This window comes from Schistocerca nitens, chromosome 1, assembly GCF_023898315.1.
Source record: "Schistocerca nitens isolate TAMUIC-IGC-003100 chromosome 1, iqSchNite1.1, whole genome shotgun sequence".
NCBI classification, from domain to species: domain Eukaryota; kingdom Metazoa; phylum Arthropoda; class Insecta; order Orthoptera; family Acrididae; genus Schistocerca; species Schistocerca nitens.
Genome location: NC_064614.1, coordinates 1095724050 through 1095796138, shown reverse-complemented (window position 1 = coordinate 1095796138; position 72089 = coordinate 1095724050). Strand labels below are relative to the sequence as shown.

The following is a 72089-nucleotide window of genomic DNA, read 5'->3' as shown; positions in this document are numbered from 1 at the left end:
ATCCATTAGAGCATCTTCCTTCCTGACAGCTACTGGAAACCAGATTTTCTCCATCTTCCATATCCTGTTTCTAAATGTTCCTCTACCACTGTGCTCACTCTTCTCATTCCATAGCTGAACACACGCTCGTCACAACTTCACTGATGTTCTCCAGGGTATGGAGTTGATAAATGTTAGCAGAAATCAAATGAGTGCTCGCTGATGAATACATCTGGTAAATTACTTTTTCTTTTTAGCCAGGCCTCCATGTATATACCTAAAACGTAGCACTCTATGGATTTCCAAAAAGATTTGTTTTTCATCCCTACCATCTGAAATTAGTTTTTTTCAAACCAACAATTGTGTACAGAAAACGATAAGAAAACGATAACAAGCACTGGCAACCCGTAATAGCACAGTTGTGGAAAACTTAATTCATAATACCACAGATTTGTTCCACAGTGCTTCCTGTCACAACTCCAAGGCATTTTGGGAAGTTCTGCAGTGCCATGTGCAATTTTTAGTGGTTTATTTGCATGTTAGGGAAACTGAAGGAACAAGGTATATTTGTTAATGTTATTCTAAATAAATGACTAGTTAAATTCTTTACAAATCTTAAATATGTTCTAGCAAAGCGATCCACTAATTGTGGGATGCCACAGCTGCATCATATTATGGGTATGTTAATATTATGTAGAAAATAATGCTTCTAGCTTTAAATTACACAGATTTTGTAAGCTTTTTTTCTTTTCATTCTCAGGAGAACACAGTTGAAGAGGTTGATATAGATGTGACAAGTTTGGAAGGGTCTGAAGATGAGGGAACAAGTAATGACATTGTCTTACAAACAGAATATCCTGCATCAGATGAAGTACAAGTAGGGGATGTAGAAGAACCTCCAAGAAAGAAGAATAAGTGTAGAAAAGGAGATGCATATGATGAAGCTGCTGCTGATCTGAACATGATCATAAATATAATTGACACCATCAGAAACAAAAAACAAGCTACAAACAACAAGAAACAAGAAAAAAAGTCACCACGTGACATATTTTCTGATTATGTGGCATTTAAATTGAAAACCTACAATAACCATGTACAGAACATAGTGCAGTTTAAAATTCATGAAGTGTTCTTCCAGGCAGATATGGGCAATTTTGACAGCCCCTCCACCACAACAAACCAGCAAACTGAAATTATTCAGTCCTCTCCATCTTCTTCCGCCATAACTATTGACACAAACGATACAAAACATTCCGATACTGTGGTACACACACTTTTGCTATAGTTTTTATTTCCAACTATAGATATTTTCATATACTCAATATTTAATTTATTTAAGAGAAGACAGAAAAATAAATGTCTTTGAGAGTAAACAGGTAATATTGATTAATACGAAATTAAGGTATGTTAAAGATCTGATCATCATCATGACATATGTTTCAAGTGTTTGTAATATTTTTGCTATCATTTTATGGGACTTCATTATACTAATGAAATGAATAAAAATTATTCCCTCCGTTGTGCTACCACCCATCTAACAAACTGTAAAGCACGTGATATCAAATACCCTGTAAGACGATGTGCCTCCACAACTCTGTGCATCTGGCTGTCTTGCGGAAGACCTGGGATTGATCACCAGTACTGCCAGGGATATTTCCTTGGTGGGAGGACAGGGACAACATGCACTAAGCTTTGTGATGCCAGTTGAGGAGTTACTTGATTGATAAGTAATGGTTCCAAAGTCAAGAAATCCAGCAGCAGCTGGGAGAGCAGTGTGCTGATCCCATGACCCTCCATACTACATCCAAATGACACCATTGGCAGAGAATGACATGGCGGTTAGTAGCCCCTGATTGGGTTGTCTGAGCCAGAACCTGGATCTTTCATTTGCTATAACAGAGGTCTTATAAATTTTTACATTACATCAGTAATTTTTATTGATATTATTTCTTATATTTACCTTAATGAAAGCTTAGAAAGCTTCATTTATGGCACTGCAAACAGCAGGAATTATCTTAGATGTAGAAAAAGTTGAAATGCGAAATAAATACCGGAGACAAGCAAAATTGTCTCATTGCTAGCTGTCAGAATGTAAAGGTTACCCACTTTTTATCTGACATAACTTGTCAATAATTTGTACTCAGCTTTGCAGTCTTTGACTTAATTGGAGTGAGAAGCCAGTGAAAATCGTCTGATGATGAAGTTTGGACCTGCAATTCACTGATTGGAGATGAGTCACCATGTGTTTCACAGTTTACTAAACATGCAGGCAATCATGTTTTTCATTGTCTGCTAGTTTGCTCACCATACAAAACAATCCAGTCTGATTTGCCAATGTTTTGCATCGTATCTCAGAACTAATAATTTTACTGCTAAAGAATAAAAACTTATTCATAGTGCTTATATCTACATCATAAGTCCATATTCTGCAAACCATAGCAGCATTGGTTACTAGAGTAATAAATGCATCAAGAAGGCTAGGAGAATTTTTATGGAGATAATTGAGTTTCAGTATGATGGATGTATTGAAATTGAGGACAGAGTTTAAACTATTTTAAGTCCATTCTGGAGAAGTATGTGCTGAGTAAGTGGATTAAGCACAGAAAATACCCACTGTGACTTACTAACAAAACTCAGAAAATACCGAGGAAATGAGAGTTGCATTTTCTATTTACAAAAAACGAGTACAGAAATGCTGAAATGCAAAAGTTAGTAGAAATATGTGTGTATAAAAGATCGGTACATGAACCATACATAACTTCCAACATGACGCGTTAGCAAAAGATCTTTCTGAGAAACCAAAAAATTTCTGATCCTATGCAGAATCCCTAAGCAAGTCAAAGGCTTCCATTCAGTGATTTGGCAACCTGTCTGGAGTGGCAATAGAAGACAGCAAAAGAAAAGCTGAAGTTTTAAATTCAGCACTAAAAACTGCTCATGCAGAACAATTGTAGACACACCATTGTTTGACCATTGCACAGACATATGGAGGACATAGAAATAGGCATCGCTTATGTTGAGGAGTGATTAAAAGAGTTGGAATCTCAATTTTAAACAGAGTACACTTTGACACTGGCCCCCTACTTGACTTGTTTGTATGATGTTCCTGTTCACCACAGGGTTCCAAGCAACCGGAAAAAAGGTGCAAGTGTGTCCCATGTATAGCAGGGTAAAAGAACAGACCTACAAAATTACGAAGCAATAACACACTCAGTTTTGTGCAGAATTATTGCACACGTTCTAAGTTCAAATATTAGGCTTCTTTCTGCATATCAGCATGAATTTAGAATTACTAGCATGGAACTCTGATTTCCCTTTTCTCACATGATGTTCTGCGACCATGATAAAGGACAGTAGGTAGAATCCAAATTCCTAAGTTTCCAGATGAGGTTTTGCACAGTGCCCTACTGCAGATGTAACAAAAGTCAGAGCATATGGAATAAGGTCTCAGATATGTGAGTGGCTTGAAGACTTAAGTGCTAGAACCCAATACACCGTCTTGGATGTCAAGCTTTCATCACAAATTAGGATATCATCAGGAGTACCCCAGGGAAGTGTGATAGGATCAGTCTTGTACTCTACACACATGAACGATCTGACGGATAGGACAAGCAGCAGTTTTTGACCAATCATACAATGTGAGCTTTCACAGCTAGTACTGACTTTACTTGAAACTTCTGGGCTGACAAACGACGGTCGATGCCTGGCGAGCACTGTGCCCTACAGTCAAAATAAGAATCAATAAAGAATAATGGCTGCCCAAAGGGAAAGTTTTCCTTCCATTCACTAGTACGATTATAGAGCGCATTGGAAAAGCGTTTAGCAAGTATTTGTGGAAACTACCTTCAGACCCCCCCCCCCCCCCACCAAGATAAAAGAATGTTCAACATCAGCAAAAGATATAAAACACCCTTTGGTAACGGTGAGTGTAGATAATATTCCTTGTACTTGTGGACTGGCTCATACTGGTACTGGATAAATCGGCTGTAGTGTAACATGTTTACTAAGAGGGTGCTCATGAAATAAAATTCAGCGAGAGGAGTGTATTCTCAAAAACATTGCATTATCATGCATGTATGTATGTATTGATGTATAAAGAAGCTACAGAGATTTGTAAACACCACAATAGTTTGAACAGAAAAGAGGAACGTGTGACATTAGATAAAATTTGGATGTCAATGTTGCACTTTAAGAATGATAATCAGTTTCTTTCAAGTAAGAATGCTGGCATTAACAGAGATAATGTCATGGAATGTGGTGCCCCCTGCACCACCTATACAGGGTGGTCCATTGATCGTGACCGGGCCAAATATCTCACGAAATGAGTGTCAAACGAAAAAACTACAAAGAACAAAACTTGTCTAGCTTGAAGGGGGACACCAGATGGCACTACGGTTGGCCCGCTAGATTGCGCTGCCATAGGTCAAACTGATATCAGCTGCATTTTTTTAAGTGGGCACCCCCATTTTTTATTACATGTTCGTGTAGTATGTAAAGAAATATGAATGTTTTAGTTGGACCACTTTTTTAGCTTTGTGATGGCGCTGTAATAGTCACAAACATATGGCTCACAATTTTAGATGAACAGTTGGTAACAGGTAGGTTTTTTAAATTAAAATGCAGAACGTAGGCAGGTTTGAACATTTTATTTCTGTTGTTCCAATGTGATACAGGTACCTTAGTGAACTTATCATTTATGAGAACACATGCTGTTACAGCGTTATTACCTGTAAATACATTAATGCAATAAATGCTCAAAATGATGTCTGTGAACCTCAATGCATTTGGTAATACGTGTAACGACATTCCTCTCAACAGCAAGTAGTTCGGCTTCTGTAATGTTTGCACTGCATTGACAATGCGCTGATGCATGTTATCAGGTGGTGTTGGTGGATCACGATAGCAAATATCCTTCAACATTCCCCACGGAAAGAAATCTGGGGATGTCATATCCGGTGAACGTGCGGGCCATGGTATGGTGCTTTGATGACCAATCCACCTGTCATGAAATGTGCTATTCAATACCACTTTAACCACATGTGAGCTATGTGCAGGACATCCATCATGATGGAAGTACATCGCCATTCTGTCATGCAGTGAAACATGTTGTTGTAACATTTGTAGAACATTACGTAGGAAATCAGCATACATTGCACCGTTTAGATTGCCATCGATAAAATGGAGGCCAGTTATCCTTCCACCCATAATGCCGCACCATACATTAACCCGCCTAGGTCGCTGATGTTCCACTTGTTGCAGCCATCATGAATTTTCCATTGCCCAATAGTGCATATTATCCTTGTTTACGTTACCACTGTTGGTGAATGACACTGTCACTAAATAGAATGCGTGCAAAAAATCTGTCATCATCCCGTAATTTATCTTGTGCCCAGTGGCAGAACTTTACACGATGTTCAAAGTCGTCGCCATGCAATTCCTGATGCATAGAAATATGGTACGGGTGCAATCGATGTTGATGTAGCATTCTCAACACCGATGTTTTTGAGATTCCTGATTCTCGTGCAGTTTGACTGCCATACATCAACACGATATGGACCTTTTCCACAATTGGTAAACGGTCCATTTTAACACGGGTAATGTATCATGAAGCAAATACCATCAGTACTGGCGGAATGTTACGTGATACCAAGTACTTACGTTTGACTATTACAGCGCCATGTATCACAGAGCGAAGAAAGTGGTCCAACTAAAACATTCATATTTCTTTACGTACTACACAAAAATATACATTTTAAAAAAACTTAGTTGATATACGTTTGACCTATGGCAACGCCATCTGGTTTCCCACTTCAAGTTGGACAAGTTTCGTTCTTTGTAGTTCTCTCGTTCGACACTTATTTCGTGAGATATTTGGCCTGGTCACGATCAATGGACCACCCTGTATATTTGGTGCTCCCTCAAGATCTAGTTACAGTTTGTCACTTTACCTCTGAAGATGTCTCCCACAGTTGGAGATGAAGCGTTAGGAGAAGGTTTTAGACATCGACCACAGCCTATCAGCTCAGCAATTTCCAATGAAATCTGCAGCTGTATGCTGTAGTGTACAGGATAGCTTTGTTATTGAGTGACCACAAGAGGAAACAGGATTTCTGTTTGGTGTGATGAATGGCAGGTTGTTTTAAATGTAGAAAAATGTAAGCTAATGCAGATGAGTGGGAAAATAATCCTGGAATATTTCAGTATAGTCACATCAATTACCTTGGAATAATGTTGCAAGGCAATATAAAATAAAACCAGCACATAAGATTTGTTTAGGAAAGGTGAATGGCTAACTTCAGTTTATTTGGAGTATTTTATGAAAGTGCAGTTATCTATAAAGGAGACTGCATATCCTTGAACACAACTTGAGTGTTTGGGATTCTCAACAAGTCAGAGTAGGAAATACATTGTAGAAAGTTGGAGACATGCTGCTAGATTTGTTACTGGTATGTTCAATCGATATGAAAATATTTTGGAGGAGGAGGAGGAGATTAGTGTTTAACGTCCCGTCGACAACGAGGTCATTAGAGACGGAGCGCAAGCTCGGGTGAGGGAAGGAAATCGGCCGTGCCCTTTCATAGGAACCATCCCGGCATTTGCCTGAAGCGATTTAGGGAAATCACGGAAAACCTAAATCAGGATGGCCGGAGACGGGATTGAACCGTCGTCCTCCCGAATGCGAGTCCAGTAACCACTGCGCCACCTCGCTCGGTCAAATATTTTGGAAATGTTCCATGAACTCAAATGGGAATCGCTGGATGGAGATTTTCTTTTCATAAAATGCTATTGAGCGAGTTGAGAGAATTGGCATTTCTAACTGATTACAGAATCATTCTACCACCAATCTACATCTTCGGGCTCTCGAGTGTCCAGCCGGATGCGATCGTTGAAGTCCCACGATATTTCGGCGAATAACCTTTCCGCCATCATTAGGTGGTTCAGGTGGAATGGTCTGTCTGCTCATTGTCGGTGTTATTTATGTCCATCAGTCGGGCTTCGATTCCCTGCGGCAACGGTTCGATTGCGGCTGCCGAACTTCCTGTCGCGTCCACCGACATTCAGTTTGCGAGCGCCAACACTTTAACTGCGACCGCCGACCCAGGTCCGCACCCACCCCAGCGTCGCGCTAGGTGGTGGAAGATGCAGAATCCCATGGAGTGTCCTCTGCGGCCGTCGTAGAAGGGTTTTGTGTCCGCTTGTGGCGTGACTCCGTGATGGAGTTAAACCTGTGTCTCTGTTTATGAGACGGATCGTTACATGAATTTCAATGGCCTCCTTGAAGATGCTGTCCCAGTAGAAACTGGTAGGGACCAGAATCTTGGTCTCTTTGTATTTTGCGTTTGGCCTCAAGAAAGCAGGCGTATATAATATTCCATGTGGTTGCGGCAAATCCTACATCAGTCAAACAATTCAAACAGCCGAAGACCGCCGCAAAGAACACCAACGCCACACGCACCTAGGCCAGCCCACTAAATCGGCACAGGCAGAACACTGCTTGGAAACTGGACACAACGCGAAATACGAATAGATTAAGATTCTGGCCCCTACCAGTTTCTACCGGGACAGCATCTTCAAGGAGGCCATTGAAATTCGCGTAATGGACAGTCTCATAAACCGAGACACAGGTTTTCAACTAAGTAAGGCATGGCAACCATTACTTAACTCCATCAAGGAGTCGCGCCACAAGCGGACACAAGACCCTTCTACGATGGCCACAGAGCAGAGGACACTCCACGGGATTCTGCATCTTCCTCCACCTGGCGCGATGCCGGGGTGCGCGCAGACTTGGGTCGGCGGCCACAATCGAAGTGTCGGCGCACGCAAACGGAATGTCGGCAGCCACAATCGGACTGTCAGCGCAGGGAGTCTAAGCCCGACTGACGGACACAAATAACACTGAGAATGAGCAGACAGACGATTCCATCAGAACCACCTGATGATGGCAGAAAGGTTATTTGCCGAAATATTGTGGGACTTCAACGATCGCATCTGGCTGGACACCCGAGAGCCCTGGAAGCAACACATATGCCGGGAAAGCCTCCGATCACAAGTGACATCTTGCTAAATGAGTGAATGCAAGAAAAAAGCAATTAGGGTTTGTATGGAGGCATAGAGACAGTAATTTCTCTCTTGGTCCATTGCAAGTAGAATAAGAAAGGAAGCGACTAACAGTAGTACAAGGAACCCTCTGCCCTGCACCATATGATGGCTTGCTTGAGTACATGTGTAGACGAAGTGCATGGGATAGAGAACTTCCCATAGTACCATATATTAGGATTTCTTCCCATGTAGTTCATGTATGGAGTGTGCGAAGAATACCTACCAATCCCAAAAGTTCCAAAACTTATTTTATTCGTGGTGTATAGGCGACATCAGCGCAGTGACTATAGAGGCAGCTTGAACTAACAGCAGCCAAGTAAGTTGTGACGAGACAATGTTTGGTAGTGGACATGCAGCTGCAGTGAATCAATGTTGTTGTGCCACATTATCACAAAATTTCTAAATCAACTGTTAGAGACACTCACCAGAATATTTCGAAGAGGAGAAAAATGTTTGTCGCGCACACTTGTGACTCCCGACAGTTAGACTTGGTATTATCAATAAGAACGTACCTTAAAAACGACAAAGGTGCAGAAATTCACATGAAGGGTCAACACACTGATGACTTAACTGGGCATTCAAGCCAATGTGACGTGCGAGTTTAACATCATCCAAAAGGACTTTTCTGACTGTTTCACATGGTTGTATGAATGTTCTGTGCATTGCGCTCAAGTGGGTGGCTGTGGGAGACTGTGTAGAACAACTGAAGAATTAAAGTCACCATCTTAACTCCTTTTTTATTAATCCACTAACTGTTTTGCACTGATGGTGGCAGACTGCTTAAAAGCCATTGTATGTGCTCAATCAGTCTATTATTGTCTCCAGTCCTAATGTAAGCAATAAGTAGGAGGCTTTAGAATATTTGTCACTTAATACTGGTTAAGACTTTTAAATAGACTCTCTTAAGATGACATCTTGTAACTATCTACCAGTTTAGGTGTCTCAGAATTTCCTTTACACTTTGCTGCAAATCAAATAAACCCGAGACCAGCTGTGACACTCTTCTTTGTATACACTCACTATCAAGAAATAGTTCTTTCTGATATAGGTTGTTCAAATGTGTGTGAAATCTTATGGGACTTGACTGCTAAGGACGAACACACGCATACCCATGCCCGAGGGATCAGCCGCACAGTCCATGACTGCAGCGCCTTAGACCACTCGGCTAATCTTGCACAGCTGATATAGGTCCTGCACACTTTAGCACTATTATACAATGGGCCAGGTGAGTGCTTTATAAGCGATTTCTTTATGTAATCTGACAATGTTTTCCTAGTGTATTACCAGTGACCCAAAGTGTGCCACCTACTTTACCTATGGTTGAGCTTAACACATTGACTGTCACATGGCCTGCAGTGGCCACCGCAGATTTTCAGGCTGTGGCGTGGCCTGACATTTGACATCCATCATTGTGTGTGTCACAGCCAATGTCTTAAGTGATCATTTCATAACCATTCCCACTAATCCAAGTATTTGTATGGGCTGACCGATTCAAATGGTGACTTGTTTATATTTTAAGCATAACTTATTTTGTGAAGTGCTCAGTTTTCTATTTATGAATACTTCAACAGCTTTACACATCGTTTAACCAATGTCAAATCACACCCAAGATCTGGCTGAATACCGGAACATTTTATATATATATGGTTTAATAGAGGGAAACATTCCACGTAGGAAAAATATATCTAAAAACAAAGATGATGTGACTTACCAAATGAAAGTGCTGGCAGGTCGACAGACACACAAAATTCAAGCTTTCGCAACAAACTGTTGCCTCATCAGGAAAGAGGGAAGGAGAGGGAAAGACGAAAGGATGTGGGTTTTAAGGGAGAGGGTAAGGAGTCATTCCAATCCCGGGATCGGAAAGACTTACCTTAGGGGGAAAAAAGGACGGGTACACACACACACACACATATTTAAAGACAAAGAGTTTGGGCAGAGATGTCAGTCGAGGCTGAAGTAAAGAGGCAAAGATGTTGTTGAAAGACAGGTGAGGTATGAGTGACGGCAACTTGAAATTAGCGGAGGTTGAGGCCTGGCGGATAATGAGAAGAGAGGATATACTGAAGGGCAAGTTCCCATCTCCGGAGTTCTGACAGCTTGGTGTTAGTGGGAAGTATCCAGATAGCCTGGACGGTGTAACACTGTGCCAAGATGTGCTGGCCGAGCACCAAGGCATGTTTAGCCACAGGGTGATCCTCATTACCAACAAACACTGTCTGCCTGTGTCCATTCATGCGAATGGACAGTTTGTTGCTGGTCATTCCCACATAGAAAGCTTCACAGTGTAGGCAGGTCAGTTGGTAAATCACGTGGGTGCTTTCACATGTGGCTCTGCCTTTGATCGTGTACACCTTCCGGGTTACAGGACTGGAGTAGGTGGTGGTGGTGGGAGGGTGCATGGGACAGGTTTTACACCGGGGGCGGTTACAAGGGTAGGAGCCAGAGGGTAGGGAAGGTGGTTTGGGGATTTCATAGGGATGAACTAAGAGGTTACGAAGGATAGGTGGAAGGCGGAAAGACACTCTTGGTGGAGTGGGGAAGATTTCATGAAGGATGGATCTCACTTCAGGGCAGGATTTGAGGAAGTTGTATCCCTGCTGGAGAGCCACATTCAGAGTCTGATCCAGTCCCGGAAAGTATCCTGTCACAAGTGGGGCACTTTTGGGGTTCTTCTGTGGGAGGTTCTGGGTTTGAAGGGATGAGGAAGTGGCTCTGGTTATTTGCTTCTGTACCAGGTCGGGAGGGTAGTTGCGGGATGCGAAAGCTGTTTTCAGGTTGTTGGTGTAATGGTTCAGGGATTCCGGACTGGAGCAGATTCGTTTGCCACGAGGACCTAGGCTGTAGGGAAGGGACCGTTTGATGTGGAATGGGTGGCAGCTGTCAGAATGGAGGTACTGTTGCTTGTTGGTGGGTTTGATGTGGACGGACGTGTGAAGCTGGCCATTGGACAGATGGAGGTCAACGTCAAGGAAAGTGGCCTGGGATTTAGAGTAGGACCAGGTGAATCTGATGGAACCAAAGGAGTTGAGGTTGGAGAGGAAATTCTGGAGGTCTTCTTCACTGTGAGTCCAGATCATGAAGATGTCATCAATAAATCTGTACCAAACTTTGGATTGGCAGGCCTGGGTAACCAAGAAGGCTTCCTCTAAGTAATTTGAACCCAACAGTTACGTTTGTTATTGTCACTGTTGCATTTTGAAATCTTTTCTGTCGTCTTATTTTCTCTTTCTGTTTTTTGCCAGTAGTTTCACTGTGTATTCACCTTCTCCTTTTTACTGTAATCTACTATACAATTTTATCCCGCCGATATATACTCAATAATACGTAATCCGTAATAATACGTAACCCACTTCCAAACCATAACCAAAAAAATTTTTTTTTCCGCTTTCTACACTACCGCTGCTATAAAATCCACCGTTTCTAGTTCACAAACAGTTCCTTTCACCTCTTAAACAACCATTTCGGCTAGTTCTAATAACTTTTGCTTTATTTCCATTTCCGTTTTTCTCACATCACTGATCATTTTTAGCCGCTTCCCACAGGTTTTAACGTCATTATTTCTTTGTCAGACAATTGTTAGCCTCATGTTCATAATCTGCCACCACAAAACCACTCCCTTTAACACATTTACACGTAGTTTTTTCGAAATTTTCCCGAATTTCTCCACCCTTTAACGTGTTTTGGCGGCAACACAACCACCTAACCTTTATGCACATCGTTGTCTACCAACCCAAGTTCACCACAGTATCAACATAGCCCAGCTCTAACCAACACTTTTTCGCCTTTTTTCACACCAGATCTCCGGCTGCTTTCTAGTTCACTTTTATCTCTCCCCATATATTTTTATTTTCATTTTCATTTCAGCCTCATGTTACACTTTCCACCTTCTAATACCATGTCACCCTCACAACGACCCCATTAAGTTTTATTTACATTCCCTCCGCAAACATGCCTTCGCCCTAGCTACATTACACTCCCATATTTTGTTTTCTCAGGCTTGTCTGACATTTGGCATTACCCCCAAAGGCCTCCCACTTAAAGTTCCCATCTCTGTCTGCAACCCTTCTTTCCATCAGTCCCTATACCAGTTCCAAACTGAACAATCCATTGCCCTCACCCACCTAATCCTTCACCTACACATCAACTCAGCCAATGAACACACCCGTCAACTCCTATTCTTAATAAAAGTCCTCAATCTTTCCTCTCCCACATCCACACCGGCTGTTCAGAGCATCCTCCTACAGGCCAACCGCAAATTAGAACAGCATGCCACCCTCCACCTTAAAAAACTATCCAATCTCCTGGTTTCCCACCTCCAGAAAGGCCACTCACTCACCCTTTACAACCTTTCCAGCAAACCTCAACCTCCTCTCATTGCACACAAACCCAGTCTCTCCCACCTACTCAATCTCCCACTTCCAGCTCCACTCCCCCCAAAATTCCAATCAACACAATCTGGAACCACAACACCCTAATTCAGTAGTTAACCTTTCCTCCAAACCTCTCTCCCAATCCGAAACCTCTGTCCTATCCAAAGGCCTCACCTGCAGCCCCACTCCCAGATTCAACCAAACAGCTCTCGTCAAAGATTTACTGTCCTACACTCGTACTCTCTGCTGGAAATATCACTTTGCCATGAAGAAAAATGATCCTAATCCTACTCCTAATGATCCAACTCCTCAAGACACTATCCAAATTGAACCCTGCCTGGAACAGTTCCGTCCTCCATCACAGCGGGACCCACCTCCTCTTCCTCAAAATCACCCCCTCCAAACCTTCCAGGAATTTCTGACTTCCAGCCTTGCCTCTCAATCCTTCTTAAAAAACCTTAATCCTACTCCCAACATCACCACTGCTGAAGCCCAAGCTATCCGTGATCTGAAGGCTGACTGATCCATCGTCATTCTTCCGGCGGACAAGGGTTCCACGACAGTGGTACTTGATCGTCGGGAGTATGTGGCTGAGGGACTGAGTCAGCTTTCAGACAACACCACATACAAAGTTTGCCTGGGTAATCCCATTCCTGATGTCCAGGCGGAGCTTCAAGGAATCCTCAGAACCTTAGGCCCCCTACAAAACCTTTCACCTGACTCCATCAACCTCCTGACCCCACCGACACCCCGCACCCCTACTTTCTACCTTCTTCCTAAAATTCACAAACCCAATCATCCCGGCCGCCCCATTGTAGCTGGTTACCAAGCCCCCACAGAACGTATCTCTGCCTACGTAGATCAACACCTTCAACCCATTACATGCAGTCTCTCATCCTTCATCAAAGACACCAACCACTTTCTTGAACGCCTAGAATCCTTACCCAGTCTGTTACCCCCGGACCATCCTTGTAACCATTGATGCCACTTCCTTATACACAAATATTCCGCACGTCCAGGGCCTCGCTGTGATGGAGCACTTCCTTTCACGCCGATCACCTGCCACCCTACCTAAAACCTCTTTCCTCATTACCTTAGCCAGCTTCATCCTGACCCACAACTTCTTCACTTTTGAAGGCCAGACATACCAACAATTAAAGGGAACAGCCATGGGTACCAGGATGGCCCCCTCGTACGCCAACCTATTCATGGGTCGCTTAGAGGAAGCCTTCTTGGTTACCCAGGCCTGCAAACCCATAGTTTGGTACAGATTTATTGATGACATCTTCATGATCTGGACTCACAGTGAAGAAGACCTCCAGAATTTCCTCTCCAACCTCAACTCCTTTGGTTCCATCAGATTCACCTGGTCCTACTCTAAATCCCAGGCCACTTTCCTTGACGTTGACCTCCATCTGTCCAATGGCCAGCTTCACACGTCCGTCCACATCAAACCCACCAACAAGCAACAGTACCTCCATTCTGACAGCTGCCACCCATTCCACACCAAACGGTCCCTTCCCTACAGCCTAGATCTTCGTGGCAAACGAATCTGCTCCAGTCCGGAATCCCTGAACCATTACACCAACAACCTGAAAACAGCTTTCGCATCCCGCAACTACCCTCCCGACCTGGTACAGAAGCAAATAACCAGAGCCACTTCCTCATCCCTTCAAACCCAGAACCTCCCACAGAAGAACCCCAAAAGTGCCCCACTTGTGACAGGATACTTTCCGGGACTGGATCAGACTCTGAATGTGGCTCTCCAGCAGGGATACAACTTCCTCAAATCCTGCCCTGAAATGAGATCCATCCTTCATGAAATCCTCCCCACTCCACCAAGAGTGTCTTTCCGCCATCCACCTAACCTTCGTAACCTCTTAGTTCATCCCTATGAAATCCCCAAACCACCTTCCCTACCCTCTGGCTCTTACCCTTGTAACCGCCCCCCGTGTAAAACCTGTCCCACCACCTACTCCAGTTCTGTAACCCGGAAGGTGTACACGATCAAAGGCAGAGCCACGTGTGAAAGCACCCACGTGATTTACCAACTGACCTGCCTACACTGTGAAGCTTTCTATGTGGGAATGACCAGCAACAAACTGTCCATTCGCATGAATGGACACAGGCAGACAGTGTTTGTTGGTAATGAGGATCACCCTGTGGCTAAACATGCCTTGGTGCTCGGCCAGCACATCTTGGCACAGTGTTACACCGTCCAGGCTATCTGGATACTTCCCACTAACACCAAGCTGTCAGAACTCCGGAGATGGGAACTTGCCCTTCAGTATATCCTCTCTTCTTGTTATCCGCCAGGCCTCAACCTCCGCTAATTTCAAGTTGCCGCCACTCATACCTCACCTGTCTTTCAACAACATCTTTGCCTCTTTACGTCCGCCTCGACTGAAATCTCTGCCCAAACTCTTTGCCTTTACAAATGTCTGCTTGTGTCTGTGTATGTGCGGATGGGTGTGTGTGCGCGCGCGCGCGAGCGAGAGTCTATACCTGTCCTTTTTTCCCCTGAGGTAAGTCTTTCCGCTCCTGGGATTGGAATGACTCCTTACCCTCTCCCTTAAAACCCACATCCTTTAGTCTTTCCCTCTCCTTACCTTTTTCCTGACGAAGCAACCGTTTGTTGCGAAAGCTTGAATTTTGTGTGTATGTTTGTGTGTATCGACCTACCAGCGCTTTTGTTTGGTAAGTCTCATCATCTTTGTTTTTAGATATATTTTTCCCACGTGGAATGTTTCCCTCATTCCAGATAACTGCATCATCTCCTTTACCCCTTTCATGTGCTCTCATAAGTTTTGAGAAGGTAACCTAAAACAGAATATTGACCCAGCTATCCAAGAATAGCCTTTTACGATATCAGACAGGTTTTGATTACAGCTTCCATATGAACAAACAACCCTATTACCTCTCAAGCTTTGTTCAGGTACAACTAAATAGTAAAAATAACCCTTTTGGCATTTTTTGGGATCTTGTCATTGCTGTATAGACCATGAAGTCTTACTGGAGAAATTAAAATGCTATGGCATTTCCCTTCAATGGATGGGATCTCAACAATAGAAATCAGAGGGTTACATCACTAAATTTTACACCAGAAGCAAGACAAATTCAGAAGGGGGAACATTAAAAACGGTGCCCCGCGAGGTATGGTGCTTGGCACGCCCCTGTTATTGACCTACATAAACATAGTGGAATAGAAGTGTGTTACATGGATTTAAGTCAGATTACAGAATGTAACTGCTATACAAATAGTTTTAGGGTTGCACTGGTTACAGCGATGGTCTACAAATATTTGAAAGTAGTACTTTCATGCTCACATTTTAACCTGAGGTAGGCAGTCTAAAACCTGTTTTAGTACAGCAGTAATTAACAATATAAAAAGAAACTTGTGGTATTCAACCCATGCATGCAGAATAAATCCTTATGGAGATGAAATTGTGTTGATCACTGTTGCAAATTTGAGTATACTTAGAACATTGCCTTGGAGGACCAGATTTTCCTGAATGAACTAGTCTGATAGGGAATGACTGACTAGGTAGTGGGAAAAATTCTTCCAAGGAAGGACTTAATAAGAATATGCAGACATCTTCTCAAACCAAATTTGCAAGTTGACAAAGGATGCAGTATATCCAAATGGTGACTTACATCTTTTCCAAGCGAGAAAAAACGCCTGCCAAATGATAACATAGGAAACACTTTTAAGATCATCACTAGTAAGATTACATTAATGAGGTTTGAGGGATACCATTCGAATCCACATTGGTATGGGCTCAGGATGTTAATGGATTTGAGAACCTATATTGAAACAGTGGTTGACCATTTGCTCAAGTCTTTATACCTGGTTGCACTCTGGTAACTTTAATTTGGGACTATCTGTGCAGGTTGCAGTAGAAAAGTCATGATGTCTCTTCAAGGGTCAGGATACTGTTCCTGAAGTGGGATTTTATTATAACAATTAAAAAAGATTGCTGGTACTTGAGCATGTATGCCACAATCTATTTGTTATGGTCCAGGGACTGTTTCTCATGCCACGAACAGATCATATTTCATGGAGAAAAAGTGGTTACACGTTTCCTCATTCTTCAATTAGTAATTAAAACCTCTCCACTCTGGATCTTGTACACATTATGGAACACTAAGAATGTATTTGCGTGAAGCAGTGATGTTAAGAAGGTGCTTAAAAACAAAAGCGACAATAAATTGTGATTGCAGTTGGTATACGATTATCAAGACGGGACTGTGAATCAATGGAAATGTGTTGCCTGGTCAGATTAGGCATGTTTCTTGTTACATCAGGTCCATGATTATGTCTGGATACAGTCATACTGGCAAAAAGCTGCTCAAAATGTGCAACATGTCACAAATTCAGGCTGGTGGGGGACAGTATTACACAATGTGGGACATTCACCTGGGCTTCCATGGGATGTGTGTTAGTAATCTAAGGCACAACATTGGGGATGCAGTCAGATGCCATGTCTGCCACCCCAAAACCATCATCCTGTAATTTATAGGAAATGTGTGTGATGTGTGCGCAGACATCTGGTGCCACGGACGTCCTGAAGCCTACCAAAGACCTGAATTCATGCTGCGCAGAATTGCTGCTGTATTGTGTTCCAAGGGTGAACTGACACACTGTCAAGCAGTTGGTTATATTGTTTTGGCTTATCAATGTATTATGGCTGCAAGATTTGTCTTTATCCATTCTTTATGGCAAGTCCAGGCTGTTGGAAAGTGTCCTAGGAGACAATGTTTCCAAATCACATGAGCGTAACTCCACTTCGGGGATGCATCTGCTCGATATACAGTGGCGGTCAAAATAATAGAGCCACCTGGCAAAGGTTTGGAATAAAGTGCACATTTATTACTAGACATGTTTGAACTATGATGGAAACCATTACAACCGAGTCACATTGTACTATAGTCAGTTATATAGATAACACAACACAAAATAGTAATAATCAATAATATTCAAAAGAATACCAGACCACAGGGTCAAAAAAATAGAGCCAATTGAAACAAATATATTGTACTTGATCTCAGTCTTATGAAACGTACAGGAACAGTCTTTTTTGCATAGGACTGCATTAGTACTTCGTGGGGTAACCCTTATTTTTGAGGATTGCCCTGCACCTCTTACCCATAGAGTCTACTAAACGCCTGCATTCGTCACTACTGATCGCATACCAGGCTCTCTGGATTTCTTCCCACAGTTTTTCTGAAGATGTAGCTTTTGAGCGGTCAATTCTCTTGTCTAAGATCTCCCATAAGTTCTCAATGGGTGATGCGTCAGGGGACTGAGGTGGCCACTCTAATACTTCGATATTGTGCTCTTGAACAAACTGCCTTATGATCCTTGCAGTATGCTTCGGATCGTTATCGTGCTGAAATTTCCATTTCAGCGGCATTTCCTCTTCAGCATAAGGCAGCATCACATTTGCCAAGATGTCTTTGTACATTTCTGCGTTCATTATGCCGTTGATACGGTGTATTGGACCAATGCCGTACCACGAAAAACATCCCCATACCATAACACTTCCGCCACCGTATTTCACAGTTTTTAAAGTGTACTTGGGATTAAATTCCTGGTTTGGTGGGCGGCGCACATAGACTTTTCCGTCTGAGGCAAACCTATTAAACTTGGATTCATCGGACCAAAGGATGTTCCTCCACCAAGTATTAGGTTTTTGTTCATTTCTCCGGGCAAAGGCTAACCTTTTCCGAACATTAGCTTGTGAAACATGTGGCTTCTTTCTTGCAATGCGCCCATTCAATTTTGCAGATCTCAGTCGTCTTTGAATCGTTGAGGTTGATGGTTGAACATCATGTTCGTCGCTAAACAAAATGGCTTTCAGTCGTGGTGTTGACAAAAATGGGTCTTTCTTCACTTCCCTAGTGATGAGTCTGTCTACGCGAGGAGTAGTTACACGAGGTCGCCCCCTGTTCTCCACCTGCGGCTTTGTTTGTTTTGACCGTCTCATGGCGTTCTGGACTCGTTTTCGCGAAACGTGCAAGACATTGGCTATTTTATTCATGGACATCCCACTTTTGAACATCCGGAACATTACTATACGCTCATCTTCACTGGTATGCTTTGCTCTGCCCATCTAGACGAATGTAAACAAAACCACACGTCAATTTACATACAAAACAACTGCATAAAAATCAATTTAAAGGCACATGTGTAAAGCGGCTCTATTATTTTGACCCATAAGATTCTTACCTTTATGCCTCTTTTCACACGTCTAGCTCAAACGCTTCCTTTCGGACGACTAAAGATAGCAGCAACGTCTTCCCTGATGTTGTCTACAAGGGACTGACAACACGGCACTCGTGGCGATTTCGCGAACTAATCGATATCCTAGTTCTTAATCTCGTCAATAGAGGTGGCTCTATTATTTCGACCGCCACTGTAGATTTCTTCTTCCATATTCTCAGTTCTCTAGTCTACACTCTCCTTTTGTTGGAGAACAGTTGAAGTGGTGACATACTGCTGTAATTTGATGAATGTTCTATGCAAGATACTTTTATTATTTGAGTAACTTTTTTTGTAATTTGTAGTATTTCCTTGTGTCTGTGTACCACTATGTACTACTTTTGATGGTGGATATTGAGGGCAGAGACAAACATCGAGGATTTCGGTACACACTATTCATTTGAAATCTTAGTTCTATTTTAACTGTACAAATAGGATGATCCTTGCTCTACACTGAGCAATGACTACAGCAATTTATGCAAAATAGGAGTTCCTTGGGGTCTCCCAGATTCCCATCGAATACCTCTGAACCTATCCAGATATAGTAACTTTTTGAAATGACTCTCTCACTCACTTTATAGCAAAAAATACATTTGAGACACTTGTGTCCTGTTACTCCTGCTTTCTTGTCTGAATTTCTGGTGTGTTTGTACTCACTAGTGATCCTCCCTCTTCCCTGGGAGTAGCTGTTTTATCAGTAAGTCCCATTAACTTTTAATGACCATCAAGAGAAAAATGTGTTCACTCAATAGTCCTGCACAAATGAGGTGTAACAGCCCACCAAATCCCATTTCCTCTTCTACATGCTTCCTAGGCTACTTCATCTTTTCCCCATATCACATCCTGGTACCTGCCAGGATATCACATCTTTGCTTTACCTTTGGTCTACTCTAAGTAATTTTAGACAATTATAATTATTTATACTGGATACATGTGTTGTACAGATTGCAGGCCTCAAGTCAGAGCAGATGAGATACTGTTCCATCCCTGGCTCCTTACCCTGAATTATGATATATCCACATCCACAAGATATTACTTGGTAAGGAATCCAGATAGCTTGGTATTATGTGATATATTGCTGATCATCCACATCACACTAAATGTCCATGGCTTAAGCTATGCTAATATCCTTAAGGCTATGCTATGATAGGCCCCTGTTGGTAGCCTTACACCCACATGTGAACAACATTTATCATATTATGGTAGGAAGATCATGCTTTCTCATCAATACTGTCATATTCTGACTAGTGTATCAAAAGGTGCTTGTCTGCACACAACACTTTGTCCACTGTATTACCTGCAGCTTCTGTGCTTTCAGCAATGACAGTGACTCACTCTCCACAGCAGGAATGTCTTTCGCAAGGTTCAAAAATGGGATGAAAGTGATACAGACAACCACTCACTGTATAGTGGTGGCATTCAGTGATGGATTTTTGCAGGTGCGGTGCACTACAAAATATTTTCAAAGAGAAAGCATTATGATCCTATCTCCATACTATCAAAAGAAAGTTTTCAATTTCTTTCTTCCTTTAAAATGTTGTTCACCAATCATCAGTTTACTTATATGGTGATCTAATTAATCAATCAATTTATTTCTGGGCCTCATCTCCAGTGTTCATCCCTAGTTGCACTCTACAACAGAAGAAGCCATTCCAGATCTCCAGTCTTTGACCCTTGCTCATAAAAAAAGAAAAAGCCACAGCACCAGAAGAGTTAAGTTCGTGCACGAGCACATACCTTTACACATTTAGTAGTTTGCATTCCATCCAGCATTATCGAGTAGGATTCAGATATGGCAACTGAAACTGCTGATGTCACATGTCAATAAAACAAAATCTCTAATTTATCATTTTAATTCCTTACTGTTTCTGGCATGACTGGTGCTGAATACACCGTCAAGTGTAAAGGATCTTTGGACAATCAGTATAAACACTGGATTTTAGAATACTCATACAGAAAAAAGTAACAAGTAGCTAAATTGGGTGGGTGTTCCATTCACCCCTCAAGATCAGGTGTGCTGGGAACTTTTCTACCGAACACTCATTGCTGTTCACACTGTGTGTCGTGACCCCATCTTGTTGATGCTATACATCCTCAACATCAATTTGTTCAATATTGGGGGAAGAAAGTTCTCAATCATGTTGGCATATGGCCGAGTTACTCCACGTGTTTTCTTCAGGAAAGAAAGGACCAATGATTCACACTCTTCACAATCGACACCCAGCCTCTTGTGATGTTCTAGCACACCAGTACAAGTTTTGTTTATTCACGCAGTCAGACAGATGAAAGTGTGCCTTAGCACTGAATAACACCAGTGTGTCATGATACAACTTTCAATTTGCTCTTCACATGTATTTTGCCGAGCAATAAAATCTCTTTCACCGAGTTCTTGCCCATCACAGACAATTTATATGGGTAGAAACTCGGGTGGTCAATTCATCTCTTAGAATGATCAGAAAGCCTTTATCAGCTGCATCCTAGTGCACCTTTATGCTCAGAAAGCTTCGATCAACTGCATCCTTGTATTCCAAACTCAGAGGTGATTGCAGAAATAACTGCTTCAATGTTTTGCAGCCTCAGGGCCATGGTAAAGAAGCCTCCTTTGTTCATTTCCAGTTTACCTGAGTGTGCCCACCCACAAAACAATTGAAAGTCAGAACAGGACTTAATCTGTGAATGTTCAAGTGTGCACTAAATGCACATCATCAACAACTGACCAGACATTAGAAAAGGAAGCACACATTACTCATTCAGCCAATGAATTGTCACTATTGATGGTAAATGGAACCCCTTGATCCACAGCTTCGAATGGATATCTCCAACAGTCAACAGAGGACCCCCTCACAGTGCCCTGTTAAAATCAAGTTTTGTTTGCAGCAACCTAAACTAATGGCATTATCTTAGTCAAAAGATGGAGGTTGAAAATAATTAGACGTAGGTCATTATTATTTCATATTCCACCTTGCTTTGCCTCAACTTCATAAATGATTTGTGAAATAAAAAACAACTGCAGTCTTGTATTAGTTTACCAAGCTGAAAAATGCCAATGTTTATGGACAATCTCAAGTGGCTACATGAAATCATTCACCATGTGTGTTACAGTTATTAAAATACTGAGAGCAGGTCAAATTTTAAATACTATGCTAGCATACAAATAAATTAAAATCCACTGTTTTAATGACAGTTGTCAGGGTGCATTTAGGAGGTCAGCTTCGGAACAAAACTGAGAACCAATGCAGCTTTTGCAGGCAATGGAACTTCATCAGTATCTATCTTTGACCTGAAAAAGAAAAAGATCTCATTTAGCTGATCAGGATACTCCAGAAATTTTCTTCACAACTTCATTTGAAACCACCACAATATTAGAACATTACCTGGGTTGGACAGAGAGTCACTGGAGTGTCCTTTAGAACCAGTTTTTGTGGCCATAAAATTAATTTGTTTGAATTGTACTACCAAAAAAATGCAGAATTTTTCACAATAATTACTGTTCTGTACATGTGCATCTTAGCAAAACAAAAAATGTGTACTAATAGACAGGGTGTTTCAAAAGGAATATATGTATTACAGAGTATTATATTGGCAAAACTTAGATTGCTGCACCACAGCTTGGTTATTGGAGGAACAAATACATTGTCTAGTTTATATTCATTGCCACTAGATGTCACTGACTTCTGTTTGCTTGGTTACTGCCACCTGCAGCAAAGTATCTACTCCACACAGTTAATGGTCAACAGTATCTTGCTATGTTACAAAACTTTTCTTTTCCTAGCCTGAACAAGGACAACTTCATTTTTCAACAAGATCGGGGCACCACCTCAGTGGAGTTGTCATGTGCATGAATAGCTGAATGAAACACTGCTCAGCCATAGGATTGGTCATCAAACAGCTGGTGACTTAGTACTTCTCAGCTGGCCTCTACCATCACCGGATTTGACTCTTTTCTGCGCAGTTTAATTAAGGATAAGATTTATGCACTAACTCTACCATAAAGAATTCGAGTATCGATGTGATATTGTTCGTGTTGCTAGTGGAGAACATACTGAACATCTGTAATTGAAATGGGAGAGATTCTTAAAAGTTTCATAAATATACACTTTTTTTTGGGAACACACTGTACTATACTTTTAAAATGCTGGGTTCTACTTTCGTGTGCTGCTTCAGTTGTAGCACAAAACATTAACTTCTCTGGTCATTTTTGTACCGGACAATGTTGCCATCAACTTTTACAAAGAGAACTAACTTTGGAAATTACCTTTACTCTTTTGTTGCTGTACCAAAACGTCCATTAAACTGCTCTTGTTGCCTTTATATAAACTGAAACAAACAGCTCTGAACCCACAGTAAATGCTTTAAGAAAGCCTAAAAATAAATTTACCAGAAGGCTAATGCAAGAATATGCTGTGATTAAGCATCACCATGTGGTTTCAAATGCATTCTGCACTAATTAAAAAAAAAATTAAAAAAAAATCTGCGCCTGAAGGTGAACTCAACATTTAATTTGCAAACAATTCTTCCTCCTAATGACAAGTTTTATCCAATAGAAGACAAACACCAATGCAGCCAAATCACACATTATTACCATTGGTTCTTTTTATGGCATTTTTTAACCTGGATAAATACCTGCGATAATCTTTGTGGAACATGCCTACCTCAGGACACCATACATTTGGTGCTAGTGCATTAAATGGAATTTAAACGTCTAACTTGTTTGCTTAGTATACAGAGAATATTATTGATAACAGCTACAGGCAAAAATGGTATCAAACATTCTTTATGAGATTATTAAAATTCCCACTTGTCATTTAATTATACACTGCAGCAACCATTGCACTATAGCTAATGTATTTTAGAGTTGGTTATAATTATTTCACACTTTCATTCTTTTAAAATAAACATGTTCTTGCTGCAATGGCCTTATCATATGGAAATGTTGCAAGTTTGTTTTAATTCGCATCTGTCAGTTCAGTTTCAATAAATTACAAACATTCGGATGTAGAAGTTACTCATTACAGTTTGAATAAAATAACTTTGCGACTGACAGATTGCAGTGGTTGAGGATGGGATGAGGTGGGGGCCATTGTTAAACTAGCCACACCTGACCAGTCTTTGGGTGAAACTAAAAGAACAGGCAACACAGTGAGCACAGCTCACTTGAGAAATAACTTACTAGCTGTTCAAAAAGATTTCGGGCTTGCAGCCGGTCATTGTAAACTTCATTGCACGATATTTCGTGCTGGACAACTGCCAGCCATCTTCAGGTGAGCCGAATGAGGACTGACGAAGACGTTCTCCGCTCCGTCTTCTATAGTGCGCTGATGATACTACCGCACATAAGTTGCAGTCATGGAGACAGAAGGACCACACTGCCCAGCGACAGCGCCCTCGCTGGTGGAACTTCAAGACTCAGCTGCTGTCAATATTCTCGCTGGCTGCAGGTATCTAAGTCTTCTGGTGTCTTCGTCTCAAGCAAATTTCATAGATGACGGGATTCCACGCATTATTCAAATGGTAACCACTGTCACGGTTAATTACATTTTCGGCGATGCGTATTTCAACGGATTCTTTGATAATGGAGTCCCAAAAAGTTGTTGCCATGGCCGAAATTGAAGTTTTGTCCTACTCTGTTGAATGTCCGTCGGAAATACAATGTTCCACAACTGCAGACTTATTGCGTTGTAGCAGGCGAGTGCAACGTTGATGTTCCATACAACACTATTCCACTGTACGCGTTGTCTGTCCTACATAGCCCATACCACATTGGCATGGTATTTTGTAAATTCCTGCCTTCCACAGTAACAAATCATCCTTCACCGATCCCAGCAAATCCAAAATCTTAGAAGGTGGACGAAAAACCACTTTCACATGAAAATTATTAAGAATCCTCGCTATTTTGAAGGAGATATTTCCAACGAAGGGAAGAAAAGCTAGAGACTTGGCTGGCGCATTCTGTCTGCTTCCCGGTTCCTGGCTCTAGTTGAGAAGGCCCTGTTAATTTGCTGGGTCGCAGATCCATTGTCTCTGAACACTGTCCTTAAATGTGCAAGTTCCTTTGGTAAATTCTCTGCATCTGACACCATATGTGCCCTTTGCACAAGGGTTTTAAGTACACTTATGGTTTTGGATGGGTGACTGAACCTTGAAGAATGCAAGTACAAATCAGTGTGAGTGGGCTTATGATAAACAGGATGTCCCACCGAGCTGTCACGCTTCCGTTTAACCAAAACATCCAGGAATTAAAGGCAACCATCTTTCTCTAGTTCCATGGTAAATCGAATATTCTCCTAAAGTACATAAAGAAGGTCTGCCTTCACGACCTGTAGTGAGTAATATTGATACAACCACATATGATTTAGCCAAACATCTAGCTTCTTTGCTGAGACCATTTGTCGGCAAATGTTCACATCATATATGGAACTTCGCTGATTTTATCAGCAGACTGGGGGCTCTCCACATAAGTAGTTCGGATCTCTTAGTGAGTTTCGATGTAGTTTCCCTTTTCACAGAAGTACCTCTTGCGGAGTTCTTGACACTAATTGGTCAACAGTTTGAATCAGACATCACTGCTTTGTTTTGGCATGCTCTTTCCTCAACTTACTTTATGTTTAACCAGGAATATTTTGAACAGTCTGACAGTGTCGCCACGAGCAGCCCTCTGTCTCCTCTGGCGGCTAACCTTTTAATGGAGGATTTTGAGGAGAGAGCACTTGAATCAGCGGTCTGTAAACCAACTGTTTTTTGGAGATTTGTCGAAGATACTTTCCTAGTGTGGCCCCATGGAGAAGAAAAGTTAATGGAGTTTTTTCATCATCTTAACTCAATCCATGAGAATATTCTATTTACTATGGAACTATGGAAAGATAGTTGCCTTCCTTTTCTGGATGTTTCGGTTAAGCGGAAGAGTGATGGCTCAGTGGGACATTTTGTTTATCGTAAGCCCACTCACACTGATCTGTACTTGCATTCTTCAAGGTTCCATCACCCATCCCAAACCATGAGTAAACTTAAAAGCCTTATGCAAATGGCACATACTGTGTCTGATACAGAGAATTTCCTTAAGGAACTTCGCCATTTAAGGACAGTGTACAGAGACAATGGATACTCGACCCAGCAAATTAACAGGGCCTTCTCAACTAGAGCCAGGAACCGGGAAGTGGATAAAGAGGAGAACACGCCAGCCAAGTCCCTAGCTTTTCTTCCCTTCCTTGGAAATATCTCCTTCAAAATAGTGAGGATTCTTAATAATTTTCATGTGAAAGTGGTTTTTCGTCCACCTTCTAAGATTTCGGATTTGCTGGGATCGGTGAAGGATGATTTGTTACTGCGGAAGGTGGGAATTTACAAAATACCCTCTCAATGTGGTATGGCCTATATAGGACAGACAACGTGTACAGTGGAAGAGCGTTTTACGGAACATCAACATTGCACTCCCCTACTACAACCCAGTTAGTTTGCAGTTGCAGAACATTTTATTTCCGACGGACATTCAACGGAGTACGACAAAACTTCAATTTTGGCCACAGCAACAACTTTTTGGGACTATTATCAAAGAATCCGTTGAAATATGCATCGCGGGAAATCTAATGAACCGTGACAGCTGTTACCAATTGAATAATGCGTGGAATCCTGTCATCTCTGAAATTTGCTTGAGACGAAGACACCAGAAAACTTAGGTAGCTGCAGCCAGCAACAATACTGACAGCAGCTGAGTCTTCCAGTTCCACCAGCAAGTGCGCTGTCACTGGGCGGTGTGGTCCTTCTGTCTCCGCGACTGCAACGCATGTGCGGCAGTACCATCAGCGCACTATATACGACAGAGCGGAGAACGTCTTCCTCAGTCCTTGTTCGGCTCACCTGAAGATGGCTGGCAGTTGTCCAGCCAAAATATCACACAATGAAGTTTACGACGACTTGTTGCAAGCCTGAAATCTTTTTGAACAGCTGATTCGCCAGGAAAATTTCAAATTTTACAGCTTACTAGCTGATGGCTAATCCTTACTACTTGACTCACTGGAGCTGCAGTCAATGTTATTTTAATCCAAATATAAGGCAGTCCTACAGTGACTGGAGGAACATTTACATCTCAACCATGGACAGACATCCTCATTAGTAAAATGATAACTTTAAGATAATGACAAGGCGTTACTCACTTCAGTCTGACGGTATCATGCACAAAATTAGAGCTTTGTAACTGCACAGTCAATTCTTCTGATATGTTATCAATACTGTTCAAATTGACAGTAACATTGTTACTGCTGGGGTTGAAGGCAACCAAGATTCCCGGGTTGCCACTTTTAATTCTGAAACAGCAAAAACATAGAAACAAATCAAGCATACTGTTAACAGTTGAATTACTGCATAATCATATGTTAAAAATAAATCTACCAACCAGTATCAAATTACAGTAACTTCATTTGAACACTCAGAATCATAGCATATATTTTTTAAACATTCTTTTGCTATGGGCAGAAATGCTGTGAAGCTGTTAACTGTCCCCTTCCGCTGCTCATACCTCTCCTCCAGCTCAAACTTTGCAATATTTTAGTTGTGTTTGGTTTCCATTAGCACACTAAGTCATATTAAACAATGGAAAGTACAGGACAGAAAAACAACAATATCATAAAAGGATAGATTGCTACACACCATATAGAGGAGACATTGAGTCTTAGACCTGCACAATGGAAAGACTGTTGTACATTTTAGCTTCCTGCGAAAAGGCCTCCTCCTGAAGTACAAAACTCATTCACACTAGCACAACTCACATACACAATCACTGCAGGTTGTATACACAGACAAGGAAAAAAATTCCTGCCCTCAGATTCCCTAGTTAACACGTTCGCTGCGGCTGACGCTTATAAGTGTTTCCGCGATCAACACGCCAGAGCGGCTGACGCTCATAAGCGTTTCCGCGATCAACACGCCAGAGCGGCTGACGCTCATAAGCGTTGCCGCGATCAGCAAGCCAGTGCGGGTAACACTTATAAGCGGTGCGCTCGCTAGCTGAGTTCTCACTAGGGGAGGTCGCCAACTGGGACACGCCGATTTCGTCCGAATTGTTTCTAGAAAGAGGTGGGACTCCACATAACGTGCCCGAAATATTTCGCCTGAGTTGGCCATAGGAAAGGAGAACATGCTCTCGAAAGTTGTTCCGATAGCACTATAGGAGGCTATACCCTATTTAGCGCTCTGTTCGTCGTTATTGGCGTAGAGTAATGGTCAAGCGCATTGCTCACGAAACAGGCGACTTGGGATCAATCCCAGGTCCGTCCTGATTTTTTTTTCTCATTTTTATTTTACTTCGTATCTTCAGAGTGTTCGGTTATTTACGGTAGATGTATATTTCTATCGTCAAGTCAAAAATCTAATTAAAAGATTACAAAGTGCCCCTGAATAACTCCAACAACAGCGAGAGGTATCATCAAGAGAAGATGCAATTAAAATACATTCGACCGTGCTGCATCAATTCAGTGCTCTTGTGGACACCCCTATGATCTAGTACGCTTGGTTTGCATCCAAACTATTAGAGGAAACACCTTAGTTTTAAAACTTGAATTAAGTGTGCTTTCCAATGAAGCATGTTGCAGAGAAATGTAACTGCTCAAACAATGCCTTCATAAAATGTGCCTAGAGTGAAACATATATGTTTCACATGTTTCTATGATATGTCACCATAAAAATGGCAAAACTTCTACTGTCGTAATGAATAAAAAGTAGCGCACGTAATCACAAGAATCTTTAAAATCTTTATTTTCATTAAAACTTTCGCCTAGTTATATAAATATACTACTTGAATGTATTTAAATTCTACGGTAAATAGTTGAAAAATCTGACGAAACCAAGGAAAATAAGAATGAAAACAATTGAAAAAAATTAGGAAGCACCTGGGATTGATTCCAGGTCGACTGTTTCGTGAGCAATGCGCTTGACCATTACGCTACGCCGTCAACATGTTCGCTGCGGCTGACGCATATAAGCGGCGCGTTCACTAGCAGAGTTCTCAGTTTAGTTTGTTCGGCTGTGCACTCGTGTTAGTTCAAGTAACCAACGACATATCACGTAACGTGTTCCTGTCTGCAGTTGTGTGTTTTCGTTTTTTGTCGTCTGTGTTGTGCATTGTTTGCAATGGCGGCGACTGAACCGACACCGGGGCCTTCGAACGCGAAAAAGTGTAGGAAGAGTGACCAATATACTGACCATGAGTTACTACGTGTGTTAGAAGATAGTGATGTAGAGTTCAGAGAGGACGAACCAGATGAGGGTGACTGGCATTTGGAGACTGCAGAAACAGACCACAGTGATGACAGTGTGGAAGCAGAACTGTCCAGTATGTTTCGTGACAGTTCGGAATCGGACGATACGGGCGACGATGATGAGGAAATCGCCGACGATAAAGAACCAGCGCTCGCAGAGGTAAGCAAACCAGGTGTTACGTGGCATGAAGAACCACATGGGATGCAGTATCACCCGTTTACGAAAGCAGAATGTTTGCTGATGAAGCCTGCTGGCAATACGCCAATGGATTTCTTTAGGCTACTGGTTACAGATGACATACTGCAGCTCATAGTTGACGAAACAAATGATAACGCACGGAATATATTTGCGAGCGCAAATACACAAGAGGGCTCTAGAATTAGTAATTGGAAACCCGTAAGTTTAGAAGAAATACTTGTCTTCCTGGGGATTTCATTACATATGGGTAATGTCAAATGTGCCCGACTACAAGACTACTGGAAGAGGGATCCGCTGTTCGAAAATAAAGGAATAACGATGAGTATGAGCAGAGACAGATATTTGCTGATCTTACGCGCATTGCATTTTGCAAAAAATCCAGAGTCAGGAGAACCGAAACCAAATGATCGACTGTATAAGATACGCCCTATATTGAATTATTTCAACAACAAAATGTGTAATGTGTATTATCCAGGTAGGGATCTCTCTTTAGATGAATCAATGATTCTTTGGAGGGGACGATTGTCATTTAGACAATACATAAAAAACAAAAGAAATAAGTATGGCATCAAATTGTACATGCTAAATAACCCAGACGGCTTCATCAATAAATGCGCTGTGTACACGGGGATGCGTGGTGATATGGGGGGAAAAGGGCATGCTGAACAGATAGTATTGCATTTGTTAGAAGAGAAGGTGAATGTTGGCCATCACATTTACATGGACAATTTTTACAACAGCTTTGCCTTAGCTAAAACCCTGTTGAATGCAAAAACACATTGCACCGGGACACTAAGGGTAAATAGGAAAAATACCCCTAAAGACGTGGTATGCGCCAAGCTGGGGAAAGGGGACACCATAGCACGATATTCGGACGGGGTAATGATCGGCAAATGGAAGGATAGACGAGAGGTCTCCTATATTTCCACAGAATACCCCAATACAATGGAACGTGTGCAGAATGCACGCCAGCAAATAGTCGCGAAACCACTGCCAATTATCAGATATAATAGTTGTATGTCTGGGACCGATAGGCAGGACCAGATGTTGTCTTATTATTTATGTGAACGAAAGACAATCCGCTGGCCAAAGAAACTATTCTTCCATGTAGTTGACATGCTAATGTTCAATGCACATTACCTATATAATAAATACTCAGGGCATAATATGACTTTGTATGATTATAGAATACAAATAATAAAGGGACTACTTCCACCAATGGACGTTACAAAAGGTGTGCGTAACAAATGTAAAGACACACATGTTGTGCAAAAGCGGGACGCAACGGAAGGGACGAAGCAAGTTATGCGGAAGCGATGTAAAACGTGTGCGGCACGGGGCAAGCGTACGGATACACCATACGTGTGTATAATGTGTCCAAACCAACCTGGATTCTGTTTGAACTGCTGCACAATTACACATCCATAATGTAATGGGACGTCGTATCTACAGAGGAAGATCTGTTTGTGTTTGATTTGTAAAGTGTTTGTTTTATTTGATAGCCATGTAAATATAGTTACATTGGTTGCTCAGAATATGATGTTTCTGTACAGTACCGTATGTGGACTTATTTGTGGTTTGCTATAAAAACATCACCTCTACACCTTGAAAACGTATTTGTTACTAGCTGCAGTGCCCGGCGTTGCCCGGGTGTGTATTCATTCCTGTCTTATTTTAGTCCATCTGCTTCTTCTCTCTCTGTCCATCGCCTCCTGTTCTATCGCTATCTATTTTCCATTCATCTCAGTTCCGTTTTCAGACAGGTCAATCTTCATGACATAATATTTCCTGTACTATGTGTCCCACAATATAATTTTCCATGTTCCCCGGGAAGAATATTAGGAAACTGCAAAATGAGTTGCGAATAGAGTTGGTATTACAGACGTAATACATTACAACCACATGCATAGTGGGACGGATTTTCGTGCGTTTCATAGCTTTGACGTCATATCTCCTGTACTACGTGTCATACTATGATATAATTTCAAAGCTACATTTAGTGGTATATATGCATATCCTCTGCAAAATTCGTCGCGAATAGCTTTAGTAGTAATGACATAATAAATAGAAATCACAAACCTGATGTTGCGGTTATTCAAGAACAGAATTGTTTATGACGTCATATCTCCTGAACTATATATCGTAAGTAGTTTTTGCTACCATAGCAAATGATTCATTACCTTAGAGAAGATTTGTACCAAATTTGATTGAAATCGGTGTACTAGTTTAGGAGCAGATGTGGAATATCGTCACATGATGCGGCCGTTTTTGACGAATTACATTGTTCATGACGTCATATCTCCTGACGTATGTGTCGTATGTGGTTCTTACCCCTACAGTGATAGTTTTCCGATAATAGGAATATGTGTACCAAGTTTCGTTGAAATCGGTCCAGTAGGAGGAGATGTGGAACATACATACATACACATACAGTCATTTTTATAATATGTATATATTTGTGATTGGGTTTCCATAGCACCACATTGCAGACGAGTCCTGTTTCTTTTTCTTCGTTTTATAAATCTTTTGGTGTTTTCCGACTAATTCTTTTTCAATGGAGTGGATTTGTCACTTGTGTGAATTGCATTTTCTGTCCAGTTAGCAATACAATAAATAAATAAGGGGCTTTGTTAGAATTGTTTGCAATAAATGCATGTAACGCTTATAAGCGACAGACAGCAGGCAGCATTTATCACATGATCGGCATGCAGCTAAAGTGTACTTGTATTTCTATATCTAGCACCTCTTCCGCAGACGTTATATTCGTTGCCAATATTACGTTCGTGCACAACATGAATTTGTCGCAAAACTAGACATTAGTCTTGCGATCAAAATTTAGGCGTGTTCATAATTTGTATTCAGCCAGGTATGGATTACGAAATATAAATTCCAGCAGTATCTTATTATAACTTGAAACTGCTGACTTCCCTTGCAGAACAAAGTTTTATTCATCCATAAGAATTATGAAAAGATACAGTGGCGAGCTAAGTCGGTAACTATGTAAAGTTATTTCCTCGAAATAAAAATCATAGAAGGCCGTGCGGCTGCAAAGAGAAGTGATTGCAGCGCTCCTGGCAGCTAGCCCCGAACTGTTTTGACTGAGTGGAACGCTGCGCCTCTGGTAGCCAGCGTACGAACTCCAAACGAATCAGCTGGCGGCATCTAGTTTATTCGCCACAAACTTACAGGTTTCGCAGGGCTATGATTTCAGCTCTCAGCGCACGTGCGCTTACAAGCGTCCGCCTCGCGCGTTAGCGGCTCGCACTGGCGACCGCAGCGAACGTGTTAAAAATACTCTCTTACCCTGCTGAAACACACTTTTTCTATGTTAAGCAACAGTATACTTTCCCTCAGAACTGTAAAATTTTGAATTGTTAAGATTTCACACACTGGCATAGAACGTGTTGTCCATAGTGATTGTGTGGAGCCAGCTTGGTCACTGAGTATGAGTCTGAGGGACCTATTTGCACTGGTATTCACAAACAGTGGTGACTGTTTTTAGTTTGGTGGCTAAAAGGCTGTTTGAAGCATTTATCTGTCCATTACTTTCTGTCTCCATAGTGAATTGTATTTTTGAATTAATGCCATTCAAATGCTTCAAAAAACGGTTCAGTTCTTCTTCACCGTGACTACCATAAGAAGATCAATGACCTTTTGGATCTTACCACTTATAAAAAGTTGAAAAAGGATCCTACAACGAAAGTGTTGACAGTTACCAATCAATTAATAAAAAAGTCTTCTATTCCTTCAGAGGATAAAAAAGATCTTTGTAAAACGGAAGCTTATCCTCCTAGATTATATGGGCTACCTAAGGTGCATAAACCTAATATACCACTTAGACCGATAGTAAGTGCTATTGGATCCCCTACTCAAGAGCTGGCTAGACATCTTGCCACCTTGCTACAACCGTTTGTTGGAAAAACTGATCATCATATTAAAAACTCTATGCACTTCATCGAAAAATTGAAGGAGATTACCGTCAGCCCCAGTGATATTCTTGTCAGCTTTGATGTGGTGTCTCTGTTCACCATGGTTCCTGTCAACGAAGCTCTTGCTTGCTGACATATTTCCACCTGATATAGTAGCTTTGTTTAGACATTGCCTTTCCACGACTTATTTTCAGTATAATAATGAGTTCTATGAACAAATTAATGGAGTGGCAATGGGTAGCCCTCTAAGTCCAGCCGTTGCTAATATTTTTATGGAATTTTTTGAACAGCAAGCACTGCAGTCAGCCAGAAAAAGGCCTTTGAAGTGGTATCGGTATGTGGACGACACTTTTGTCATATGGAATCACGGTGAAGAAGAACTGAACCGTTTTTTGAAGCATTTGAATGGCATTAATTCAAAAATACAATTCACTATGGAGACAGAAAGTAATGGACAGATAAATTTTTTGGACGTCTCAGTAATTAAACGAGCAGATGGGACTCTGGGTCACAAAGTCTACAGAAAAGATACGCATACCGATCGTTATCTACATAAGCATTCAAACCATCATCCCAGGCAGAAGAGAGGTATTATCAAGACATTGGTGGACAGGGCTAATAAAATCTGTGAGCCAACTTATTTGCAAGAGGAACTAAACCACTTGCGAACCGCTTTCCAGAAAAATGGGTACGCTGGCAAGGAGATAGAGCACTCCATCCCAGAAGAAAAATGTCCGAAAACGTACAACAACAACAACCATCGGTGGGGAAAGTTTTTCTTCCATTCATCCACAATGTTACGGACCGTATCGGGAAAGTGCTGGCCAAGTTCAGAGTTGAAACAATCTTCAGACCCACCAAGAAGATTAGTGATTGCTTAAGATCGGCGAAAGATGCACGACACCCTCTAGCTACTCCTGGTGTCTATAAGATTCCGTGTAGTTGTGGGAAGGTTTATATTGGAACCACAAAAAGAAGTATCAATACTCGCCTAACTGAACATAAAAGGAACTGTCGACTGGGACACACGGACAAATCGGCTGTAGCGGAACATGTTTTTGAAACGGGTGACCATGAAATAAAATTTAGTGAGACGAGCGTGCTAGCTAAGACATCGCATTATTATGCACGTATGTATAGAGAGGCTGTAGAGATTTTTAAACACCACAATAATTTTAACAGGAAAGAAGAAGGCTTGAAGCTAGATAAGATATGGTGATCGACTCTGTACCATAGATGTGACAATCGATTACCTTCGATCGAGAGTAATGACGCCAGCCAGAGATAGTTTTACTGTTGACAACACGTGACGAGTGGTGGCGCCCTCTACGCGCTCTATATAAACAGGACCTCCACGGCCTAGCAGCCAGTCGTAGACTCACCTCAGATGATGTTTCCCGCAGCTGGAAACGAAACGTCAGGGAGAAGTATTTCTATTATTGGACCACGGCCTCTTAGCCCGGAAGTTTTAATCACTGAAGACGCCGGCCGTGAAAGCCTACACGCTATGTTAGTACTGCTGTTAATCCAGAACTGTTTCATAAAGTCAAGCTCTTATTTGCACTGGTCAAATAGTTACTTTTTTCTTGGAGTGTCGAAGTTATTCAAGTTGTTAATTTGGTATGAGAGGGAGTAATTATCTATTGGCTTAATTCACTGATCGGCCTGTGCTATCAGGTTCCTGTTGCAGGTATCTTAAGTTATACTAAGCAGAAGGGTCAAAATATGGGCTATTACAAAGAGAAAGCCACCAAGTGCAGTGAAGGACTTACCATTTGTAAAATTAAAACCAATATTATGGTTCATAAACCCACTTTCCCACAAGTTAAGGACTGTTGTTTATCCCTTGGTTGTCAATAGAGTCACAAGAATTGTATCTCTTGTTTAGTTACTGTCCTGAACGATTTCTCGATCCAGCCATTTATTAAATTTTGAGATGTAATTACTGTTTTCAGGAGAAAAAGTCATTCCTGTGGATTCTGTGAGTGCTTTGTACATATTGTTTATTGTCATTATTCTACTGCAATATATCTTACATTCCCATAATCCCCCTGGTTTCAACCTTCGCTAGTCCCTGTCCTCTGCTTACCTATCCCCTTTCCTGCTCCCATTGCAGCAGAACACAGCCTTCTATTCCACCAACGCACCCTCTAGTCTTTTTCCCCTTCCTTTTCTGATCTGCTCACCAACCTCCTGAAAGTACCTAGCAGTCCCTATGCTGTCCCACTTCATCCCTGCGTGCTCTGAGAAGCAACACTACCCCTTACCCACCCCCCCCCCCCCCCCGACCCAAGCTGCCTCTTTGTCCCCAAAATCTGATTGTTGCTCCCATTAAGCACAGTTATGACTCTGGCCACAATGGGCAGAGACTGTGGTCATCTGCATGCAAGTTGTTCAGAAGAGGCCTCTGGACTGAAAGCTAAAAGGCACTAAGGGCTTTTTGTGCCTGTCTGCGCCTCAATGTCTTCTCTATATGATGAGTAGATATCTAAGTAATATATCTAAAAAGAAAGATGATGAGACTTACCAAACAAAAGCGCTGGCAGGTCGATAGACACACAAAAAACACAAACATACACACAAAATTCTAGCTTTCGCAACAAACGGTTGCTTCGTCAGGAAAGAGGGAAGGAGAGTGAAAGATGAAAGGAAGTGGGTTTTAAGGGAGAGGGTAAGGAGTCATTCCAATCCCAGGAGCGGAAAGACTTACCTTATGGGGAAAAAAGGACGGGTATACACTCGCGCACACACACACACATATCCATCCGCATATACACAGACACAAGCAGACATTTTCCTTTTTTCCCCCTAAGGTAAGTCTTTCCACTCCCGGGATTGGAATGACTCCTTACCCTCTCCCTTAAAACCCACTTCCTTTTATCTTTCCCTCTCCTTCCCTCTTTCCTGACGAAGCAACCGTTTGTTGCGAAAGCTAGAATTTTGTGTGTATGTTTGTGTTTTTTGTGTGTCTATCGACCTGCCAGCGCTTTTGTTTGGTAAGTCTCATCATCTTTCTTTTTAGATATATTTTTTCCACGTGGAATGTTTCCCTCTGTTATATTCATATCTAAGTAATATCATTTACACAACTCAAGCAGTTATCTTTCTCAATTTAAATATAATCTTGGCCCTGCTTTAACTGGCATTTAAAATTTGAGCAGCTTTATCTTATGAAGTGAAAGCAAATATAAACTTTCAAAAATTATAGTACGTACCGTATCCTAATGCAGCAACAAATAAAAGAAATACCTATGTTAATATAGTTCAAGTTAAATAAATGCTTTTCAGATCAAAAGGATGAAAATAAGTTAACATACCTTGTCATGACAAACACTGTGCCATTTATGACCGATGTGTCACAGGAGCCATACATTATAGATGGTGACTCACGCTGCTTCACTAAGTCTTTATACAGGTTCAAGTGACTTCTATCAGTCAGCTGAGATGATGCAATGGTATCAAAACTAATGCTACCAGTATCACCTGCAGAAGATGCTTGTGAAGACCCTGTGTGAAGGAAAGTATTTATGTATTTAACAACAATCCAGCAATAACAATTTAAATAATGTCATTGCAAACAGAACGGTATGGCACAAAGCAAAGTGCTTTTAACGTTTTTTGCAAAATGTCTTTGGTTGCTACTGACTTTAGCTACTTCTGCAATATTTAAAGAGGAGACAAATATTTTACAATTACTGCAATGCGTGTTTCATGTGGCGTATAATGCCTGTCTAAAATTTCATTGGTCATATTATCAAAGTAAAGATACTACAGTTCAGATTTAGATTCTTTGTTCACTACTGACCACACACAGTGGAATAGACTCAGCACAGTATTTGCCCAGCCCACTTCAACAAATGCTTTGTGAAGCCAAGTCACTTTGTCTTTGTGTACTCAGGCAAAAGTGCAGTTTATCAGCAAAAGTACAAAAGTAATCAATTTTTGAAAATATAATTGGATGGATAAAAAATCTACTTATCAAGCAATGGCAGGAGAAAACACCTAAGAGTTTAGGAAATGAGCAAGCTTTATGAGCAGAAAGGTTGAAGCAAAAGGAACTTTTAGAAAATAAGGAGACTTACGGAAAAGTTGCCCAGAACCCCATGTCAGGAGAGACTTACCAAATGAGATGATAAAGTAAGACTGACTAGTGGGGACTGAGTTTCAGAACTTTCGGGTTAAAGAAGATAGCACATAACTCAACCTTCTTTCACATTTCCTATTTTTTTTAACATTTCCTTCATTTACCAGAATTTCACAATATTTGTTGTGTGTATTATTTTATATACAAAGGAAGGACCAGGATTTCACAATATTTGTTGTGTGTATTATTTTGTATACAAAGGAAGGATTTAATTATGAAACACCGCAAAGATAAAATTAAAAATATACATTATTTGTAATTTTACCGGTTTGTGACGAGTTGTTCCAGGGCATTGATATGTTACTTGTTCCTTCAATTGCTAATTCATCTCCATACAGGGTAATTGGTGTTCCCGGCAATAGCATAACAAGCATGGTAAGGCCATCCACAGCTTCTCTCGAAACACGTGTAGCAATACGTTCGCTGTGTCCACCCGATAACTGCCAAAGAAATTTTCATTTTCATACATTTTAAACAATGTTATCAGCAGTATGTAAAATCCAGTTCTGAGGGCAGAGAAAAAACATTCAGTCGCAACAACAAAGAAACACCTGCTAACATCTATTAAATTCATAGCCTGAAGAAATATTTGAAAAATTATTAGGCTTTACTCAAAAGTAAATACCCTTTGTCTTTGGCCTAAAAAGGCTACAGGAATAATATATTACAGCTTTTGAAGAAAGCAGTATTTTGCAAATTTGAAAGATTCTACAGTAGTTTGTGGACTACAGAGCAGTCTGTTACAAGGAATAAAATCCAACAATTTCCTCCAAAAGAATACTATCCATAATTCACAATTGCATACATGGTTATTGGATGCACAGGAAATATAATAAATAACCCTTTTAGTCACAATTATTTTTTCTTTTTATGTTATCTAATCTAGTTAGGTCCCTGTAGCACTCATGATGGGGTGTAACTTTATTTGTATATTGATTCTCTTGCTCTTTAACTAGTTGAGGTTGTCAGAACTGCATTCTTGTTACAAGAATGTTAAGTATTAAATCAATTTTAAACTCTTGAATAAAAGGAAACAGAAGGAAGACTAACATGAGCAAGCAAGAGAGACTTACCAGCACAGCTGAGAGAAATATTCCTTCACATTATATCGGCATGTAATGTTCAGTACTCCACTTCAAAAAAACTCATTGCTTTGCTCGAAGTGCACAACTACATCAATCAATCAATTCAAATATATAGTATGTTAAGAATTTAGGTGTTTCTTCTTATTCTGAGAATTTATTTCTTGACATACATGTAATTATACTATTTTATTGTGTGTTTTAGAGTAATCTGTACCCAACATCCTAAACACAGAATGATATTTAAGCCACCCTGAGTAGCTCAGAGACTGCAAAATTCTGTATGTGTGTGCCTAAGGTACAAGTTTGCCACATGCATAGCATTTCATCAGTGTAAGTTATCGATTCCATAATTTGATCATCAGCTTGTGTATCTACAGCATATGTTTCTGAGCTGAGAATAAATACTCAAAGCAGCAATATATTTACTATAGTAATTTTTGAGAGTTATTCTAAATGTGAGAGCGTGTAATATTATGACAATGTTAACTATCAATATCAACATATGGTTTTACTCTGACACTGAATAAAAAGTTAGTCAAATTTAAATTTTGCTATACTGTATCTTTGACTTGTGAATGTGTGTGCCTTGAGCAAAGAACATGCTGTTTTTGCAGTTCAGCTCCTAACATTAAATGCTAATATAACACCAACCAATGTTCCATAAAAGTAATCAGAAAGTTTCCCTTGCTTGTAGTCCAATTAAAATTACAATATGATTGGCAGATTGGAGTGGTGGGGAGCAATGTTGCTGGCATGGAGGGCAGCCATGCTTCATAAGGCACTGCGTGTACGTACAGAACAGGTAACAACGAGCACATGGGTGATGGGTGGCCCGTACCACTTGATTTACTGAAACATCAATCACAAAGTAATTTTAATCTAAGTGGGGAGAGAAGGGGAGGGGATTGTATCTCAAGACTGCACACGAAACTGTCAGCCAGGACTGAGGAGACATGGCGCTGCAGTTAGTGATGGGACAACCAACTGGTTTTAATAACTGATTGGCCAGACAATTGTTTTTTCATTCAGTCTGTTTTTCCAGTTAAATGTAATAATCAAATTAACCTAGTCTCTTCAATCATGACAGTTTTTCAAGCTCACTTTGGGTTTGATAGATTTCACTTGCATACTTCATCAGCCTTTATGTTACACATAAACAGTAATTAGGATTGCCGAACTTTTTTAGAGATGAACAGCATATATTATTTCAAGGAAAGGTACAAAGAAGTATATTTCGAAATAAAGGAAATACTGTCGAAGTATTTATTTATTTAAATAAGAATTTTTGTACTTCTGGCAATAATACGGATTATCAGTTGTTTCTAAAAGGTTAATAACTGATGCTACATATAAGTTTATATTTAAATAAATGATCAAACAATTTTTGATCAAGTGTTTGAGCATAACAAAAACATGACTTCCTATAAATTACACAACGGGTTTTTGCCTGAATTTTCATAGCCACATGAAGAGTGGGAAATGGACTAACGGGCGAGTCAAATTGACCTGCGTGATGTCTAGTTTCTTTTTCTATTTTGTGGGGGGGATTTGCTTGAAGTAATAAGGGTAATTAAGAAAAACTTAACGAGTAATTTGAGGAAAAACTGAAATGTTTCTACCAACAGCTGGTGATAGCTATGTAAATGAAGTGTCAAAGAGTCTCTTTTCAAGGCCTACACATTTTGTGCATAAGAAGTTACACTCTTGTGACATTCGATTTCTAAAATTGATTCCTTCGAATCAAGTGTTAAGCTCAAGAACAAAACTTGTTTTGAAAGATGGTAAATGTTTTTTGGAATCATTTGTATAAAAGTAAGAATGATGCTCAAAACCATCTAAAAGGTGCCAACTGAGATCATGCATTCTTTCATACTGAACTATAAATTCTCAAATGGCACCTCATTTGCTGTACAAGATTTCTTGCTTCATTCAAATGTGTGTTGAATGTTATTTCTTACTTTTAAAAAAATTATTTTGTAACACATTTGACCTGTTGAAAAAACTTATTTATTTAAATTTATTGAAGCTCCGTCTTTCTCTTCCCACTGGTTTGCATCCATCACCAATGGTTCTCTTTTGGTAAACACTTAGTGAAGTGAACATAAAGATTATCAGATAAACTTTCTTAATTGTTTGGTAATTTAAATCACTTGCTTTTTAAGCATGTACTGTCACTTGTCACAATTTTTTTTCTCCCAAGAAATATTTTTCATCATTCATTAATTTTATTTGATCTGTAATTAATGTATTTTCATACTGTGAATCACCCTTGCAGATACTGTACATCACATTGAATTTCTCTTTAGGATTAATCGTTATTCAGTCACATTCTCTTTTCTATTCTTACACTTGTTAGCATTTTGATCCAGACACAAAGTTCTTTGTTAAGTAAATGCTAATTATAAACATGGACAATAACTGAACTGAAAGATACTTTTGGAACTAAATAAGAAAGCAAATGACAATAGCAGTGGCAACAGGCGATAACAGCGGGCCGTCAGCAATAATGAATTAACAATGCCAAAACAACGAAATATTTCTGCACAGAACTGAACGCAACAGGGGCCAGTCAACTACAATTGTCCTCCCAGCCGTCCAGAGGGATGAAAATGTGGCTACATACTGCTTACAGTGATGGCTAGAGATAGGCTTAATTGTGAAATTCGAGTATCAGGGTGTGAAGGAGAATAGTACTTCTTCATGACTGGTAAATACTATATGTGATAGTTTTCGAAGGCTCTGAAACATAAACAGATTCATGCGCACGGGTATGAATTGTGCGAATGTAGCTGGTAATGCAATTTTCTGCACCATATTTACCTTACACACACACACACACACACACACACACACACACAGGCTGAGTAAGTGTTCAAGGGCTAAATTAAATGATTTTTAATTAAGGGGCATCATCACAGCTTTTCAGTAAAATTAATCACAAAAAGTTGGCACTGTTCCTTTCTTTTTCACATATTCCTAAGGAAACTTTTTGATCAACTTCATACTCCCATTGATACATCAGCTGAATTAGACACATTTTAATTGCACCTGGAACAACATAATCCACAGCAATATATTAATCAGCTTTAACTGATGACAAGAACAATTATTATATTCAGTACATAATCAAATGAATATGCTTATACTAACTTTATCATACCCCCACAGATGCCTGTGTGTGTGTTTGTGTGTGTGTTTTTCTAACTAACCTCTAGGGTACATGAACCCCAGTCGTATACCAACAGCTAATGGAATTGCTACAGTACAGCACTAAAGAATGGTATCAGCTTAAAGGGCGAACAGTACATGGTTGAACTGACAGAAGACCTACAGACTGCTTTCACTCAAGAAGAAAGTGTCGACCATTTGCATTTGGTTGCTTCCACACATTGGTTTCACTTGAAAGAAATGAATGAACTATAAGTAAAACTACAACCGACAATCTGTTTTCACTCTGTTGCTTCCATCACCAGCTGCTGTCTCTAAGTAGGATTGGTTTAGTTTGTACTTTTTGCAGTTGTCCCTTTTCTAGTGAAAATTAGAGTGTGAGAAACAGTTGAGAGACGGTATCACTGTGCAGCTACTCATTATAGCTACATTGCCCATAAAACTTAGAATGTTACAAGTCATTTCCCAAAAAACCTTACTATTCAGCACATGTTGGCATCTCGGTGCAAATAAGTGGAGATAAAATAAATGATGGTAGGGCAGTGACATTCCAGAACACTTTCCCCCTAAGGATAACCTGTGGAATTGATCAAAAATGACCCATTAGGTCTACCTCAAAATACAGAGAAACAATCACTGCCCCTTCACAGACAATATCTAATTGGGAGATAAAACTGCTATAACAGATTCTACCAACACAAGAGACAAAGAGAAATTAATTTCTTAATTATGTTAAAGGATACACACTTTCTTGTGTTAAATCTCTCTTTCATATTTCATACATGTGTGATTTGTGAATACTGAATATTATTATTTGTTTGTATTTTCTGCAACAAGTTACTGAGAAATTTATGTCTTCTGTTGGTGTGAATCTGCCTCTTGTTTTCTATAATGATTGACACCTCATCCTGTATGGGATGCAGATAGCTTTACATCACTTGATGTGAAATTGTGCAATACACTTTTTATACACATGATGGTTTTTCTCAAGATTTTGGCATAACACAGCTCTGTTTACGGCATACGTACACAAATGGAGCTGTTGTGTAAGACTGCACTATTAAATTTGGTATTGTTTTTTGATGTAATTCACTGCACAAATTTTTCTACATGCATGGAAACACTATACACTTAAAACAAAATGGTTGCCTTGCAGCATTCTTTCGCTTGTGCCTTAGTCCCCCAGTTTTCGCAGGGTCGGCATGGTTACAATCTGATTTGGCATGGTTAATTAGAATGGGTGGCAGGATGCCCTTCCTGCGCTGCCAACCCAGAACCCCCCCCCCCCCCCCCCAGCACGGAATCAGTGTACCCCAGCTGTCTGCATCTAGTGTAAATCATAAAATAGTGCAAACGTGTTTCAAATGACAGAGTCATATACTGAAGCGGGACGTGGGGACCAGCCCAGAATTCACCTAGTCGGATGTGGAAAACCGCCTAAAAACTACATCCAAGCCCTCGTCGTTAATCCGCTGGGCAGATTCGATCCGGGGCCAGCTCGCCTATCCGAGTCCAGGAAACAGTGCATTAGCACTCTCGGCTAACCTGGTGGGTCGGTCGCCTTGCAGCATGTGCACGAGTATCAACTGTTGCATTTTACAGTGATATTTTGCACTGGTACATTAAATGTACAGCATTAGAACTGGCTTAAGACTGCTGAGGATTTCTGAGTTTTTGAATTCCATTATCACGTTAAGAATATTATTTATTATTAAAAAATATTTCCATTTTTTCCATGACATCCACAGTTTTACTTTTTCTGATTTTGTGCAAAATTTCCAGGTTGTCATCGATTTTCAAAGGGTGGCCTGCGTCTATTGTATGCTGCTACTGCTGATTTGTTACATTTATCCAGTCCATGTGTTCTTTATACAGAGTTCTGAAATCTTTGACTGTTTAACCTACATAACACTTGTTGGATTGGCTGCAGGTAATTTTCTAAATGCCAGATGCATCAAGATCTGAACACTATGTTTTTGAACTTTTACTTGTTATTAATTGTGTATTATTGAGAATCCGCCATCCATAAGCATGTGCCAATGATTTACCTTCATGTGTTAGTCATCAGAGGAAGGGAGCTCTAGTTGGATAGCCAGCCGGTGTGGCCGAGCGGTTCTAGACGCTTCAGTCTGGAACCGCGCGACCGCTATGGTCATAGGTTCAAATCCTGCCTCGGGCATGGATGTGTGTGATGTCCTTAGGTTGGTTGGGTTTAAGTAGTTCTAAGTTCTAGGGGACTGACGACCTCAGATGTTAAGTCCCATAGTGCTCAGAGCCATTTTTTCTAGTTGGATACATGACAACATGCCTTTACAATTTCACATTAACTGTCTCTGGAGAGGGGAAATTGACCTGGTTATTAGTACTGAATCTATTCCATATTCAGCCATATCAGGATGAGCTAAGTAAAACAAGGACATTTGGTAACAACTAGCGACAATTAAGCTACGGCAAATGGCCTCGCCACATCTTACAGAAGCCTAAAACTGAAACAAAAAAATTGTTGGAAATGATGTGCAGGCTATTTTGAGCAAGTCCACATCAGGGTATAGTCAGTGGTTGTTAAGAAAGATGAAGTGTGTTATGTGGAGCACAGTGACAGAAATCTGATTTTGTGTTATTTTGCTAAAAATCATTAATTTCATGGGTATAATTTTCATAGAATTTTCCTGCCCCTGCACATTGGTTATTATACTTATTTTGCAGTCCCTAACAGAGGACCAAGTCAAATAGAAAGAAATGCCTTGCAACTAGTAATTGCAGCATGGAGCTAACACAAACTTACAGCAACTTAAATGAGTGACACTCTCAAAAATATGAGAAAAAATTGCTAATAAATTTGTTCATTAACTTACTATAAATAGGCAATTATATGTCTTTACCAATGACATATTTAATTTTTTGCTTTGATGAAAGGTGCAAGGTTTGATTTTTCTAACATTTTAGTCTTACTGACCAATAAATCCATATCTATACTCTACAAACCACTAAAGTGCGTGATCAAGTATACTCCCCCCCACTGTACCACCATTGCAGTTTTTCTCCATTGCATTTGCATATGGAGTGCCTTCTAATCCTGTCCTCACTGAAGTGATGCACAGGATGCTGTAGTACATTCCCAGATTTCGTTCTTGTAACTGGTCCCTGAACTAAGAGATTCACACAATAGTTACATATCTTCAACTGTCTGCAATTCAGATTTTTTGACATTTCAGTGTGTCTTCCATGGCTCAATCAAATCCGATGAAACTTTGTCCAACTCTTTTCTGTAAATGTTTGATATCTGTTAATCCTACTTAACATGTGTCCCACACATTTGATCAATATTCTCAGATGGGTTGTATGATTGTTTAGTAAGAAATCTCCAATGAACTGAAATCTTCCACCTGCTCAATCTCTAACTACACCTGCTGAGCCACCAAAAATTGTTACATCCACGTATTTGCATGAGGCCTTGCTGAAAAGTATTGTGTCTGAATTTTTATGTCAAAGCTCAAAGTATTTTTTAAATAAAATCAACATTAACATTTTACTTCTTTATTCTTCATGTCTCGTATTTCTCAACTGTCATCTTGGCAACTGCACAACCTCATCTCTGCCTACACTGCTTCACCACTATCAAAGTGAAGTCCCTGAATGTGTTCCTTATGTTCTAGAAACAGATAAAAATCAGATGAGACCAAGTTGGGACACTATGGTAGGTTATCAGTGACAGTGAACCCAAGAGGCTGGATTGTTGCAGGTGTCGCAGCATTCATGTGTGATCTGGCTTTGTCAAGTTGAATGGAGGTGCTCCATGTGTGGGTGAACACACTGAATTCAAAACACTATTACCAAAAACTTTAGAGAAAACCTCAGTTCACTTGTATGCAAGTTCCCCAATCATACTGTAATCATTGGTGGAGACTTTACTCATCCAACAATTAATTGGGAAAATTACAATTTATCAGTGGTGAGCATGCTAGGACATCCTGTGAGACAATACTACATGCCTTCTCTGAAAACTACCTACAACAGGCAGGTTGGAACATCGCTCACGATGGAAACATGTTGGATCTAAAAGCAACAAATAGACCTGACCTCTTTAAGGATGTCCACATCGAAACTGGTATCACTTACCATGACATTGTTGTGGCAACAATGATTACCAACATACACAGATCAACTAAACCAAGCAGGAAAACGTGTGTTCAGTAACCTACATAAAAATCAGTAGTGTCATATCTCAATGAGGAACTTTAAAATTTCAGCAAAGGTCAGGAGCATATGGAGGAACTCTGGCTCAAGTTTGAAAGAATAGTTGAATGCACACTGGATAGATATGTATCCAGTAGAACAGTCCATAATGTGAGGAAACCTCCATGGAATTCAGCACTGTAAAGAAACTTTTAAAGAAACAGCGACTATTGCATAATAGGTGTAAAACAAAGCATAGGGCTACAGATGGATAGATGCTGAACGAAACACATTTGTCTGTGAAGACAGCAATGTGTGATGCCTTCAATGACTACCTTAGTGGAACACTGTCAAATGATCTTCCATTTAACCCAAAGAAATTCTAACCATATTTAAAAACTGTTAGTGGCACCAAAGTCAGTGACCAGTTCCAAGCAAGTGAGACAGGAATTGAAATTGAAGGTAGCAAAGCAAAAGCTGAAATGTTTAACTCCATTTTCAAATATTCCTTTACAAAGGAAAACCCAGCAGAAGTGTACCAATTTAATCCTTGTACCACTGAAAAGATGAATCAAATTAGTATTGGTGTCAGTATGGTTGAGAAACAGCTGAAATCATTAAAACTGAACACAGCTCCAGGGCCAGATGGAACCCCTGTCAGCTTCTATACTGAATTTGTGGCTGAGTTAGCCCCTCTTTTAACAATAGTTTATCTTAGATCCCTTGGAGGGGGGGGGGGGGGAAGTTGAGGTTACACCTGTCTACAAGAAGGGTAGTAGAAGTAATCGACAAAACTACTGTCCAATCTTTTTGACATTTATTTGTTGTACAATCTTAGAACATTCTCTGAGCTCAAACGTAATGAGATATCTTTAACTGCACGATACCAGTGCCAATCAGCTCTGATTCTGAAAACATCGAACATGTGAAACCCAACTTGCACTTTTCTCACATGACATACTAAAAGCTTTTGATCAAGACAATCAGTATTTTTTATTTCCAAGAAGTATTTGACTCAGCACCACATCTATGCTTATTGTCAAAAGTTAAGTCATACGGGGTATCAAGTGATATTTGTTACTGTTTTGACAATTTTTTGGAAGGGAGGATATTGCATGTTATCTTGGATGGAGAGTCATTGTTAGATGTAGAAGTAACTTCGGGTATACCCTTGCTGTTCATGTTGTATGTTAATGGCCTTGCAGACAATATCAGAAGTAACCCTTGCAGACAATATCAGTAGTAACATCAGGATTTTTGCAGATTATGCAGTTATATATAATGAAGTACTATCTGAAACAAGCTGCATAAATACTTGTTCAGATCTTGATAAGATCTGAAAGTTGTGTGAAGACCGGCAACTTGCCTTAGATGCTCAAAAACGTAAAATTGTACATTATATATGTAAGGTATCCTATGATTATTATATTAATAACTCACTGTTGGAATTGGTCAACTCATAAATACCTGGGTGTTACGCACTGTAGAGATATGAAATGGAATGAGCACCCAGGCTCAGTCATGGGTTAAGAAGGTGGTAGACTTCGATTTATTGGTAGAATACTGGAGAAGGGCAATCAGTGTACAAATCACTTGTGCGATCTATCCTAGAATATTGCTCAAGTGTGTGGGACCAGTGCGAAAACAGGGGATACTGAGCGTATATAGAGAAGGGCAGCACGGATGGTCACAGGTTTGTTTAACTCATGGCAGAGTGTCACAACATACTGAAGGAACTGAACTGGAAGACACTTTGAGATAGACATAAACTATCCCAAGAAAGTCTATCAAAAAAGTTTCAAGAACCACCTTTAAATGATGACTCTAGGAATATACTAAAATCCCCTACATATCGTGCACATAGATAGTGTAAGAATGAGATTATAATTATTACTGCACACACACACACACACACACACACACACACACACACACACACACAGTAGTCAAACAATCATCCTTCCCGCACTTCATATGTGAATGGAACAGGAAGAAACCCTAATAACTGGTACAGTGGGACATACCCTTTGCCGTGCAGCTCACAGTGGTTTTCAGAGTTTAGAGGTAGATGTAGATGCTATTTCATGTATTACGCATTGCCATGTTATATGTTACAATTCAGAGTGGCAGAGGGCTGCAAATATGTGGACTTGAAGAATGAATGTGCAGAATGTTAACTCATTTATTTGAAAAGCTGTATGAGCTTTCAATAAAAAATTTGGAGGCAGTACTTTTCAGCATGACATCATATGTGTTGCCTATATCCAACTGCGACTCGCTGATCTTGCCATCATAGGATTTCTTTTTTGTGAAGAGCACAATTTTTATTATTGTATATTTAAAGGAAGTTGCAACTCTTTCAACCAATTTGAAATCTTATCAAGATCTGACTGAATATCTGTGCAGCTTTTTTCAGATATCACTTTATACAGATAACTGCATCTTCTGCTAAAGTCTGACAAGAGAATGGTTCAATCCAATATGTCGAAACCTATCCATAAATTTTCCACGCAGGACGAATGCACCGAAAGAAATACAGTGTCAAAATTTTAGCTGTTAAGATTCATGGCAAATATTTTTTAAAGATGTTAAAGTTACTAGTTTTTGCTGCATGAAGGATCACTTATAGCAATTGTTTGTACAGCCCTTCCTGCCTAGGACATAAATCAGCGAATAAGCAGATGCAGGCATGACAAGAGGGCATATGCCATGTAGCATAAAGTCCCTAGTGCACACATGTGGATTTTAGGCACTTAAACCATACAGAAAATGTCTCAAATCATTAATTTTTAGAATAACTTTCACTTCATATCAACAGCTAAACTGCTGCAGATGTAATTGTTAATACATGTGAATAGCAGGGGAAAGAAAGAAAGAAAATCAAGGCAGTTATGATGTTCCAATACAGACGACTTCCATCAATCAGGACTAAGTTGTGGACATTAAATATTTCATAACAGTTCCTGTAGCACTGTTCTTATGATAATTTTTCACTAATGTATATTTTGCTAACAATGAAGAAGTTTCTTGTTTATTCCCAGTAGTCACCACAAAAATGCTAAGTGTTTATTAAGTGATAAAAACAAACATTTTCCTTGTGTCAGGCACATCTGATAAAAAAAAAATTAATGCATTCAGGCACTTCACAGTAACTAATAATTTTATTTAGAGAGATCGTGAATGCAGTTAGTAATGACAATGGTCACTGTTCTGCATATTGTGCTGTGTACTAGGCATACTTTATCAATTTTATAAAATGTGGTGATGCAAACTGAAATCAGAAATGACTAAAATCTAAAAATACTGTTCTGCTGATAAACTGAAATGAGAAAGAGCTATTGGAAACTGTACTGACAATTTTCTGAAAAATGCCTTACACTGCTGAAAAATGTTATGAAGACTTTTGGATGTAACATTGACAATCATTTTCTCCTATTTTTCCAGGTTTTGCTGCATCAGTTACACGATTTTTGCAAGTACAAACATCCTTTGTTTTAATTTTTGCTTCTAATTTACCTTGATGTTCCTGGAGAGAGGAAGAGAGAGAGAGAGAGAGAGAGAGAGAGAGTGTGCTGCAGAAACAGTAATCCAGGGATGTTTATCACTGGCGTTCATGTATACCAACGTGTCACAGGATTCGACTGCAAAGCAGCTGACTTATTTCGTAATCATAAAAGTGTGAACTGCACGAAAGCTGACTGACTGGCTTTATACACAGCTTTTAGAAGATAAGAAGCTTCAGCTTTATGTCAGCTACGAATTTCTCAATAATTTCCTGAATCTCTTTAATGAGGTCGAGGAAGCCTGGAAATGGTAATCTCACATACAATTCAGATCATGTAGTCTCAGTATGGTGCATTTACTATCACAAGCACTTATAAAGCTTTTGAATAGTTTTTCTTTCACATTTTTTTTTTTTTTCAAGTTTCATTATGGCACATATTTTTACTTCATGTAAACATTCAGATTTTATTAAATGTAACTGGCTTTGCACATTTAAGTGCTTTCTCTCTTCTTCGTTTAACCAAAAAGTTACAATCTTTTTTCTCACAGAAAGTTATTAATGTACATCGTTTTCTTTGGCTAGGAAGGTATTGTATTGTTGTTCCCGACTTTAATTAGCACAACAATCATTGTAGAGATCACAACTCTTGGAATCATCTGAATTATTTCCTGTTTCTTCTAACATTTCTACAATTTCTAATGAAATTGTTGACCTCATTGGAATGAATGTCCAAGAAATTAACTAGTAAAGAACACATATATAGGTCTTATGGAAAATTAAGCAATTTCAATTGCATACCATGTTTCATGTTTCACTTCCATACATGGCTACACTCCATACAAATACTTTCAGAAATGACTTCCTGACACTTAAATCTATACTCGATGTTAACAAATTTCTCTTCTTCAGAAACGATTTCCTTGCCATTGCCAGTCTACATTTTATATCCTCTCTACTTCGACCATCATCAGTTATTTTACTCCCTAAATAGCAAAACTCCTTTACTACTTTAAGTGTCTCATTTCCTAATCTAATCCCCTCAGCACCACCCGATTTAATTTGACTACATTCCATTATCCTCGTTTTGCTTTTGTTGATGTTCATCTTATATCCTCATTTCAAGACACTGTCCATTCCGTTCAACTGCTCTTCCAAGTCCTTTGCTGTCTCTGACAGAATTACAATGTCATCGGCGAACCTCAAAGTTTTTACTTCTTCTCCATGAATTTTAATACCTACTCCGAATTTTTCTTTTGTTTCCTTTACTGCTTGCTCAATATACAGATTGAATAACATCGGGGAGAGGCTACAACCCTGTCTCACTCCTTTCCCAACCACTGCTTCCCTTTCATGCCCCTCGACTCTTATAACTGCCATCTGGTTTCTGTACGAATTGTAAATAGCCTTTCGCTCCCTGTATTTTACCCCTGCCACCTTCAGAATTTGCAAGAGAGTATTCCAGTTAACGTTGTCAAAAGCTTTCTCTAAGTCTACAAATGCTAGAAACGTAGGTTTGCCTTTTCTTAATCTTTCTTCTAAGATAAGTCGTAAGGTTAGTATTGCCTCACGTGTTCCAACATTTCTACGGAATCCAAACTGATCTTCCCCGAGGTTGGCTTCTACTAGTTTTTCCATTCGTCTGTAAAGAATTCGCGTATTTTGCAGCTGTGACTTATTAAACTGATAGTTCGGTAATTTTCACATCTGTCAACACCTGCTTTCTTTGGTATTGGAATTATTATATTCTTCTTGAAGTCTGTGGGTATTTCGCCTGTCTCATACATCTTGCTCACCAGATGGTAGAGTTTTGTCATGACTGGCTCTCCCACGGCCATCAGTAGTTCTATTGGAATGTTATCTACTCCCGGGGCCTGTTTCGACTCAGGTCTTTCAGTGCTCTGTGAAACTCTTCACGCAGTATCGTATGTCCCATTTCATCTTCATCTACATCCTCGTCCATTTCCATAATACTGTCCTCAAGTACATCGCCCTTGTATAAACCCTCTATGTACTCCTTCCCTTCTTTGCTTAGAACTGGGTTGCCATCTGAGCTCTTGATATTCATACAAGTGGTTCTCTTCTCTCCAAAGGTCTCTTTAATTTTCCTGTAGGCAGTATCTATCTTACCCCTAGTGAGACAAGCCTCTACATCCTTACATTTGTCCTCTAGCCATCCCTGCTTAGCCATTTTGCACTTTCTGTCGATCTCATTTTTGAGACGTTTGTATTCCCTTTTGCCTGCTTCATTTACTGCATTTTTTATATTTTCTACTTTCATCAATTAAATTCAATATTTCTTCTGTTACCCAAGGATTTCTATTAGCCCTCGCCTTTTTACCTACTTGATCCTCTGCTGCCTTCACTACTTCATCCCTCAGAGCTACCCATTCTTCTTCTACTGTATTTCTTTCCCCCATTCCTGTCAATTGTTCCCTTATGCTCTCCCTGAAACTCTCTACAACCTCTGGTTCTTTCAGTTTATCCAGGTCCCATCTCCTTAAATTCCCACCTTTTTGCAGTTTCTTCAGTTTCAATCTGCAGTTCATAACCAATAGATTGTGGTCAGAATCCACATCTGCCCCTGGAAATGTCTTACAATTTAAAACCTGGTTCCTAAATCTCTGTCTTACCATTATATAATCTATCTGATACCTATTAGTATCTCCAGGATTCTTCCAGGTATACAACCTTCTTTTATGATTCTTGAACCAAGTGTTAGCTATGATTAAGTTATGCTCTGTGCAAAATTCTACAAGGCGGCTTCCTCTTTCATTTCTTCCCCCCAATCCATATTCACCTACTACGTTTCCTTCTCTCCCTTTTCCTACTGACGAATTCCAGTCACCCATGACTATTAAATTTTCGTCTCCCTTAACTATCTGAATAATTTCTTTTATTTCATCATACATTTCATCAATTTCTTCATCATCTGCAGAGCTAGTTGGCATATAAACTTGTACTACTGTAGTAGGCATGGGCTTCGTGTCTATCTTGGCTACAATAATGCGATCACTATGCTGTTTGTAGTAGCTAACCCGCAGTCCTATTTTTTTATTCATTATTAAACCTACTCCTGCATTACCCCTATTTGATTTTGTATTTATAACCCTGTAATCACCTGACCAAAAGTCTTGTTCCTCCTGCCACCGAACTTCACTAATTCCCACTATATCTAACTTTAACCTATCCATTTCCCTTTTTAAATTTTTTAACCTACCTGCCCGATTAAGGGATCTGACATTCCACGCTCCGATCCGTAGAATGCCAGTTTTCTTTCTCCTGATAACGACGTCCTCTTGAGTAGTCCCCGCCCGGAGATCCGAAGTTGTTGTCCAGTTTGGACAAGAAGAGAATAGAAGCTTTCGAAATGTGGTGCTACAGAAGAATGCTGAAGATAAGGTGGGTAGATCACGTAACTAATGAGGAGGTATTGAATAGGATTGGGGAGAAGAGAAGTTTGTGGCACAACTTGACTAGAAGAAGGGATCGGTTGGTAGGACATGTTTTGAGGCATCAAGGGATCACAAATTTAGCATTGGAGGGCAGCGTGGAGGGTAAAAATCGTAGAGGGAGACCAAGAGATCAATACACTAAGCAGATTCAGAAGGATGTAGGTTGCAGTAGGTACTGGGAGATGAAGAAGCTTGCACAGGATAGAGTAGCATGGAGAGCTGCATCAAACCAGTCTCAGGACTGAAGACCACAACAACAACAACAACAACAACAACAACAACAACAACAACACCATGTTTCATTGTATTTCATCTTTGCAAGGTTGAAAACATTATTGGATCCCAGATTATTGTGAAACTTTGGGACTTGCACAAAGACAGATGCTATTATGAAGCATATACGACGGGAGCAGAAACAAAATTAAAGGAAGAAAGATTGGAGTTTGATTTCCTGTCAACAACCAGATCATTACAGACTGATCAGAAATTTAGATTAGAAAAGGATGGTGAAGAAAAATCAGCTGTGCCTGTTTCAAAGGAACCATCCTGGCATTTGCCAGGAGCAATTTAGGAAAATCACAGAAAATTTAAATCTGCATGGTGGGACAGGGATTTGAACTGTCAGCCTCCTGAATGTGAATCCCATGTGCTAACACTTAGCGGTACTGCAAAGGCAACTGCTAATTATTACTGACATTTAATGATCAAATTGTAACTGAGCAATTTTATTAGACAAAAACTACTAAAAGAAACTGAAATCCACTTTATAAATTAGCATCACATTTTGCCATGTTATCTGCTTACCGATATGCCATCAACCAAAGATATGTGCCCACCGAGTTGCGCATGCATTGTCTGCTACAGCTATGGCGCGGGTGTACAGTTATCCAGCTGCCTGACAAACTATGATCTTGGCAAATATTTACAACAAATAAATACATTAATTTCAGGGCAGGTTTTGATGTGTGACTAGACAGTTCCACTGTGAGGTTACAATTAAATGATAGTTATCACCTCACTTTAGACAAGATTTAAATACAAGATGAATATTGAAGCCTTCACACAAATAGAAAATTACCAAAAGATAAACATGATATTTAACAATAAAACAGGACACCTCTGGACCACTGCACCCACATCCTTAACCACAAAGAAAGGTTTAACATTTCTTACTTTTAAACACATTGTGGGAGCGAACAATGATCAATGTGTTACAAGTATTTACTATCAAAAACAGTCTTGATAATAATTTATCATGGGAACCGGTTTCAACCACTACTGTGGTCTGAAGATGACCACAATAGTCGTCAAAACCGGTCACTGTAATATATAAATTGTGATCAAGACTGTTTTTGATAGTAAAGATTTTTAACATTTCTGCCTATTATAAAATTCCTTGCTCTTCATGAATTGGCTATATGGTTAACAGTAATTTAGATTTGGTATCTACCACATGATTTTTTTTTAAATTTTTCCTGTCACTTCAGAATTTTTTGCTGTATTGTGCATGTAAAAAATGCCAAGGAGCATAATGGATTTAAGTTCACATCAAACAGTAGGTCTTCCAATAGCTGACTGGTAACTTCAAGTCAAAGATGTGGAAGGGTGTATCCTGTCGTATAGTACTATCTCAAGTAAAGAACTTGTTGCTGACATCTTATGAGTTGAGAAAAACCTATGTCATAGATGATGTTTCACATATGCTTTGATAATATTACATTAAAGCTCCAGCAGTATTTGACTTGAGAAACACAGATATTATGCTTTATTATATTCATGCAGATTATTAACTTCAGAGAAAAAAATAACCATCTATAAAGTAATTATCAGTACCTGCCAGACAGGACGTCCGGTATTTCCGGTGTTACTGCTGTCCAAAACTTTCTTCACAATGTCATTCAAATCATCAGCAGTAAATCCTTCCTTCAGAAGAGTGAAAGTTTCTGTCGGCTGTACCAAATCCACTAAATCTGTGCCATTATTTTTAGCGTATTGATGCAGTGCATTCTTTGACGCATTTCCTTTGACCATAAGAATCCTGTTAAAAGATAGTGTTTGAAAGAGACTGGATATACAAATCTGTGATACACTACTTTGTGTTACGAATTCTCAACAATAACAGTTAAATAAGATTACTGTCAACTCACTAATGACAACAGATCAATTATACAACTACTATGGCATTCACAGATTATTCAGGAAGCTACCATTGAAAGCTCTAAATGGTTACATTATGGCTTCCTCTAGTCCTAGTATGTTTCATAATTTGGCATATAGTATATACATGTAACAGTGATCAAAACACCCAAATTTCCTCTTATATAACATAACATTCCTGAATTTACAAATAACTAAAATTGCAAGGTAAAGAAAAGAAAATAACTAATACCAGAGTGAACATTGGCAATGACAAATCTAGTACTTTTCTATGTAATATTTCAGTGTCGCCACATTCTAGGCTTCAGGAGAGGGGAGGGGCAATATCACACTTTATGAAAAACCCACAGTTGAGATGGTTATACTCAATCTTTGTCCAATAACCCAATGGAAAATCAGGTACAGCATATGTCACCTACTGAACATAATTAAGAGGAACAGATGGCAAATTGTAGTGATGAATTTTTATAGTAGGCAACGAGTGACGCTGCACTGTACTGCCCAATAAAATAAGTTATACAATGTACTGTTGCTTATTAAATACATATTAAGACCAAAATGAGGTGATTGATTCTGTTTCTGGTATCTACTTGTTTCAATATTTTGAGAATCTAGCTGTATTATCAGATTCTGACTTGATAAATCAATATACAAGCATAACCTACAATAGCAAAAAAATTAGCGAGAATATTTTACTTTCTGTTATCCAAACAAACTACAAAACAAAAATAAAAAAAATCGCATACATACTGCATACATACTTCACACACACACACACACACACACACACACACACACACACACACACACACCTTTTGAGGCATTTCGGCAGGTGAAATACGTTGTGTCAAGTGAGGTTACTGCCTCTGCAGTCACCGGTGAGGAGTCCTGGGTGGCTAGCAGGAGGCAGCCAGATTTCTGGCTAGGAATGCGGGAAGGGAGGGTTGCCACGTGCACAGGCTAAGCATGTGATGCATGGTTGTCGGAACCTTCGTAAGCAGTGCATGCTGAAGGTGGCACTGTGACATGAATTTGGGAGGGGGTGACAGGTTGGAAGAAAGGGAAACTTGACTGGAAGGGGTGGAGACACTGGGCTACTGGAGATTGAGGCCAGGACGATTATGGGAGTGAATGATATGTTCCATAGAGAACTCTGTACTTCAGATAAGCTGGTGGTGGAAGGAAGGATCCAGATGACCCAAGTTGTGAAGCAGCTATTGAAATGGAGCATGTTACACTCAGCTACCGTTGTGCCACAGGGTGGTCAATTTTGTTCTTGGCAACAGTCTGGTGGATGACCATTCATCCTGGTGGACAGATGGATGATAGTCATACAGACCTAAAGAGATGTGCAACATTTGCAGCAGATTTGGAATACGACATGGCTGCATTTGCAAGTGGTTCAGCCTCTGATGGGGTAGGATGGATAAGCCTGCGATAGGAGCGGAACAGGAAATGCTTGAGTGGGTTGTGCAGGTCTTGTAACTGTCTTCACAGAAATATGATCCCTGTGGCAAGGGGTTGGGAATGGGAGAGGTTTAGGGAAGGACTAGGATGTTGTGCAGATTGGGTGGGCAACTAACACCACTTTAGGAGGGGGTGAGAAGGATTTTGGGTAGGGTTTCCCCCTCATATCAGGGTATGATTAGAGACCATCAAAGCCCTGATAAAGGATATGATTCAGTTGTTCTAGTCCAGGGTGATAATGGGTGGCACAAGAAAGCTCCTTTGTAGCTGATTCTGGGGGGTGGTCGGAGGACTGAGTTGTGTGAGGCCAACATCCAGGAAGGTGGCCCGTTGGATTGAGGAGGACCAAGTGAAAAGAATGGGAGACGTGTTGAAATTGTGAAGGAATGAGGATAGTATCTCTTGGCTTCAAGTCCAGATGACAAAGATATCATCAATGAACCTGAGCCAGACTATGGGCTGGGATTTTTGGAAGGCTAGGAAGGTTACCTCTACATGGCCATAAACAGGGTGCCTTGTGGGTGCCCATGGCTGTGCTGTGGGTTTGTTTCTATACCTACCTTTCAAAGTAAAAGTGGTTGTGTGTCTGGAGATAGTTGCTAAGATGTATAAGGAAAGAAATAGTGGCTTTGGAGTTGAAAGGGCACTGGGAGAGCTACAGTTTCACAGCGAAATGATTAATATCTTTGAAGTGCAAGACTAGGTTTTGGGTAACTGAATGGGGGTGTTTGTCAGCAAGGTGGAAATTCTTTGAGTGGGAGCACAAGAGCCAGCTACAGTAAATATCCTCGGAGTAGTGAAGCAACTTAAATCACTTAATAAAAGCAAGTCTTCTGGTCCAGACTGTATACCGATTAGGCTCCTTGCGGACTATGCTGATGCATTAGCTCCATACTTAACAAACATATACAATCGTTTGCTCGACGAAAGATCCATACCCAAAGACTGGAAAGTTGCACAGGTTACACCAATATTCAAGAAAATTAGTAGTAGTAGTAGTAGTAGTAGTAGTAGTAGTAGTAACAGTAATCCACTAAATTATAGCCCCATATCGTTAACGTCGATATGCAGCAGGACTTTAGAAAATATTTTGTGTTCGAACATTATGAATTACCTTGAAGAAAATGGTCTACTGACACACAGTCAACATGGGTTTAGAAAACATCGTTCCTGTGAAACAACTAGCTATATTCACATGAAGTGTTGAGTGCTATTGACAAGGGATTTAAGCTTGATTCCATATTTCTTGATTTCCAGAAGGCTTTTGACACCGTACCACATAAGCGGCTCGTTGTGAAATTGCGTGCTTATTGAATATCGTCTCAGTTGTGTTACCGGATTTGTGATTTCATGTCAGAGAGGTCACAGTACGTAGTAATTGGCGGAAAGTCATCATGTAAAACAGAAGTGGTTTCTGGCATTCCCCAAGGTAGTGTTATAGACCCTTTGCTGTTCCTTATCTACATAAACGATTTGGGAGACAATTGAGCAGCTATCTATGGTTGTTTGCTGGTGATGCTGTCGTTTATCGACTAATAAAGTCATCAGAAGATCAAAACAAACTGCAAAACAATTTAGAAGAAATATCGGAATGGTGCGAAAAGTGGCAGTTGACCCTAAATAACGAAAAGTGTAAGGTCAGCCACATGACTGCTAAAAGAAACTCAAACTTCAGTTACATGATAAATCAGTCTAATCTAAAAGCCGTAAATTCAACTAAATACCTAGGTATTACCATTACGAACAACTTAAACTGGAAGGAACACACAGAAAATGTTGTGGGGAAGGCTAACCAAAGACTGCGTTTTAGTGGCAGGACACGTAGAAAATGTAACAGATCTACTAAGGAGACTGCCTCCACTACGCTTGTCCGTCCTCTTTTAGAATATGTTGCGTGGTTTGGAATCCTTACCAGAAAGGACTGACTGAGTACATCGAAAAAGTTCAAACATGTTTTGTATTATCACGAAATACGGGACGAGTGTCACAGAAATGATACAGGATTTGGGTTGGAAATCATTACAAGAAAGGCGTTTTTCGTTGCGGCGGAATCACCAACTCTCTGCTCCGAATGCGAAAATATTTTGTTGACACTGACCTACATAGGGAGGAACGATCACTATGATAAAATAATGGAAATCAGCTCGTATGGAAGCATGGTATATGAGATTGGAGTAATAGAGAATTGTGAAGGTGGTTTGATGAACCCTCTGCCAGGCACTTAAATGTGATTTGCGGAGTATCTACGTAGATGTAGATGTGCAATGGGCTGTCCAGGATTGTTGGATTTTGGGGAACATATAAAAGGGGTGTGTGTGTGTGTGTGTGTGAGAGAGAGAGAGAGAGAGAGAGAGAGAGAGATGGAGAGAGAGAGAGAGAGAGAGAGAGAGAGAGAGAGAGAGAGTGGGGGGGGGGGAGATGGTCTCAAGGGAGAGGTTCTGTGAAGGGCCTTTGAATTTCAGCAGGGACTGGGATGGGATCACTCTGGCAGAATTTGGAGGTCGAGGAGTCAGACAGCTGGCAGAAGCCTTCTATCAGGTAGTCACTGCAATTCAACCAGACACTGGTGGAGCCTTCATCTACAGGGAGAATCATTTGGTCAGGATTGATTTAAAGTTGTGTGTGGTGGTTGTTTCTTCTGCTGAAAGGCTAGTGCTCTTAAGAACTGATGAGGGGAAGGATGAGAGGCCAAGTTGTAGGTAAGGAATTCCTGGAAGGGGACCAAAGGTTATCTGGAAAGTTTAAGAACATTGTGAAAGGATGGTGGGATCTAGAGAAGGGAACTTTTATGATAAGGCCACTGGGGGGGGGGGGGGGGGGAGGGGGGGGGGGATTCCATGGCTTAGGCAGCAATTCTGAAAAGGATATGAGGCTGAGTTTTAGCCAGGTAAAGGGATACTTTTCTAAACAGTTACAGATAGATGGAGCAGGGATCCACAGAGTAGGAATGGGGTTAGGGAATTTATGTAGGAAAAGGACGAGCAAAAGCATCAGGCAGTCATAAGGAGAACTGGATACAAGAGTCCAAGTTTGGGGAGTGAAAAGGATAGAATAAACTGGGCTGAGGCCAATGGGATAGTTTTGTGACGTCTTAAATTAAAGAAAATGCATGAAACATAACAACAGAAACAATTTTTGACAAAATAATTGAATTCGATAGATAAAAATATCTACTTACCAAGCGGCGACAGACCCCCCCCTCCCCCCCCCCCACACACACACACAAAAGAAGGTTACATTAGGCGAGCTATAATTAGCCAGTTCAGAAGAAGGCTTTTTGGCTGAAAGCTTATTTGTTTAGCAGTCTTTTGTTATGCCTGTCTGCGACTCAACATTTGCAAAATATAGTTAGTAACGATCTATCTTTTTCATATCATCATTATCAATACTGCGATTCTTTATGCAAGAAGTTTACCACCACATTACTCATTTTCATACACAACAATGGGCTGTTTCATTTTATTCCTAATCCTATACCACATTATTTACATTCATTCCGGAAACATGCATTCACCGTAGCCAAACTGCAATTCCACATACTTTTCCTTCAGTCCTGCTTAACCTCTTGAATTACTCTAAAGGACTTAACTTAAAAGTTCCCATCTCTGGGTGCTATCCCTCCTTCCACCAGTCTCTCCTGGACTTCTAGAACCTTCAATCCTTAGGCCTTACCCAACTTGTCCTTAATCTCTACACTACTTCGTGTAACCACCACTCCCAACAGCTCCTATCTCTCTTCAAAGTTCTCCACCTCTCAAACCCCTGCTTGGAGAACACACTCAGGAACATCTTCCTAGAAGCCAGCTGTAAACTTGAGTTCCATACCACACACCACCTGAAAAAACTATCCACAGTACTAGTGCAACACCTACGAAGTGGGGTCCCTCCCCCCTATCCCTCACAAATACCAACCACAACAGCACCTTCAACCCCCCCTCCCCCCCTTCATAGCCAAGCCAACAAACCTAGCCTAGTCACCCTACTCAATCTCCCAATCCCAGCACATACGCCACACAGACCAAATCCCAACTATAACCACAGTCAAATGCCACATATCACCAGTCCCAATTCAGTTCTTAACCTCTCATCCAGATCCCTCTCTCCTCCAGAGACATCTGTTCTATCAAAAGGCTTAACCTTTAGCCCCACACCTAAATTCAACCACACTGCCATGGTTAAAGATCTCCTCTCATTCACCCAGAACCTCAATTAGAAAAATCATTTCACCACACAAACACAGCCCCCAAATACTAGACCCAGTGTTGAACCCTGTCTAGAACAGTTCCGACCGCCTTCTCAAAGGGATCCTCCTCCCCTCCCCCAAAACCATCCCTTGCAGACATTTTAGGAATTCCTCACATCCAGTGTTGCCTCCCAGTCCTTCTTGAAGAACATCCCGACAACCCCCAATATTACCCCAGTTGAATCTCGTGCCATTAAGGAGCTGAAAACAGACTGCTCTATTGTCATCCTCCTGTCGGATAAAGGCTCCACAACTGTGATACTTGACCGTGTGGGTTATGTGGCAGAAGGACTGCGTCAACACTGAAACCTCCACCTACAAAGCTGCACCCAGGATCCCATTCCCTCCAAGCAGACTGAGCTGCAGAAAATCCTAAAAATCCAAGGTCCCTCACAAGGCCTCACAACAGCTTCTACAATCCTCCTCACTCCACCTGAGTCACATACCCCTATCTTCTACCTATTTCCCAAAATCCACAAAGAGAACCATCCCGGCCGTCCCATTGTGGCAGGCTTCAAAGCCCCAACAGAATGTATCTCAGCTCTGGTAGACCAACACCTCCAACCTATCACCCGCAGACTCCCATCCTACATCAAAGACACAAACCACTTCATAGAAGCCTCAAATCCATCCCCACTCCCCTCCCACCTGAAACCTTTCTTATCGCCACAGATGCAACATCCCTTTACACAAACATCCCACATACCCATGGTCTCTCTGCCCTTGAACACTACCTCTCCCAATGCCCACCCGAAGATCTTCCAAAAACCTCGTTCCTTATCACACTTACCAACTTCATCCTCACCCATAATTACTTCACTTTTGAAGGCCAGACCTACAAACAAATCAGGGGAACGGCCATGGGAACCAGGATGGCTCCGTCCTATGCCACCCTCTTCATGGGCCGCATGGAAGAGGCTTTCCTGAAGACCCAACAGCTGCTTCCCCTGGCCTGGTATAGGTTTATAGATGACACCTTTGTGGTCTGGACTCATGGTGAAGAAACACTCCTGAATTTCCTCCATAACCTCAACTCCTTTTCGAATCTGAATTTCACCTGGTCCTTCTCCAAAACCCAAACCACCTTCCTGAACGTTGACCTTAATCTTGTTGAAGCTCACATCCACACCTTGTCCACATCAAACCCACAAACCAACAACAGTACCTTCACTTTGATAGCTGCCATCCATTCCACATCAAATGCTCCCTTCCCTACAGCCTAGGTATTTGTGGCAAACGTATCTGCTCCAGTGACGAATCCCTCAACAATTACACCAATAACCTGACCAGTGCTTTCCTCTCTCGCAACTATCGTACAGACCTTGTCCACAAACAGATCTCCCGAGCAATACATTCCTCCCCGTACAACAACAATGTTCCTACCCCCAAACCACACAGAAGCATCCCCCTTGTCACCCAATATTATCCTGGCCCCGAATACATCAACAAATTACTCCACCAGGGATATGATTTTCTCAAGTCAAGCCCTGAAATGAGATCATCCCTTGACAATATTCTCCCAACACCTTTTGTAGCCCCCCCCCCCCCAACCTCCATAACATCCTTGTCAAACCCTAAAATATTCCCAGAACACCTTCTCTACCCAGCGGTTCCTACCCCTGTAACCGACCCTGCTGCAAAACCTGCCCCATGCATCCCCCCCCCCACAACCACCTACTCCAGCCCCACTACTGGTAAAACAAACATAATTCAAGGCAGGGCCACATGTGAAACAAGACATGTCATTTATCAGCTGACATGCCTGCACTGCACAGCCTTTTACATTGGTATGACGACAACTAAACTGGCTGAGCGCATGAACGGGCACAGACGAACTGTCCACCTAGGAGATGTCCAATACCCAGTAGCGGAGCATGCCCTCCAGCATAATTCTAGGAACCTGCTACACCGTATGTGCCATTTGGCTTCTCCCACCCAACACCAGTCCCTTGGAACTGCGGAGATGGGCACTTGCACTCCAACACATCCTTTCATCCCGCCATCCCCCTGGACTGAACCTATGTTAACCAACCTCACTCCCATTACTGTTCAGTCTTCTCCTCTTTCCCTTATCTCTTCAGCCATTCACACTACTTTTCGTCCTACATAGTTGTATTTATCTTTATACTATATACCTCTTTACTTCCGTATGCATCCTCTTTGGTTTGAAGCTGGCACAGTACTTCCAGTAGAGTATCTTTGGCTTCCCTCTGACACCCATGCCTCCATCTTTGCTACCCTCTTTGTTTACCTTTCCCTGTTGCTTCATAACCTGGGTTGTGAGTAACTGAATACACTTTCCCTTCTTCCCCTTTTCCCCCCTCTCTCCCCCAACGAAGGAACAAAGTTCTGAAAGCTATGATACGTAAATTTTCTGTTCTGTTTTGTGCATCTATCGGCTGTACTGAGCTAAGTACTGGCCAGCCCCTCTGTCTCTTTGTTAGTATTTATTCAAATACAGAGATATGTAAACAGGCAGAATATGGCGCTGTGGTTGGCAACGCTTACATAAGACAACTTTTTCCTGTACGACCATTTCATGAGTGTATTGTGAACATCAGGAATCCAGTAAAACACCAGAGCTTCGACATCGCTGTGGACGGAAAGAGATCCAGCAGGAATGGAACCAATGACAACTGAAGAGAATTGCTCAATGTGATAGAAGAGCAACCCTTCCGCAAATTGCTGCAGATTTCAATGCTGGGCCATCAACAAAAGTCAGCATGCAAACATCAACAAAATATCATCAATATGGGCTTTCGGAGCTGAAGTCCCACTCGAGTACCCTTGACTGCACGACACAAAGCTTTACATCTCACCTCGGCCAGTCACCTCCAACATTCGACTGTTTATGACTGGAAGCATGTTGCTTGGTCGGATGAGTCTCATTTCAAATTGCATTGAGTGGATGGACCTGTACAGGTATGGAGGCAACCTCATGAATCCATGGACCCTGCATGTCAGCACTGGACTGTTGAAGCTGATGGAGACTAATTGTTTGGGGCATATGCAGTCTGTGTGCCATCGGTCCCTTGATATGTCTAGATATGACCCTAAAAGGTGACATGCACGTAAGCAACCTGTCTGGTCACCTGCATCCATTCATGTACATTGTGCATTCCAAAAAACTTTGGAAATTCCAGCAGGACAATGTGATACTCCACACATCCACTGCTACAGAGTGGCTGGGGGAACACACTTCCAAGTTTAAACACTTCCACTGGCCACCAAACTTCCCAGACATCAACATTATTGAGCATATCTGGGATGTCTTGCAACGTGCTGTTCAGAACAGATCTCCAAACCCTCATAATCTTACAAATTTATGGACAGTCCTGCAGGCTTCACGGTGTCAGTTCCCTCTACCACTACTTCAGACATTAGTTGAATCCACACGACGTCATGTTGCGGCACTTCTGCGTGCTCATGGGGGCCCTACATATTACACAAGTGTAGGCCTACCTTTTTTTTGGTTCTTCATTGTAGAAAGGACAATGTAGGTACATTACACATAAATGAAATTATTTTCCTGGGAAATAAAGAGACATATGTACTTTTTCACTGTAATAGCCTGGCTATATTTTTAGCAATGTTCAATCACTTATTAGATACTTAGGTACAGTTTAGTAATACTAATTAGCGTTTAGGATTACCAATCAGCAATCAGGTACAAGTTATACATTTTGTACTAAAATTTAAGATTTCAGACCGTTAGGGCAAGGATGCGTACATGGCAAACAATATTCAATAAGCACTGCTAACACAAGCCACGTCACTCCCATTCTTCACAAATTAACTTTAATATGGTAACAGCCCTGTTATGAGAAATGGTTTAAGTTAACTGAAGCTCCTTTATATATCCTTTGGTTTTGTTTTTACTTGTCTCGAGGGCCAAGTGGCAGGTCGGCAAGTTAGAAGCAAGAGCAGACATTACCTGCTTTTCTTTTGGCATAAGAAGAGTTACACCAAATGGGATGAAAATATATATTTCTATAATGTTTTATTTCTAGGAAACTAGGAACAAATATTACTGAACTTATTTTGTTTCTTGTTTAAAACTGGGACACTTACATATTCCGACTGATTTTCTTGGGACACCAAGACATTTATGTGAAAACTAGGACGGTCCTGGCAAAACAGGGACATCTGGTCAGCCTAGCATTGCTGGGTTTGCTGGTATCAGTATACAAAGAATTACACCCTTTTTTCTTTCAGAGTTTCACACATCATAACTGTGAAACATTATTATATTGTAGATGGTCTTCAGATTTGTTTTAATCGTTGCAGCCATTATTAAAATTTCAAAATTTGTGTGTGAAACACAAAGGTTACAAGTGCTACGGAAATTAGCCACATTTTAGAAAGACAGTTCATGCATCATGTTTGGTTGCAGGGTATAGCAGATGCTCATGTCGAGGTGTGTGTGTGTGTGTGTGTGTGTGTGTGTGTGTGTGTGTGTGTGTAAAGGCGGGGGGGGGGGGGTTACTTTTGCTTGGAAAAGAGCAAGAGCTGTAAAGCTAGTGTGAATGTTGTTTCCCCATTTTGTTTCTCTCTACTCCACACATCAGTCCACTATACGTGAGTGGTTGCATTTCCCTTATTTTAAATACAAATGACTTATTGCATGGATTGCCTTTTCTTAATTATCTGTTTTTGGCACTTACAGGTGTTGCTTTTACTGATCTATATTTACAACACTTCTGCACTGTCTTTGTTGCAATATTAATGATTTCATCTCAGACAGAATCTACATTATGGTGACGATCTGCAGTGTACCCAGAGGTCTAGGTTATGTTAAAAGATAGTTTGGTTACGAGTTGCTGAAGCTAATAAATGGGAAAGTTAAGTCTTGGTTTTGATGATTGAGTGATCTTTCCATAACCAGAGGCCCACATTAGCATGGAAGCTGATAGTTTCATTTTCCATTACTTTCTGTTTACTTGCATATGGAGTCCTTCAGTATATAGCTCAATAACAAACACTAAGACACAGCAAAAGCAGAAAATAAAAAATCTAATGTTAAATTAGTCATTACATATTTGTGTGTATTTTACCCCCTACAAACTAAGTGTTTTTATCCGAAAATGAAGTTTTATTGCACTATAGCAACTTTTCCATTAAGGTGAATGTTACAGTAAGCACTTAATTTTTCCCAACCATCGATACAAAAATTCGAAATGTGATCAGAAAGTAATTGGAATTTTTTTATCTTAAAGAAACTATTTATTCATCACCATCAACTTTGTCCCCTGCAAAGTAATCCACCTTAGATATACGATCGTGCCAGCACTTTTCCAATCTTCGAACCACTTCTGGAACTCACATTTTATTATGGCGTTTAGCTCAATCAGCAATTCTGTTTTTATCTCATCAATGGTGTCAAAACTACGTCCTTACCTGGTTCCTTTCAGCCTCTGACATAGAAGAACGTCGCAGGGCAGCCATGTCCAGCAAGGCAAAATAATGCTTTTGTTTGCCAAAAAAAATCACAGAAAGTATTAAGGTGTGAGTGGAAGCCTTATCACGATGCAGTTTCAATGAGTGGTTTTGCCCCAGTTCTGGTAGTTTTCTTTGGATTGCTTCATACAAATGGCACCTAACTTACAGGGATAGTATTCCTTACCGACTGTACGACCATAACGCAGCAAATCATGATGCACTATCCCATTGTGGTCTACAAAACCAGTGAGAATAACCTTCGAAAGTGATCAAATTTGTCGGTCTTGGCTCTTCAGGCAGTTTCCATTGGGACAAGTGGGTCTTGGTTTTGATGTCATACCTGTATACTCATGTTTCATCACCTGTTGTAAACTGCTTCAGAAGTTCTGTATTGTTGTTGACTTCACCTAGCAATATGTGAGCAATGTCCATGTGACATCATTTCTAGTTGAAATTCAACAGTCAGGAACAAATTTTACTGCTACACAAATTTTGCTGATACACGGTTCCATGGCCAAAACATCCGAAAAAATTGCTTGACATGAGAAAAGGATATACCAATATCATATGCCAAATGAAGACATTGATATCCTTGGCAGTCACTTGCACACTACAGCCGCTGGATATCTGTATTTGCTGCTGCTGTTGTATTTGAAATGAGCTCAAAACAATATGAAAGTGTACACTCATTAAGAGTACATTGTAACGTATAAATCCTGGCTTGGACTGTGGGATGTTTGGGGCAGATGAGTATATAAACAAAAATGTTAATGAATTGTACGATATTTTTTGCTCAGAAAATACAATCGACGATGACAATTTTTTAAAAAACTGATTAATGCAAAGTTAAAAGGATATACAGATATTTTCTTGTGTGTATACCCCAATAAAAGACTTTGGCACACTATTAGTCTGCGGTAGCAAGTTATGGCGCCATAGAAAAGTGCTGACTTCGTGGAAATATTTTTTTTTTAATCATGGGTGTAAGTATGTCTTCAGAAATTTCTCTGGCAGCAAGGAGGTGAGGGAGGGCATGGGTGCAGGCCAGCATCAGCGGTGGGGGGGGGGGGGGCAGGCTCTGAACACTGTGGGACTTAACAGCTATGGTCATCAGTCCCCTAGAACTTAGAACTACTTAAATCTAACTAACCTAAGGACATCACACAACACCCAGTCATCACGAGGCAGAGAAAATCCCTGACCCCCGCCGGGAATTGAACCCAGGCGTGGGAACGCTACCGCACGACCACGAGCTGCGGACAGGGGGAGACAAATTGCTATTTTATTTTTGGTACAACTCGGTTGGTAAGTTTTCAGATCCATTGAGCCACCAGAACTAAGTGACAACATCAATTATAGATAAATTACACTGAATACATAAAACCAACAAACAGAAACTTATGTGTGGTATTGGACTCCCCCGGGGAAATTTCGATTGAGGTGAAACACTAATCTGTAGTGTAGGCCTTATTTAATCTCATTTTGCCATATTTAATCGACTTCATGTTTCAAACCTATAACTAAATGGGAAATTCAGAAAATGTACATTAGATTGCCCTTTTATTCATTTATTTTATTTATCACTTATGTTTTGCTAAAAGTTAAGTATTAGATCTCCTTGCATTTTCAGAGTTTACTTAACATTTATATACATAATATGCATCAAAATACTTTGAGACTTATCTAATATAAATTTTCTGAATTTCCCATGTAGTTTTAGGTTTTGGGATATGAAGTGCTTTAAATATGGCAAAGTGAGATTGAATAAGGCCTACACTACAGATCAGTGTAAAAATTATGGAAGTCTTACTTCAGTTTTATTTCTCTCAAGTTTATGTGGGTAATGTTTGTCGCTCCTTGAACCAATTTTTCAACCAAATTTTTTTTGCTTGCAACGAAACATCAATTACCATAGCAGAAGCATCTTTAATGTCCAGCATTCTGAACCACAATAATACTGCATATTATACCTACCATGTGAGGGGTGCTTCAGTTTTGGACTGAAGATCTAACAGACTCAGTAAGGATATAATACCCAAGATTACTCAACTTTAAAATACAGCAACTCACACTACAGACTAACGATTCAGGTTTCAGCCCCCAGTGTTCCCCTGTAACTAGATTTTCAGCTTTTAACTATCAAGTGCTAACAGCTATGGGCAAAAACAATACCATACTTGTACTTAGATGTGCAAATAAACTGTTGCCATAGACACATATACAAAATTGTGATACGCGATTGGTTGAGGTAGATGTGCAAAACAACTATGCCAAGCTCACTGCAATTCTCAGGCATCTTTTGTACATTAATCCTTATACAACAACAATGCCACCACCACCACCACCACCACCACCACCAGAACATGTTACTAGTTTCAAAGAAAAATGCATAAAGTTAAACTGAGTGAACAGCAGCATTGTAAAAATGGGAACCATCTTATAATAGGTTAACAATGAACAAGGGCACAGAAATCAAAACAAGAGTAATAAATACCTGTCATCACCATAACTTGTAATGACTTCCTTCCATTGAGTGAGTATATCTACTATCCCAGGAAGATTAGTTGTATGGAGATGTGTGTAGAAGTCCCAATCTAAATGGGTGGCATCACTTGGAACAGGTAATGGAGTTTCATTTTTCAGCTCTTCATCTTCTAGCAGGAACTCCACCTTTTCTAACTGGAATCCACTAACACCAAGTTCCAACCAGAACTGCAGCACTTTCTGGGAAAAATTAAAAAAATTAAAAAAAAAAACACAATTTGTGGCTTCAAAGTATCAACTTTCACAGTGATTCTATCAGTAACAATCATTAAGAGGACCATAGTTTAGATCAACAGCAAGATACAAGTTGCAGAGAAATATGCAGCTATAAGCAAATATCCAAATTATAGAATGATACCAACCCTTAGCTGTTATGACACACAAGTAAAAGTGGAACTACACTGAAGAAACGTGAGATCCGAATAAAATTAGTGATGTAAATGCATAAAAGCGAAAACAGAGGACGGATAGGAGGCACGGGTGAGTTAACAGAGATGGAATCATCATACGGTAAGAACAAAAATTAATCACACACAACAAAATGGGGGCACATGAGAGGGAGCGGGAGGGGGAGGGAGAGGGGGAGGGGGAGAGAGAGAGAGAGAGAGAGAGAGGGGGGGAGAGAGAGAGAGAGGGGGGGAGGGAGGGGGGGGACTTATCTGCTTAGAAAGGTAGGAAAAAAAAGGGCAGGAAGCTGTATAGAAACTACAGCTGAAAAACATCTGTACAATAACATAATGAGCGTCCTTGGGAATGACTGAAGTGTTATTTATAAAACCTTTCACACGACAATTTTCTGTGTTGCCTGTTCACCATATCTAACTGATGAAAGAACTTATTTAAAAAGTAGCCACCCTCACTCACTCCCACAAATGCAAACATTTGTACTGGGCCCTAAGCAAGGCAAGAAGGCAAAGTTGTGTAATTTAAGTATTGTACAAAATATAGCCTACTTTACTCCATTTAGACCTTACCTTTATTTCAGCAACAACTTTCGGATTCCTCATGTTTAGATCCGGCTCATCTTTACCAAACTGATGCAAGTAAAACATCCCTCGTTTGCTGCTCCACTCCCATGCTGATCCACCATTAACACTGACCTATCCATAAACAAATATTGTTGTACTACTACAAAGTATGTCATTAAGAAGAGATCTACCATTTTATCTGTAGTTTAGAGTAATTTTTATAGTACACTATAAGAAAAATCTCACCCATGTTTATAGGGCAATATCTGAAACTATGTGCTGTTTGTAGCTTTACATCACACAAAGAACTGTGTGTAACATTCCAGCTTTTGGTCACATCAAAATAAAATATTACAGGATCATCAGTTATGTAAGTTACTTCTAGTTTACAAATTTATGTCCAACAGCAATGTAAAAGGGATGTAAATATTACAGGTAAGGAACTAATGTAACGTTTAAAAGCCATGAATCACACTTAAGTCATTTGCACACAACTAGATAACAACTGACAACAACTTCTGATACTAACCCAATTATTAGGTGGTATTTCTCCATCATCATTCTGTCCTTTGCTTGGAGCCCACACGTAATAATCACTGTAGATGTCACTACCATTTTCTGATGCAATAAACCAAGGATGTTTCTTGCTGGTGTGATTCGGTATAAAATTTAGTACCAAGTGCAAACCTGAAAAAATCAATTAGTCAGTGGAGTGGCACATTATGTAAGTAGTCTTTTATATTACAAAAGAAATCTACCATAAATCTAGTACTCACTCCTGTTCTTAACTGCTGATAGGAGTTCTTTAAAATCTTCCAGTGACCCATATATTGGATCTACTTCTGTGAAACTTTCAACAGCATTGGGATCCTGATTATCTGACTTGAAAATAGATGATAAAATTATGCCTGTGCTATCCAGTTCGTCAACGTACTTTACTTCTGAAGTCACACCTGCAATGTGATACAGGTGTTCATTAGGCACAAACGTTTACTAAATCCAACCATTAAAAGCCTGGGGACACGCCCCTATTCTAACATATGATATGCAATAGAAGTCGTTAGTCCTCAGGATTTTATTTCAATTTTTTTACTTACCTTTGAGGTCCCCTATACCATCCTGGTCCACGCCACCGTCTTTGTATGACCTGACGTAAATTTCATACAGCGGGCCTTCTTCCCACCATTTCAGTGGAGCCGGTGGTGCACACTTCGGGGCCATCACAATAATCGCAATCGCACCTGCTAGCATAGCTACCCATAAAAGCCAAAACAGGACGAAAAGCAGCCATCTCAAACGGATCCAAAAAGGGTCATTTGCAAATTTCATCAATTCTTCCTTCGTCATCCCAGTGAAAGCTAGCTTTAGATTTTCAATGTCAATCTTCGCGTCTCCATTCTGTGAATCTGCCGACAAGAACTTTACTTCGGAAGCATCTTTATTGGAGTTAATTTTTTCATTCGAGACTAGCTTTTCCGTCGCTCCATCGTCTTGCTCAGCGCCAGCTGGTTTCGCTTTTTTTGCTGTTTCTAACGGCAAAACTGTAGGACGTTTTTCTTCTTCCAAAAGCTGTGTGCCAGCATCATTCATATCAGAAGCAGATTCCATTTCAGTTGCCATTTCTGTTCAACACACCACTATAGATTCACAATAACCAACTGCGGCGTTAACGCACAACCGCCTTGGCTTGCGCTCCCCGGATCACTGAGACGGCTTGCTCTTCAAATCTGACGAAATACGGCCGCTATTGACGTCACAGAGCAGGGATAGGGTTGCCAACACCGCGGACGGAAAACGGCAGCAATTTTATTAACGTTGACGTTAAAATCCTTAGACCCACTGTCTATCAAATTATCGGGTCATCTACAGTACGTCCTGCATTACTAGAATCTGTTAACCTATTCTGCTTTAAAGGTTTTCGTCCAATGTAATTTAGTTGTTCTGCTTATCTCGTCAAGATCTCTCGAGTAGCACTAGCGCTTAAAAAAAATCCTGTAAGATTTCATGTATGGAATTTTAGATTACCAGTTGATTTAACTGCTTGACTATTGATTTGTGCCGTAATGTCTTGTTGCGATATATCGAGGTACACAGCGGGCAGCATACAGCGATAACGAATTTCATTAGACATACGCTATTTAATGTGCGAAACAAGCTGACACAATCCTGAAATCCTGTTGTTAGTTAGACCAGTCTATTCATTTCGGTAGAAAAAAAAAGAAAAAAAAATAGCTGGATGTACGATGTAAAGTGGTTTCAGAATGCAATGTGTAATTTTTCTCGTATGGCCATAACGGTAGCTGCTCCTGGCTAGACGCAATAATTTATTGTTTCACGTTATAGACAAAGAATTTATTCACCGAAGAAGTTAGTAATTTCCGTATGTTGTGGCATAAATCCTTAGAAGGCAGTGTAAGGACTGTGTGTCGTAAGACATTTCTAACAATAAGATACGAATATCCAATATAATTTTTTTGTGTTTTAAAGCTTAATGTTGTATGTGACTGCAATTATAGCATGTGGGGGGGGGGGGGGGGAGCAACTAACTAACTTTTACTGGGAGGCCAATGATGTACCAGAGTTATGAGAAATTAAACTTCAGGTCCACGTTGCAGTTTTAAAATTGTTCCTCTTGCAAATGTGCACAAG

At 40.4% G+C, this 72089-nt stretch overlaps 2 protein-coding genes across 2 annotated transcripts in view; one reads left to right on the top strand and one right to left on the bottom strand.

Moving 5' to 3' along the window:
• The window catches only part of LOC126238361 (uncharacterized), a 3587-nt gene extending 2235 nt beyond the window's left edge, over positions 1–1352 (top strand). The window contains exon 2 of the mRNA XM_049947785.1: positions 740–1352. Coding sequence (XP_049803742.1) covers positions 740–1264 — 525 coding nt within the window. The 3' untranslated portion in view covers positions 1265–1352. The remainder of the gene's footprint in view (positions 1–739) is intronic.
• Positions 1353–21729: 20377 nt separating this feature from the next.
• LOC126198700 (probable maltase) lies at positions 21730–71154 on the bottom strand. The gene is made up of 10 exons (XM_049935203.1): positions 70538–71154; positions 70217–70393; positions 69970–70127; positions 69447–69572; positions 68423–68652; positions 54456–54660; positions 37502–37676; positions 36410–36599; positions 26865–27014; positions 21730–21994 (listed from the first exon to the last, which is right to left on the bottom strand). Exons 1-10 carry the CDS (start codon positions 71058–71060, stop codon positions 21913–21915), a joined length of 2016 nt encoding a protein of 671 aa, XP_049791160.1. The 5' UTR covers positions 71061–71154; the 3' UTR covers positions 21730–21912.
• Between the last annotated feature and the right edge of the window lie 935 nt (positions 71155–72089).

Bases quoted from the DNA above. Each gene is read 5' to 3' on its own strand.
- LOC126198700 (XM_049935203.1), bottom strand. From the start codon at position 71,060: ATGGCAACTGAAATGGAATCTGCTTCTGATATGAATGATGCTGGCACA. The intron at 36,600-37,501 runs GTAAAATTACAA...TCCTTCACACAG, and splicing joins GAACAACTCGTCACAAACCG to GGTCTTCACAAGCATCTTCT. The intron at 27,015-36,409 runs GTATGTTAACTT...TTGCTGTTTCAG, and splicing joins ACAGTGTTTGTCATGACAAG to AATTAAAAGTGGCAACCCGG.